This window comes from Leuresthes tenuis, unplaced genomic scaffold (genome assembly GCF_036924035.1).
Source record: "Leuresthes tenuis unplaced genomic scaffold, fLeuTen1.0.hap1 SCAF_6, whole genome shotgun sequence".
Taxonomy (NCBI): Eukaryota; Metazoa; Chordata; class Actinopteri; order Atheriniformes; family Atherinopsidae; genus Leuresthes; species Leuresthes tenuis.
In genome coordinates this window covers 34,863,940-34,936,028 of record NW_027325360.1, presented here as the reverse complement: position 1 = coordinate 34,936,028, position 72,089 = coordinate 34,863,940, and the positions used below count along the sequence as shown (strand labels likewise).

The following is a 72,089-nucleotide window of genomic DNA, read 5'->3' as shown; positions in this document are numbered from 1 at the left end:
CAGCAATGCAGCCACAAAGTGCTAGGGCACGTAAAATGACAGAGCAAGGTCAGTGGATGCTGAGGTGTATAGTGCTTAGAGGTCACCAACTTTCTGCAGAGTCAATTGCTACAGACCTCCAAACTTAATTTGGCCTTCAGATTATCTCAAGAACAGTGCATAGAGAGTGCATGAATAGCAGTGCATGGAATGGGTTTCCATGTCCGTGCAGCTGCATCCAAGCCCTACATCACCAAGTGCAATGCAAAGCATTGGCTGCATTGGTGTAAAGGGATTATGGCATGGGGTTGTTTTTCAGGTGCTGGGCTTGGTCCCTTAGTTCCAGTGAAAGGAACTCTGAATGCTTCAGAATACCAAGAGATTTTGAACAATTTCATGCTCCCAGCTTTGTGGAAACAGTTTGGGGATGTCCCCTTCTTGTTCCAACATGACTGACTTTGCACCAGTGAACAAAGCAAGCTCTATATAGACACGAATGAGGAGGTTTGATGTGGAAGAACTTGACTGGCCTGCATCTCAACCCGATAGAACACCTTTGGGATGAATTAGAGTGGAGACTGCGAGCCAGGCCTTCTCATTGTAACAGGTGTATTTAGGACCCAAAAGCAGCACTCTGGAAATCAGGAACAGTTGGTAATGACTTTCATATCAGAAAAATAGGAACTTGAGCAGATAAGGAAAATTGGCAAACAGTTCTTTAGCTGCCCGTAGTAAAGGGAAAGGGCTTATGGGAGAATAAGTAGCTGAGGCGAGGTGTCCAGAGTCAGAAGAGCTGGCCGATGATGCAGAGGTGCCGATGAGGAGCGAGAATCAGAGGAGCCGGGGCCAGGCAGAGGAGTCGAAGCCAGGAGAACATACAAATGCGAGAGACGCTGAGGCAGAGCACGTGGTATGGGGCAGAACGTAGGTAAGTTCACTGAGAGGCAGGCGAAGAGGGCAGGTCAGAGACAAATGGGGTCAGCAACAAGTGATCAGGTAGGTAATAAACGCTGGAAAGTCTTGCATGGATGCAGTAGAACAATCTGGCAGAGTGCCAGAGAGGGTTATACGCAGGGCTGATGAGCTGTAAGGCATTAGCTGCAGGTGAGTGTAGTTGGGCTGATTAGGTTGGAGTGGCTGGCAGGTGACTGGAAAATAACTGAGGGAGAGGGATAGGAGAGGAGACAGGAAGGATGAACTGTGACAGACGTCCAATATCAGTGACTGACCTCACAAATGCGCTTCTGGAAGAATGGTCAAAAATTCCCATAAATGCACTCCTAAACGTTGTGAAAACCTTGCTCAGAAACTAAGCTGTTATAGCTGCAAAGGGTGGGCCGAAGTCATATTAAACCCTATGGATTAAGAATGGGATGTCACTTAAGTTCTTATGCATGTAAAGGCAAATGAGTGAATACTTTTTGGCAATATAGTGTACAATCTTTAAGATTTTAATTAAGTAATTACTGTTGATGACTTTTGACTCTGACTTTTGCTAGCTGAAAACTCATCCATTCACTAAACTTGAAGACATATGTAGATTATTCAATTCAATTTTATTTATATAGCGCCAGATTACAACAATTGTCATCTCAAGGCACTTAAGCAATATAGTCCAATTCAAACCAATTGGAATTCAATTCATTGTAATCATAATCCAATTCATTCATATAGAGCCAATTCAAAAAAATAATATCCTAGCGAAGGAAACCAACAGATCGCACCAAAACTTGTCTTCAGTCCAATCTCCAGTCCTGAGCGTGCCTGTGGCGACTGTGGAAAGGAACGACTCCCTTTTAACAGGAAGAAACCTCTGGCAGAACCAAACTCAGGAAGGTTGGCCATCCGCCTCAACCAGCTGGGATTTGAGAAGACGGAAAAGAGGGGGGGAAAACACCCTAACGCCATTTAAAGGACACCTGTTGGAACAGGGAAACACAAGTTAATAACCACAATAATGTCACATGTACATAAAATCAATTGAGAAATTAAACAGGGGGAAAAAGAGCAAAGTGAGGAAAGTTGTGACAGATGAGGTCCCCCAGCAGTCTAAGCCTATAGCATCCTAACTATGGGATGTTTCAGGATTACCTGAGCCAACACTAACTATAAGCTTTATCAAAAAGGAAAGTTTTAAGCCTAATCTTAAAAGTGGAAAGGGTGTCTGCTTCCCGGACATTTACTGGCAGCTTATTCCACAAGAGAGGGGCCTGATAACTGAAGGCTCTACCTCCCATTCTACTTTTAGAAACTCTGGGAACAACAAGTAAACCTGCAGTTTGGTGCTCTGTTAGGAAAATATTTTACAATGAGATCTTTAAGATATGATGGAGCTCGGTCATTAAGAGCTTTATATGTGAGAAGAAGAATCTTAAATTCTATTCTGAATTTAACAGGGAGCCAATGAAGAGAAGCTAAAACTGGAGAAACATGATCTCTCCTGTTAGTTCTCATCAGAACTCTGGCTGCAGCATTTTGGATCAGCTGGAGGCTTTTCAGAGAATATGTGGGACAGCCCAATAATAAGGAATTACAGTAGTCCAATCTTGAAGTAATAAATGCATGAACTAGTTTCTCTGCATCACCCTGAGACAGGATGTTCCTGATTTTAGCAATATTACGAAGGTGAAAGAATGCAGTCCTAGAAACCAGTTTTATATGTGCGTCAAATGATAAATTCTGGTCAAAAATAACTCCAAGGTTCCTCACCGTAGAACTAGAAGCCAAGGAAATACCATCTAGAGTAACTATATAACTAGACAATTTCTCCCTGAAGTGCTCAGGTCCAAAGAGAACAACTTCAGTTTTGTCTGAATTTAGAAGCAGACAGTTCTGAGTCATCCAGGTCTTTATGTCTTTAAGACAGGCTTGTAGTCTGACCAACCTGTTGGTTTCATCTGGTTTCATAGATAAGCACAGCTGAGTATCGTCAGCATAACAATGGAAATTTATGCCATGCTGTCTGATAATGTTACCTAATGGAAGCATGTATAAAGTAAAAAGAATCGGTCCAAGCACAGAACCCTGAGGAACTCCATGACTTACTCCAATGTGTGAGGAAGATTCTTCATTTACAAGAACAAACTGAAATCTATCAGATAAATATGACTTAAACCAGCCTAATGCAGTTCCTTTAATCCCAATAACATATTCAAGTCTCTGTAACAGAATGCTGTGATCGATCGTATCATATGCAGCACTGAGATCCAACAGGACAAGCACAGAAACAAGTCCTTTATCAGAGGCTAAGAGGAGATCATTGGTAACTTTCACCAGTGCTGTTTCTGTGCTATGATGCACTCTGAATCCTGACTGAAACTCTTCAAACAGATTATTTCTATGTAAATGATCACAAAGTTGAACTGCAACTATTTTTTCAAGAACTTTAGACAAAAAAGGAGATTGGATATAAGTCGATAATTAGCCAACACTTCTGAATCAAGAGTAGGTTTTTTAAGTAAAGGTTTAATTACAGCAACCTTAAAAGTCTGAGGTACATATCCTATCAACAAAGACCAATTAATCAAATCCAATATGGAAGTGTCAATTAAGGGGAAAACCTCCTTGAACAGTCTGTTTGGGATTGGGTCTAACATACAAGTTGATGGTTTAGAAGAGACTATTGCTGTTGTTAGCTCAGAAAGATCAACTGGGCAGAAGCTGTCTAAATACAATTCAGGTTCGAAAGATACTTCTAAAGCTGCTCTACTTGATGATACATCAGTGATAATAGTGGGAAGGTGCTCTGATCAACACCTTGCATGGCACGCATTTATTGCCTCCATTTGGTACTTTTTAATCTGTCTTTTACTTCTGTTTTTTCTCTGTTTTGGCACCTCTGAGATGAATAAATGTTTTTTTTGTCCAGTGATGTTCCATGTGATGTTTCTATCACCCCTAACAAAAGGAAGATCTATTGTGTACAATTCAAAATGTTGCTTTTCATTTTCAGACATCTATGCAATCTATGCATCTATTTCATTCTCTCTGGTCCCCGCTTATCACATAGTGGTGGTGGTGGGTTGCTGTCCCGCCGCTCTGGGCGGTTGGGTGTGTGCTGGGGGGGACTGTGTGGCTTCGGGCGTCTGGTGGTCTCTCGGGTCGTGGGGACCGGGTTGGTCGTTGCTGGGGGGGACTGTGTGTCAGGCTTGGAGGACAGTTTTGGGGGCTTGCGGGTGGGGCTGCTGGCTCTGTACCTGGTGGCCAGGCCGCTCTGGCGTGGGTGGTGGTGCTGGGCCTGGGCCCTGGTGGCTGGGCACTGCCTTGCGCCCGGGGGGGGGCCCTACCTGTGCCTGGGGGGTCTGGGTTGCCCTTGACACGCCACAGTATGGGTGGGTCGGTGCAGGTCCTGGTGCCGGGCTTGTTGCTCTGGGACCTCCAATGTGTCCGCAGGTAGTTGTTTTTTTTAGTAGTTGTGAGGCGGTGCTTTTCCCCTGTTGGGGGGGGCCTGGGTGATGGTGAGTCTCAGGCCCGGGCTGCTGCGACTGGTGTGACCGGGTGGTTTGTTTGTTTGTTTTTTTTTGTTGTTGTTTGTTTGGTGTGTGTGGTGATGATTGGGCCTGGGTCTGGGACTTGCTGTCGCCTGGCCTGCTTGTGCTTCTCCCAATGGGGGGGCCGCGTTGCCTCTCCCTGCTGCTCACGACTTCACCTACCTGTGGGCACGTCTTGACTCCCAGGGCACTTGGACAGGGGCACTGGGGCAGGCGCTGGCCCACTATGGCTGTCTGGGGCGCTTGGCCCTCTCGGGTATTGGGTGGGGCCTCTGCCGGGGGGTTTGGGGGCACTCGGGCTCCTGGCTCCGGGTCCGGTGCACGGCCCATGTCTGGGTGGCTGGGGCCTGGCGGGGTCGGTGGGCTGTTGCCCCTGGTTCCCGGGGGGCCTCTGTCCTATGCTTATGGAGGCTCTGTCCGGGGGCTTCCTCTGCAGTCTTCTGGGTGGATGCGTGGTTGCCCCTGCGGTGGGCTTCCTGGGTTCTGTGCTCCGTTGGGGCTGCTGATGGCCTGGGTCTTGTGGCCCTCTCTGCCTGCTTCTGATTGCTTGGGGGGCTGTGGATTGTGGCCCTGTACACTATACACTCATAACTAAGCACGGTTATCATGTAGGTCCTGTGCCAGGGGTGTTGCATGTTCTCACACACACACACACATTCATTTGTCCAGTGGCATGCACGCTTAGCAGTTGATGTATTATCATGTCGTCTCAGGTCATCTATATCCACAGTTGTGTTGTATGCGATTGCTGCTACTTGTGCTTGTTTTTGTTTGTTTGTGTGTTTGTTTTTTCTCTGCTTGTCTGCTTTCAGGTGCTCCTGGTAGCTCTAAGGCTGGATTCCCAACAGAGACCATGGATTGTTGTCTGTTTTGTTTTTTACAGGTGTAGCAGCTGGTTGTCTGGTTTTTGTTTCTATTTTTGTTCTGTTTCTTCTTCTTTACTCTTCTTCTTTCCTTGTCCCCCGGTCCGGTTCAGCTCTATTACATGTTATATATTGTAAACAAAAATAAATAAATGGGCATCAAGGGGAGCTTTACATTTATAAAACTTCCCTTGGCAAAGCAAATCTGTTTGGCGTAAAAAGGTATTCAGATAACAATTCTGCTGCCATAATGCTGGACAGGACAAGGGGAAAAAAATAAATAAATAATACAGATGATTTTATTATTATATCAGTGCAAAGACAAACTGAAAATATTTTAAAAACGATGAACAGTGTGCAACAAAATGAATCTTAAACGATAAAATAGCACTAACATCACCTAATACAAAGGCAATAAAAACTGTTGAATTCAAACATTTCTGCATTCCTGTTTTGATATATTACTTTGTAGCAAAACTCTTAAAAAAAGTGAACATGTCTACAAGCTGATATTCATATTATATTTACAAATAAAAACAGATCACGAAAAGTAATTGTACTTCCGTCATATTCCAAAACTGAATAAGCTTCCATTCTTCTTCATGGAAAGGCTCAGCTGAAGAATGTGAGGCCTCTTGTGACGCAGGCTCCTCAGGTGTCTGTTGTGCTTTCAAATATTTTTTCATTGCACCTGGAAAAATCCAAATAGTAAACATTGATTTTATTTGGATAATAGGTTACTTTGCAGCCAACAGCCAAGCTTCCAATAAACAGAGTTTATCTCAGGGTTCCTCTCATACATTCCTGGTGTTTAGGCTTTATTCTGAAGCTTTTACCCTCTATTTATTGCACAAGTTCAGACAATGTCAGCTTGGCAGCCGTTTACAAGACATTTACAATAGTATATTGTAAATGTACAATAGTATATTGTAAATGTATAATAGCTAGGGAACCTGTCTGTGAGTAGTAACTTTAGTAATAGCAACGACAGTATAGTGCTGCTATTTAACACAGCTAGCTGAGCTTTGCAGTAGCTGTTAGCCAAAATGAAGAAATCAACACCTAATGCTTTCAAAGTTAATTAATGTTACATACCTCTGCTTTGGTCCAGCTTTTCCTCCTCCTCCTCCTTCCTTCGCTTTCTAAAAGCAGCACCTGACAGCTTGGGTGCCCTTTTCATTATAAAAGATGAAGAAAAAAAACTAACACGACAACGTCCTTGTTTATTAATTGAAGAAGCTGGGATGCGCTGCCCCTCCCCCACCTCACCTTCCACTAGCCTCAGGTTCAGGGTGCATGTCAGCCGGATTTTTCATATTGAGCTTTTCTGTTCTTTTTATTATTTATTTAAAAGAAAAAGTGTCAAGAAATTTGAAGGATATGTTTTATTTATTATTATTCATATTTTAGAGTATCTTTTTTTTTTCATTTTGATAATTAAAATTTTGCGCCCCTCCAGCAGATGACGCCCCAAGCGACTGCCTGGTTCGCCTATGCCCAGAGCCGGCCCTGCTCATTGGAGCTGAGCAACACACTCCGCTTATTTTTCTTCTCACACCCGCAAACTCTGACAAGAATAACAATGGCGCCTCTCTCGACGTCACACCCACACCCCACTCTCACAGAAGTAAATCCTGACATTAATATTTCATTTGGTATAAACATTTTTGTTTGTAAATAGGAAATGTCACCGAAAAAGAAAAAGAGAAGTTAAAAGTTATTTCACCACCCAGAGAGTAAGTACTAGCTAACTACCCACACTATGCTAGCATTCTAGCCTAACGTAAACACTCACTCTACTATGGAAACATGGGGGGTTGCTGGGAAGTGTCCAAACCAAAGCTAAGACAAAACTTACGCCCCTGAGTTGGAGAGGCCAAATCCAGCCATAATGTTGTATTATAAAATGTCAGTTAAAAAGAAAAGCTACAATTTACTAATCTAATTTACTTTCTTTATTCACAATATAAAATTTTAAATTGATCAAATGTTGAAACAGAGACATTTTTTCTGTTTAATGAAAAACATTAGCTCATCTTGAATTTGATGGCAGCAACACTTCTCAAAAAAGTTGGGACAGAGGAAGGATTTCAATAGTAGTAGTAGTAAAAAGAAACGGCTGTAGAAACATGTTGAAATTATACAGTTTAATCAGCAACAGATCAGTAACATGACTAGGTATAAAAAGTATAGTCAGATGATCAGCAGTCTGCACAAAACTCTGTCTACATATTGTGGAGCAATTCTTCATGTTTTTTTTTATTGTTTTCTTTTTTCCCCTTGTCCTGTCCAGCATCATGGCAGCAGAATTGTAAACTGAATACCATGTTATGCCAAATATATTTGCTTTGCCAAGGGAGGCTTTATGGATGTAAAGCTCCCCTTGATTCCCAAGTACTGCTTATTTATCTATTTTTTTGTTACAATACTTTATATATAATAGTGGTAGATAGGGGGACAGGGAAAGAGGGAGAGCAAAGTAAAAGAAAGAGAAACGAGACAGATAGAAAGAAAGAAATTATTGGAGAAGACTATGAAAAACAAGACAAAACCAGACAACTACCTGCTATATCTGTTGAAACCAAACAGAAAAAAGCTATTCTTGATGTAGAATTGTAAAGACTGAAAATTCTATTATCTACTATTATTTGTATTTTCAAAAAAGTCTGAGAATCTAGAGACCTCTTTGCACAAGAGACACACACACACACACACAGCCAAAGCACCTATCAGTATTGGATGCCTGTGATCTTTGGGCCCTCAAGCAACACTGCATTAAAATCAGACAATCTGCTGTAGAAACCATGGGCTCAGTAACACTTACAGAAATCATTATAAACGCAGTTTGCTGTGTCATCCATAAATGCAGTTTAAAGCTTTATCATGCAAAGAAAAGCGATTTTGCCCCTCTTTGACCAAAGCAGTTACAGTGCTGGTTCAGGGCTTGTGCTAGAATGCCATTGTAAGTTGGTTCCTAGCTACAATCTGATTTATAATACAGCCAGAGAGCCATAATTATTATTATTATTTATTTATTAGTATTTTTCTATTCTAACCATGTTATTTTGTCCTTTTAAACTTCTCATCCAATGTTTGACCCTTCCTCTAATATATTCTGTAAAGTGAAAAAACTCAGTCAGACACATTGACATTTTCAACTTCAACCTCAACTTGATTTTCTAAAACAAATTACTTTTTGTTTTTTAAAGAGCTGAAGTACAGATTTTTCACCAACAGGAAACATTTGGCACATCAAATGAAAAGTACGACTCAGAACCGTTGAGCAGTTAGAATCCGATATCAGACAAGAATGGGACAAAATTCCTCTCCCAACAGTCCAGCAACTGGTCTACTCATGTTCAGACTGTTGTTAAAAGAAAATGGAATGCATAGTGGTAGGTTTGGCCCTGTCCCAACCTTTTTGTCACTTTAATCATTGGATGTTTTCTATGTTCTATTATGAGTGAAATATTAGTTAATGAAATTTTTTAATTCTTATATCCTATATTCTGTTATACCATTAAATTAGTTTACTGTAGTCAATGCATAGACCAACATTAAAGGAGTGTAAACTGCACCTTAACATTTTATACAGTTGACAGGGTGAGGATTAAAAATTGTGAAACACCACAACGCTTAACACTGACCTCACTGTCTGAACAAATAACTTGCCACATTATTTATTTTGTAGTGTCATTCATTTGAATTATTCTGCATTATAAATGGTTCCCCGTATGTCTTTGTATTAAGTAGAAGGGGAAAAAATTCATAAGAAATGTAAAGAAAGAGAACATTTGATACAGACCAGCTTTCATAACAGCCTTTGTGTATGTTGCCCTAATTAGATGAAACAGTGGGAGATAATGCAAAGTCATTAACTTTAACTTTATTTATTACTTTTTCATACCTTCCTCCTCCTATTAAGGGTTGTGTGAGGGCTGGAGCCTGTCTCATTAGGTGAGAGGCTGGGTACACCCTGGACAGGTTGACACGCTTTTGCATGTAGAATACAAAGTGATTCTAAAATATTTTCCAAAGAATTAAAAAGAAAGAAATAGGGGAAACAACTGCTAGTTTTGTCACATATCGTGTCATGGCAGCAGATGAAGGATATGAGACACCTCACAGAATATCCAACAAAGGCAATTTCACAGTCATACGTCATATGATAAGAGCAGAAAGCTTTTCTTAGCTGTAAACGAGGACAAGAGAAATTATTTTCAATGGTAATATATAGTGATCATTTTAGATTAGAAATGAATATGTCTCTCACATGACTATACAGTACTTGATAGGTTAGAATATATCATATTTATCACACCAGTGAAGCACTTACTTATCCTCCTTCAGCTGTCTGATCACATGTTCATCACTCCTAGCAAATGGTAAATGGACTGTACTTGTATAGTGTTTTTTTAGTCTAGTTGACCACTCAAAGCGCTTTAACACCTCATGCCACATTCCCTCACACATTCATATAGGACATTTTAGTCAGTGCTTTCTTCTATGCATTCATACACATTCATTCATTGGTGGACGCATCAGTAGGCAAGGTGGGGTTCAATGTCTTGCCCAAGGATGCTTCTACATGTGGGGGAAGCTGAGAGTCAAACCACCAGACTTCCGAGTGGTAGGCAACCAGTAGGCGTAGGCTGGTGGGTGATTGGTAACTACAGCCACCCACAGCTAATGCATAGTAACACAGTGCTGACCCTCATACTTAGTATAGTCTGTGTATAACCTGTAGTCAGGTTATTGCAAGAATGTTTGAATCGTATTGTAGTCTGATAAAAGAACAAAAGTCCCTCTGTGTCTGAATTCAGCATTAAATTCAAAAGTGTTTACTTGGGAAACTAAATACGTTTTATGCAAATCACTGATAAGATTTTGAGGTACATATTGTGCAAACTGAGTTCTTGATATTTTCTAATTTTATATTTTGGAAACCCAGAACATTAATTATAAGATTTTTAATTAAGATTTATTAATACAGGCCAGTGTCTGGGGAGAGGTATGGCACAATAAGAAGGATAATTCCAATCATTAGACCTAATCCTCCTGGCACTATGAGTAATAGACAGTATACCTAATTTCATTGCTACTTGTTGTTAATGTACAGTATGTTAGAGACTGAAATGTAACTTGAAATACATTAATAAAGAAGTACATATGTAAAATTGCCACCACTAATCAGACAAGAATAGAATGAATTTGTCATTGTCCAACATGCAACATTTCAAAAGACCCGGCTTGAGATCAATAATACCATCCACGTAACCAGTAAATTCACCAATGTCATATGTGACGGAGCTTTAGACTTGCTCCAAAAATGTTTTCAAAAAATTGTTTTTTTCTATCTTAATCTGAAGTTCACATTCGTTACATACTACGTCACTATTTTCTCAATATTAGTCATGTTTGTTTTTTCTCTCCATGAATGTATCAATACCCACCTCATCTTCCGTATCAGCTGCATTTGTTCCTTCACTTCCAAGATCATTCTAAATATTCTCATGGTTCTTCTTTTTTGTATTGTGTTATTACCAATTGAGCCATCCTCTAAACATATGTGGTTAAATATCACATACTTAACCACCGTTTGTATAGATGTTGCCAAGTTCCAGAATAGCTGTTATCTAAATGGTGTTCAGGGTCTCTGAAGTTGAAAAAAGGATGTGATTGGTGGAAATGAAATCTTTTTGTCAATGCACAATTTACCAACAAAGCTTGATGGTAATATACTACCACAATTAAGAGTCTTGTTTTCAGTAGAAATTATACAGTTTACAGGAACATACCATAGATGTGCTGGAGGCTGATGACTTGCTGTGTTTAACCACACATTACCACAGCAAACGAATGTGTTTGCAATCACATCTTTGTAAGTGCACCTTTTGCAGTTAGAGGCCACTGCCACAGCCTCTGTGTTAATATTTTTTCTTGGCTAACATGTACACTTGTGGAAACTAATCCTCCTGGTACAAGGAGAAAAAGTGATTTTGTCTTCCTTAACAACTCTTCTTAATCGGAGTTTGTGTTTTTTTTTTCTTTAATTAAATACGCTACTTCTATTTAAAAATGTTAACTATTACATCAAATCAGTTCCATCATAGCTCCATTAATTGTGTGAAAGACTGATGATAGTTGACATTAGATCTTCTTTAGACTGGTCTTAGACAGAGCTTTTCTTATAGCAGTATAGTAGATGTAGTAGTGTTAAGGTCTATATGTTTTCTTGAGTTTTGGTTTGATATCCTTTGGTTTCTTAGATTTGATATTTTTGATTTGATCTTCTGGTTTTATTTTGCCTTTTTGTTTAGGTTGTTCTTTGCTTTTGTTCAGTTTCATATTATATCTGTTTTAATTCATTTTTATATTTGTGCAGCATTATTTCTTGTGTATTCCTGTGTATTAGTTTCCTGTTACTGGTTTGTGGTCAGTTGAATTATTTTTTTCTCTGATGTTTCCTGTCATTGCCTCTAGATCCACAGTTGCCCTTTCTTTGCTATGTTACCACCTCTTTATTCCTTGTTTACTCACCTGCATTCAGTCATCCAATAGTCCTTTCTACTGCATATATGTCCTGGTTATCACTCCCAGATCCTCATCAGCAGCCATTCTAGTGCTTTCTTCCAGGCTCCATTCATTGTTGTTTGGTTTTTTAGCGTCTTGGATATCCTGCTGTGTTTATGCTTCTTGTTTGTTTAATAAACACTTTTTGTTCTGACACCTGTCTGCCTCTTGCCTGCTCACTCCTGTGTTTGGGTCCTCCTGCTCTTGTTATCATGCACTGTGGCAGCTGAGTCTCGACTGACACCATTACTGAAATGGTCACTACTGACACAGAGCTTTTGTGACACGATGATGAACACTCCTGGGACCTGTCCAAACTGCTAGTTGAATGTTGTGAGGGAAAAACAGAGGAAAAAAATAGAAAGTAAGCAAAGGAAAAATGAGAGGAACACATATTAATATTTAGTTTAGCTTGAAGCAAAACAGCAGTGTTGATATTTGCTCACATAATGCTGTATGGATTGTAGTTAGTTCATCTTCCACAGCCTTTGGTCCTGGTTTATTCTAGTCCAGATTACAGTAGACACTCAGAATTCACATAAGTAACACACAGTTGCATGTGGGTGTGTGTGTGTGTTGGATGGTTGGTTGGTTGTGCATGTGTGCCTTCATTTCCCCTTATGCTGCATGGAGGATTAGTCTCATCCTTTCACTACTTAGAGGAAAACATTCAAAAGAGTTGCCTCCATGGGAAATGTTACCATTTCCAATGAAATCCACTCAACATACTCAGATGCATTAGTCAATAAACATGTGATGACCATATCTGTTCCATTACCCAGGGACAAAACCTCCTTTAAGGCATAGGGTACTCCTGCCACCTCTTGGTGAAAGATGGAAGTGCAGCAAGTCCTGCAAAGGCGAGTAACATGCTGAAAAACAAGTAACTTTTTATAAACGGTTTCACAAATACATGAGATGTATGGTATAGGCTATTTTTTGTTTGATCAACTTGATCAACAGTAGGATATGTTGAGGAAGGTACAGTTCAATCACTTGCCACAGTCTCCATTAAAAGAGTAACCAATAGAGCATCAAGGCTCAGTGACACAGATGAAAGAAGTTTAGTTTGACGCTGTCTGTTGTTGTCACTGTTATCACAATGTTACAAGTCATTTGAATTTCTTTAATTGGGGTTCCATGTGTAAATTTTAGGCATCGTTTGTTTTTGTTTGTTGGTTTTGGTACGTTAGTGTTAGTTTGTGCATTTATTTATTTCCAGAAACAAACTTGCTCTCATGAGCAACCACAATGCAAGTCTTCATTGATATACATTTGAATCTATAGCTCCATTAAACTGTTTATCTAGATTGTTTTTTTCACCATTTTTTAATTAAATGTTTCAACATTTTTAAACAAAACAAAGATCATGATTCATGCAAACTCAGATATAAAAAGTGGCAAGAGCAAATGAATAAACAAAAGTAAGTCACACGTATAGCTAAAGGAGTGAAGGAAAAAACATACATGAGCATGCTTAGCACAGGACAATCCTTGCCTCTTTTACACACCTTTACCATTTTTACTTGTATGTTATTAGTCTTTTTTCTGTCTGTCACACAACAAAGAGAACAGGTTAAAATGAGTCAGGGATACTGGGAGGTTTTAACCCAGTTACCCAAATCTGTGTTCAGGAAATATACCATGCACCCTGCTACTGTTTAGTTTGGTGGGGGAAAAAGGAGAAAATCCCACTCATACTGAATGCAGCAAACAGCATACGTCAGTTAGTAACTGAAAATCAGAAGGTAATGTGCCCACTGGCTAATTCAGAAAAAAACTGAAACGTGCTTTTAAGCGGCAGATATCTAAATAGGGTACATATTACTGCTACACTTTTCAGAGGGGAGTTACACACCTCTATGAAATCAGGAACAACCTGATATCTTTATTTTTTTCTGATGGGAAAGAGCATAAACCCCCACTACAAAGCATAACTACATTCACTACACTACTGGTATCATGTATCACGAGTCTCCAAAAAGCCAAAAACATTTCGGCTTTTGCCTGATGTTTAGAATTGTAGTATTGGTCAGTCTTAAGATCAGCTACACAATTTGATTGATCTTTGCATACCCTACTTTTTTTTTTTGCCTCTCATCCAACTCTCAGCTCTTTTAAGGTGCATCGCGACTTTCTCTGAAACAATCTAATTGACCTCTGTAGTACTCTTATGGATATATTAATCACCCCACTAATTAACTAACAGTTACTGACCTTTTCATAGTCCCTGAGCAACCCTAGCCCCTGAGCAGGCTGAATCGATCATTTAATGGAACATCATGGCCACACAGATTATATGGTCTTTTGTCATGCTCACCCCCTAAACAGATGAGTCAATACATTGACCTTCCCTTAAAAGTAAACAGATAAGACTAGATAATCCATTATTAACCTCAATAATCCCATGTGAGAGCTATTTAGACTGTGGACAAATGAGAATGAACTGGGTGAGTGGCATTGTTGATCAACTGGTACTGTTGCATAGTGAATATGGAAAACATGCCAATTAGTAAACATGAATCCTGAAAAAAGCTGATTTGTTTTTTAATTATTATTGTTTAGCCAATTTGTGTACATGGACATAATTGTACTGCTTTGGTGTTTGATGTGGTTTCAGAGCTAAATTTGTTCAGAGCAGTTGAAATAGTAATGTGTGAAAAAGAAGAGAAAAAAGATTTTTTTTGCAAATTGTGAAAAAAAAGGAAAAAAGACAATATTATGCATCTTCTTCCTGTACTAAGACAGAACATTAGACAAACGCCAACTTGTTTCTCTGAGCTTGTGAGCAGATTTTAACTCATGTATAGGTAAGTGTAAGTATATGTGGTAGTATTTGCTTTTCATTTCTTCCACTTCCTAATGAGACTTCACTTTTTACTCTGAGCTTTCTTTTCTTGATGTCATATTATGTGCCTTAAAACATGAAAATGCAACTGAATTACTGTTCATATTAATGAAAAAATACAATAAAAACAACCAAAGTTCATTGTGTCCTGAAAAAATGGAAACAGGCCAAGTGGACCTGAATGTAGAGCACAACGGCTGCTTTGAGGGTTTGGAGGTTGCACTATTGTCCCATGATAACTGCAGGCATAGACCAGACTCACATGAGGGGAAAAGCAAGAATAAAAAAAATTATGTGTGGAATTCATCTAAGCCTAGGCATGCCATGTTTAGCCAGTGTCAGAGAGCATTGGCTCTCTCAATGGATGTCAGTCACTAGACAACTAATGACAGATGACATGGAACATAATGCACCAACTAGATCTTGGGCTGGCAGAGTAATGGGTCATAAATTCAGTGGCCCTGGAGCAGAAATCTGTCAAAACTCTGCAGTGCATCGTGGGTTAATGTTTTTTCTTACACCTCCCTTCACCCTGCACCCTCTGTGTTGTGCCAATCAGTGTGTATGTGTATGAATGGATCTATGTGTATAACATCCCCTCCCCCTCTTCCTAACTGCTACTGCCTCTGTCTGTGCAGCCAGCCATACTAAAAACCATTTTCTTTTTAATTAATCACGCCAATACTATGGAGCAGCTTTGGTCAGGGTGAAAGCGTGATGCTTAAGCCCAAATCAATGATGCAGGATTGAGAGCTTAGAGACTGTCAATATTTTCCAAAATGCAAAAAAATTAAGGTCCTGGAGGTCCAGAATGCCCCAAATACATTGCCCTGGGGATGCAGGTGGCCCAAAAAGCTCCAGATTACATCCTGCATCTCTGCCTGGCTACTCTTCTCTTTTGTTCCTGCTTGTTGTGTGTAGAAGAGGAGAGACGCAGTCCCAGAGCTGGGTCAATATCACATTCCATCTAGATTACTGTAACTCAGTCTAATCATGCATTAGTAAACACAATTCTTTTATATTTAAGTTTATTTCAAATGCTGCTGCGAGAATGCTCCCACATTCTAACAAAAAAAAGGAATAGAAATAAAAATGTTCTTTTCCTAAATGGACTACCTGTGCGCTCTAGAATAGATTTTAAAATATAAATCATAATTTAAAAGCCATTGATGGAAATGGCCTGTTTTTTTCTACTTAGTTGACTATTACATCCATGACGTTAGTGTAGCCTGAGATCCTTTACTGAGGCCAGTTATACTCAGTTGCAAACGTGCACATGAACAACTTTGGTCTCTGACATGTATGTACTTGTTCTGTTGCAACGAGTCTTTCAAACGGTAAATGCATTGTACTTAAATAGTGCTTTTCTAGTCTTTCTAGTCTATTCAGAACACTTTTACATTACTCCCATTCATAAAGCACATCTTAGTCTCTACAGTAAGTGGGTGGTCGACAACAACAGTAATATCGTCTCCTTCGACTTCCGGGTGACGATTCCTGGAAAAAATCTTGAGCATGTGCAGAACGCTCAATCCAATCCACCACGTGCTTCTGCTGTCTACAAGCACGTTTAGTGTACATTTGGATCGAGTTATCTCGGGGTCTTAATCCAATTGCGAGTAACCCGATCTGATCAGTTTATTTTGTCAGATTAAGGTGTCTACATGAACTGAATAACTTATTGTAATTATTGTAATAGCCATTAATCCGATCTGATGGCACTCATGTAACCCCACTGACTGAACCCCATGTTGCCTCCACAGCGTCCATTGGTGTGTGAATGTGTGTGATAGAGAGAGAAAAAACACTGTGTAGCTTGTAACACTCAGTGGGGTTACATGAGTAACGAGTGCCATTAAGACACCGAGATAACTCAATCCAAATGTACACTGAACGTTTCTTGGATGCAATTTGCTAGTTGTCTTGGTTACATGATCACACAACTTGTTACAATAAATCTTCATCACTTTCTGGTTGGCTTTAAAAAAATTAAAGTTACTCAGTTAGTCAGTTACTCTCATGATCACTTGCCCCAAGCCTCCCCGGCCTATTTGTACATTACCCACAATCTCTGTATGTCTAAGAGTTGCCTCTGCCTCCTGAGCTGCCATTCTTGGATTCCATTTCCTCCCCTTGGTTTGGTTTGGAACCACCTTACTAACTACCACATCTTTACTCGCCGGCTAACAGGAGCTCTGTCCTAACTTAAGTACATTTAAACTCCTCTACTAGACAAGATACTGGGAGCTGTAGTATGCTTTTCCCATATAGTGCCACAGTACTTAAGCATCTAGGAACATCTAGCCACTTCCTAATGTAAAAGCTAACTAATCTTTCCATTTTTTTCTGCATCAGATAATGGAATCTCATACAAAGACAGTGGCCACATCAACCGAGGAAACAATCCAAACTTCAGACGCCACAGCTTCAACTTTCCTGGAAGCCCTGGTTTATCTATTCCATCCAGTCCCTCAGCAACATTTTTCAGAAACTGCACTGCCTGCTCTCCATCATTCATGTCTACCTGGTACCACCTACCTAAACTCTTTGCTCCGTTTTCCCTAATTATTGGAATTTTTTCTTCCTCTATTACAAACTTTCTATCACTTGATTTCCCTCTACTTATTGAGATCCTTCTAGGTTTGATTTTCATACCAGCCCACTTTATATTTTTATTAAGTCTCCAGTATTCTCCTCATACATGGCACTGTTGTAGTCACCAAAATCATATCATCCATGTAGGCCCTAATTGGTGTAAGGCACATGACACCCTAACACTATTTTGCCTTCTGTGAACATCAGTGCTGACTTTGTGAGATAGCTAAACTGTCCTCCAAATCAATCTCAAGACTTCCTGATTCCAGCAATGTGTTTTAGTGCCGCCCAATGAAGTAACTGTAAAACTAAAATATACAAAAATTAAATGTATTAAACTTACATTATGCATACTAAAAGTTTGTTTCACCATTTATGCAGTATGAAACAACCCCTAAACTGCTCCCTATACAGCCAGCATAGCTACCACTATCCCACAGACATTAGGGTGACCAGATTTTAATTTGTGAAAAAGAGGACACCTCAGGGTGGGTGGGTTACTGGGTAGAGAGATATAGTGTAAGCACGTGGTGCCATGACCATATGACTACATACAAATAAATCCACTGTCAAGGGTTCTGTGTATGATAATGAGCTTTAAGAACATTGTAGCCAATAGGCCTACTTTACACTGAACTTTCCAACTAACTCTATATCAGCTACTTTCCACAACATAAACAAAAACTATCCATCCATTTTCTATACCGTCAATCGGGTAGCGGGTGGGCTGGAGCCTATCCCAGCAGTCATCGGGCGAAAGGCGGGGTACACCCTGGACAGGTCGCCAGTCCATCACAGGGCCACATAGAGACAAATGAGACAAACAACCATGCACTCTCACACTCACTCCTAAGGACAATTTGGAGTCACCAATTAACCTGACATGCATGTTTTTGGACAGTGGGAGGAAGCCGGAGAGAACCCACGCATACACGGGGAGAACATGCAAACTCCACACAGAAAGGCCCCAGGCAGGGATTGAACCTGGAACCCTCTTGCTGTGAGGTGACGGTGCTAACCACCACACCACCGTGCAGCCCCTAAACAACGCTAAATTGATCTTGAGTGAGTGCTTCTTTGTTTGTCTCGTTTGTCTCTGTGTGGCCCTGTGACTCTCACCCAATAACGCCCAATGTCACCCAATTTAACCCATCATTGGTCAATCCCCTTCTTTCTTCAAACATTCAATTGGCCAGCACTACAAGGAGAACCAATGACCACGACGTGGGTAAAAAAATCTTGCTGTGGCATTCAGTCCACTTTCAGTGTTGTGCTTTAATGTACTCTAAGAAGATAACTTTTGGCCAAGTGTTAATTTTTTTCTATTCAATGTTTGTCCCTTTATATATATATATGTTAAAAACAACAGATTAAAATAAGGAAATCAATAAGTTGTCCATTATTGAGCTTCCCATGTATCACAACCAAGACATAGGCATTTTTTCTGTAGTTCGTGCATGAATTTACATTTACGTTTCGACATTTTTTAGCTGCGGATTCCAGTGTCATGTGCTGTTGTAAACACCAACTCGTGCAGGGGGCAGTCATTGGTTATAGTTGTAGTGCGGACCAATTGAAATAAAATGGTCTTTACTTGTATAGCACTTTTCTAGTCTAGCTGACCACTCAAAGAGTAATAGTAATAGTTCAGAGTATTTAATAAAGTAAACACAGGGGTAACTAAAAATCAACGTAACAAATAAACTTACACAAAACAAAGTAAGGAGGACGATGAAAGCAGAACATGAGGAAAAACAGAGGCTGAGAGAGTGTTGGACATGCCAGGAGCAGAGGTGACAATCTGGCAAAGAACTGAGGAAAACCAGGAGAATATATATTGAACACAGAGATGACAACAAGACACAGGTTTCCATTTTGGAAATGATTTCTCAAACTCTTTCATATGTGCTAACTCTTTTGACAGGGCAAATAGTTTGGTATCAGTTTGTATTCCCCTTGCATTCTTGCTAGAGCGCTAAATAGTTTTCGAAACTGTTGTTTTACTGATCCTTCCGTTATCTATGACACTATGTCTACTCTTATTACAGGTGCAAGAGCTACGCCAAGTTTAAGAAAACGCAACATTTCAGAAAACACAACGACATTTCAGGAAACACGAAAATATTTCAGATTACGGAAAGGGTAGGAACCATGGGGACAACACTTGTCATGACATGACATTTCCTGTTACTCTCAGCAGTGTCCTTTTTTAAAATTTTAAAATTTAAACCCAGTTTGAAAGGGTGGAAAAGGAGCTTTAATTGATAAGAGAGTATTTTAACAAAGGACATACAATATATATGATGTAATGTATGCTCTTGATCCATCATGACATTAAAATGTCCTGTGGCACGACTGAAAGATTTAGGACTGAGGAAACGGGGCATAACTCAGCGTCAACTGAAGACAGAAGGGCCGTTGTATCAGGGCTGCTCCGGCCTGGACAGCTGTTTGGGTACAGAACAATGTGCCTTGAAACAGAAACATGGCCTGTGTGTCAAAAGGGAGAAGGTAACCCTTCCGATAACCCTTCCCCCGCAAGCATATGAAACTACAGTGGCCGCTAAAAACTATAGGCTAAGCCTATAGCAGTTTAACTATGGGATGTTTCAGGATCACCTGACCAATCACATTTACTGGCAGCTTATTCCACAAGAGAGGGGCCTGATAACTGAAGGCTCTGCCTCCCATTCTACTTTTAGAAACTCTGGGAACAACAAGTAAACCTGCAGTTTGGGAGTGAAGTGCTCTGTTGGGAAAATATCTTACAGTGAGATCTTTAAGATATGATGGAGCTCAGTCATTAGGAGCTTTATATGTGAGGAGAAGAATCTTAAATTCTATTCTGAATTTAACAGGGAGCCAATGAAGAGAAGCTAAAACTGGAGAAACATGATATCTCCTGTTAGTTCTCATCAGAACTCTGGCTGCAGCATTTTGGATCAGCTGGAGGCTTTTCAGAGAATATGTGGGACAGCCCAATAATAAGGAATTACAGTAGCCCAGTCTTGAAGTAACAAATGCATGGACTATATTCTCTGCATCACCCTGAGACAGGATGTTCCTGATTTTAGCAATATTACAAAGGTGAAAGAAGGCAGTCCTAGAAACCAGTTTTATATGAGCATCAAACGACAAATTCTGGTCAAAAATAACTCTAAGGTTCCTCACCGTAGAACTAGGAACCGAGGAAATACCATCTAGAGTAACTATATAACTAGACAATTTCTCCCTGAAGTGCTCAGGTCCAAAGAGAACAACTTCAGTTTTGTCTGAATTTAGAAGCAGACAGTTCTGAGTCATCCAGGTCTTTATGTCTTTAAGACACGCTTGTAGTCTGACCAACCTATTGGTTTCATCTGGTTTCATAGATAAGTACAGCTGAGTATCGCCAGCATAACAATGGAAATTTATGCCATGCTGTCTAATAATGTTACCTAATGGAAGCACGTATGAAGTAAGAAAGATTTGGTCCAAACACAGAACCCTGAGGAACTCCATGACTTACTCCGATGTATGAAGAAGATTTTTCATTTACAAGAACAAACTGGAATCTATCAGATAAATATGACTTAAACCAGTCTAATGCAGTTCCTTTAATCCCAATAAAATGTTCAAGTCTCTGTAACAGAATGCTGTGATCGATCGTATCAAATGCAGCACTGAGATCCAACAGGACAAGCACAGAAACAAGTCCGCTATCAGAGGCTAAGAGGAGATCATTGGTAACTTTCACCAGTGCTGTTTCTGTGCTATGATGCACTCTGAATCCTGACTGAAACTCTTCAAACAGATTATTTCTATGTAAATGATCACAAAGTTGAGCTGCAACTATCTTTTCAAGAACTTTAGACAAAAAAAGGGAGCCAACACTTCTGAATCAAGAGTAGGTTTTTTAAGTAAAGGTTTGATTACAGCAACCTTTAAAGTCTGAGGTACATATCCTGTCAACAAAGACCGATTGATCAAATCCAATATGGAAGTGTCAATTAAGGGGAAAACCTCCTTGAACAGTCTGGTTGGGATTGGGTCTAAAATACAAGTTGATGGTTTAGAAGAGACTATTGCTGTTGTTAGCTCAGAGAGATCAACTGGTCAGAAGCCGTCTAAATACAAATCAGGTTCTAAAGATACTTCTAAAGCTGCTCTACTTGATGATACATCAGTGATAATAGTGGGAAGGACTCCATTAATCTTCTCTCTGATAGAAACTATTTTATTGATAAAGAATCTCATGAAATCATCACTGCTGAGAGTTAAAGGAATACATGGCTCAACAGAGCTCGGACTCTTTGTCAGCCTGGCAACAGTGCTGAAAAGAAACCTGGGATTATTCTTATTCTCTTCTATCAATGACGAATAATAAGCAGTTCTAGCTTTACGAAGGGCTTTCTTATACGTTATTAAACTATCTTTCCAGACTAATTGAGACTCTTCTAAATTAGAGGAACGCCACTGTCTCTCCAGCTTTCTTGCAGTCTACTTTAAAGCACGCAGCTGTGAATTATACCAAGGAGCCAACCTCTTCTGACTGATTACCTTCCTTTTCAGAGGGGCAACATCGTCCAGTGTTGTACGCATTGAAGCTATAGTGTTGTCAACAAGAGAGTCAAGTTCTACTGGAGTCAAATTTAGATAGCCGTCCTCTGTCATATCTGCACATGGCAGTGAAGAAAAGGATGATGAAATCAACTCTTTAAATCTGGTTACAGCATTCTCTGACAGACACCTTCTATATGTAGAATTCTTCTCAGAAGCCATATAGTCAAGTAATGTAAATTCAAAAAGTTATTAAAAAATGGTCAGACAAGACAGGATTATGAGGGAACACTGTTAACTGTTCACTCTCAATGCCATAAGTCAGCACAAGGTCAAGGGTGTGATTAAGGCAGTGAGTAGGTCTGTGAACACTTTGAGAAAATCCAATACAGTCTAATATAGAATTAAAGTTAATATTTAGACTGTCATTTTCAACATCTACATGAATATTAAAGTCACCCACTTCAATTACTTTATCTGTACTCAGCACTAACTGGGATAAAAACTCTGAGAAATCAGAGAGAAACTCAGAATAAGGGCCAGGTGGACGATGCACAACAACAAACACAAGAGGTTTTTGTGATTTCCACTTTGGGAAAAACTGAGAATCAGAGATTCAAAAGAGCTAAAACTAATCTTGGGTCTAGGACTGATTAGTAACCCTGATCTGAAGATAGCTGCCACTCCTCCTCCTCTGCCTGTGGTTGGAGGAACGTGAACATTTAAATAGTCAGAGGGAGTTGATTCATTAATGCTAACATGATCCTCCTGCTGCAGCCAGGTTTCTGTAAGACAAAATATATCAATATGATGATCACAGATCAAATCATTCACTAAACTTCAAAAGACTTCGAAGGGAGAGATCTAATATTCAGCAAACCACATTTAATAGTTTGATGTTTTTGTTCAGTTAAAGTTTTTGTTTAAAATTTTTTTAGCACAAGAGGATTTGCTCCTTTTGTGTTTTGATTTGGGGGGGGGGCAGCATCAGGTGGGAAGCCACAGAGAAGTGTGTAAGACTACAACTCTGCATCCTGGTCTCAACCCTGGGTTGTCATGTTTTTGGATGACTAATAAATTCGTCCATATTTCTACAAATTAGAGAGCCGCTCCTTCCAAAGTGGGATGGATGCCGTCTCTCCTCATCAGACCAGGTTTTCTCCAGAAAGATTGCCAATTATCTATGTAGCCCACGTTGTTTGCTGGACACCATCTAGACAACCAGCGGTTGAAGGAGGACATACAGCTAAACATGTCATCAGTGGTCAGATTTGGCAGGGGTCCAGAGAAAACTACGGTGTCCTACATTGTTTTGGCAAAATTACACACTGATGCCACATTAATTTTAGTGACCTCCGATTGGCGTAACCAGGTGTCATTACCGCCGACGTGAATAACTATTTTACCGTATTTACGTTTATCCTTAGCCAGCAGTTTTAAATAGGATTCTATGTCGCCCGCTCTGGCCCCTGGAATGCATTTGACTATGGTCGCTGGTGTCGCTAAAGCCACGTTTCTGACTATAGAGCTGCCAATTACCAGGGTTTTGTCCTCAGCGGGTGTGTCGCTGAGTGGGGAAAATCTATTTGAAACGTGGACAGGTTGATGGTGAACCGGGCTTGACTTTAGGACTATAACTCCTCTTCCTGACAGTCACCCAGCCACTCTTAAATCGACGACCAATACGACTAATAGAGCTAACTAGGCTAGGCTTAAAACCTTTTTTTTTTTTTTTTAAACTTTGAGTTGGGGGTGGCTCAGATGACCTTGAAACTTCCTTATACCATGCTGCTATAGACCTTGACTGATGATGCACCTCTGCTCTCTTTACTCTCCATGTACATATGACATCATTGTTGTCATTAACTTGCGTTTCTCTCTCTCAGCAGGTATCCCTGGTCTGGTATTATGGTGCTTGATGTCCCCTCTTTTGTGTCCTCTCCACCCCCAGCTAGTTGAGGCTGCCCTCCCTGAGTCCCGTTCTGCCAGAAGTTTCTTCCTATTCAAATGAATTTTTCTCTTTCCACAGTCACCTCATGCATGTGCAGAACAGGGGATTGAATTGAAGAGATGCTTTAATGCAGTCTGTTGGTTTCCTTAGCTATGCAACCGTTTCTGAATTGGCTTTGTATGAATTCGACCAATTTAGATTTTAATTCATTTGATTTGTGATTGTATTTTAATAAATCAGATTATGATTGGCTTGAATTGGACTGTGTATTTGAAGTGCCATGAGATGAAACTTCATTTTGATAAATCAATTGCTGGAATTTTTATGAATGTTAGCATTTTAAATTAATAAAAAGGATTTTTTTTTCTGTTTTTGTAACATACACTGTACCTGAAATTAAATCAAATTTTCATTTCTATTATTTGAAACTTGCTAGAAAGCCTATACTTTTTAAAGCAAGTATTCAAGTATGAAAGGACAACGACACTTCTTCTTTTGACCTGGGAATGCACACATTTGTTTAGTTTGTCTTCCCACTTGACAAGTGCAGTGTCAGTAGGCATTTGTATTAGACCAGATTAAAGGAGGAGAAGAGACTGGAGGAGATACTAAAAACACTCAAACGGTAAAATGTCATTTGTAGCTAAGGCTGATGTATTGTATAATATATTATATAATATAAGTTAAACTATTATTGCAAGATACAATTTTATATTTTACAAATCAGAGCTACATTCACTTGTACAGTGTGACTAAAACATTTGACATTTTCAATTCAGTACAGATAATAGAATTTCCGAACAACTCAAGGAAAAAAGGCTTACCACATCAAAACAGTTATTGATTGGTCAGTCATTCTACAGGTCTATGCATTATTCATATAAAGTATCAACGATTTTTTTCATATCTTCTTTTCAAGTCTTGGTAATTGGCAACGTGGTTTGAAATGGATGACCTCTGTTGTATTCTTCCAACCTATGCATATAAGAAATAACACTTACAAAACAACCCGTGATATATAATGTCGATATTAACTTTTTAGGTACAGGGATGAAGATAATAGTTTTCAAAGAGGTTTAAAACACTTGTAGTAAACCTTCATAATGTGTTAACAGTACTAAGAGTTAGAACTGTCTATGTTCTGCTTTTGTATTTAGAAAATAATCCATATTAACTGACAGAAAACACTCAACACAGGAACTGTATTTTCAAACCACCTTGTGCTAAAATAATCATCTTTTTTTTAGATGAATATTGACACAAAGTTATTTCTAGCTGCTGTCTCTCAGCTTGATTACAAAAACAAATGGGCAATTTTCTTAACACAAATATAATCTTTATGTCAGAACACACAAATAAACATGTTATGTAAACTTTAGGATTTACAGTTAAACTTCACAACATCAACATTACTCACTTCTACCACTGGGAGAGGGAAATACAATGCATTCCTTACTATTTAATAGTTTAAACCCACATGACCTTAGTGTTGTGTTTGAATGGTCCTCTGCTGCCACCCTGAGTAATCTTACAGTAATGTCTGACAAACTGGCTTGTCCCTATCAACGAGACTTTGACCTGGATGCTTTAGTCTGACACTATGGATCTGAAGTGCTGCATTCGTCAGAGACATGTTTCAGAATCTCAGTCGGCAAACGCAGGGCTCCAACACAAGCCTCCCACAGCTCAGTGACTAAATGACACAATTCACTATAAAACTGTGTGGAAGCAGAGAGAGAAACAGGATAATTGATTTTGAAAGATTCTGAAATAATTCATTGTGGGCAACAAACTAAGTGCCTTCTGGTCTGGAAGGATACAAATGTACACTTAATAGTTGTTAATACTGCAGTATAAATAGGCAAGGGGTGGAGAAGTTATTGCTCTGATGATGGGGATGACGGTTGTAGTTGCAGGATTAAAGTGATTTTTACCAAATAGCTACATCATTGAGAGCTGTAAAATAATATATATTCATATATTAATAATGTTTTAGTTATTCTTCAAAATACAACAATTGTCTTTCTATTAAGCAGACAAACTAAATACTTAATAAATCCCACAGGCAAATTCTAATGTCACAGTATTTCATTTTCCATCAATAAGCTGTCATTGTGTTTAATTATTGCTGCAGGAATGCCCTCTGTAATGCAGCGGAGCTCAAGACATCTCTGATTAAATACAGTTTGCAGTTTCATCACTGTGTTATGTAGTGGGAGTGCAATACTGTACAATATGCTCATTAACTTATGCAGTATTCTTCTTTGCACAATCAACTCCAGGAGCTCAAGAGCAGTTCCCAGGACAGAGAAAGCTTTTTTTTTTTTTTTAAATCAGCTTTTTATCAGTTTGTTCAGTTTCTGTGAGTCATTGGTTCTGATTCTGATGCTGTTCCAACAGATGTCTGAAATGCAAATTAGATTCTCCATCACAGACTTATAGAATATAAACAACATCAAGAGCAAACATTGAAGAACCTAAGCTGCCTCAAGGGGTAAAGTCTATTGTGTCCCTTCTTGTAGACAGTGTCAGTGTTGTCTATTGTCCAGGTAAGGTCACTCCCAACTATCTGTAGTTGCCCACCACCTTCACCTCCACTCCTAGAATGGAGTCTGTGTTTGATTTATTCCTGGCTCCCCTAAAATCATCTCTTTCGTTTTGTCCATGTTCAAGATGAGGTGACGGTGCCCATACCCTGTCACAAAATGATCAAACAATTCTCTGTAATCAGTCTCTTGTCCATCACTGTCACACCCAAAAACCGCAAAGTCATTTCTGGAGTATTTCTGGAGATGACAGGACACTGAGTTGTGCTGGAGGTCTGAGGTGTACAGAGTGAAGAGACACAATGAGAAAACGGTTGCTTGTGGTGCTTCTGACTACCTTCTCGACACAAAAGCCTTCAGACTCAAAACCCATGGTTTGTTTGTGAGCAAGTCAATAATCCAGGCATTTATGCAGAGCCATCTGAGCATTTATTCCATATCCTTGATATTGAACATTAGTTTCCTTCACTAGTTCAGTCTTTGTCGCCACTAGCTGCATATTTGGTCACACTAGTTAGACATTTTTTCCAACAGTTGAACATAAACCAATACTAATGACAACCTTTCCAGCGACTATTCACACTTTTGTTGGACTAGTACCAACACAATCCTTACTAGCGACGCCAGGAGCTGCACTAGTAGCAGCAACATCTAAACTGTACAACTTTTTGATAAGCTAAAGGCCGTCTGGGCCAAACTGATAGCGCTCAAAGTCTTACTTGTTAACTTTTAAGACACAAATGTTCCAACATGCTAACTAATTTAGCAGCTATTCAACTCATAAGTTTACCACTAACCTACAGTTGTTGTTTTTTTTGCACTAGTTAACCAATGCAAAAACCAGTGAGGATTAACCAGTCAGAGCCCAACTCCTCACGAATTACACGAGCGGGGCCGGCTCTGGGTAATATGGCGCTCCAGGCGTGAGTCGTCACCCCCCCACCGGCACGTAAACCAATACTTTGAAATAATACAGATGATTTTATTATTATATCGGTGCAAATAAAAACCGAAAATATTTTAAAAACGATGAACATAGTGTGCTACAAAATAAATCTTAAACGATAAAATAGCACTAACATCACCAAATACAAAGGCAATAAAAACTGTAGAATTCAAACATTTTAAAGTATCAGTGCCAGGAAATTTCTGCATTCCTGTTTTGATATATTACTTTGCAGCAAAACTCTTAAAAACATCATGAAAAGTGATTGTACTTCCGTCATATTCCAAAACTGAATCAGCTTCCATTCTTCTTCATGGAAAGGCTCAGCTGAAGAATGTGAGGCCTCTTGTGACGCAGGCTCCTCAGGTGTCTGTTGTGCTTTCAAATATTTTTTCATTGCACCTGGAAAAATCCAAATAGTAAACATTGATTTATTTGGCTGCGATGGACTGGCGACCTGTCCAGGGTGTACCCCGCCTTTCGCCCGATGACTGCTGGGATAGGCTCCAGCCCACCCGCTACCCGATTAACGGATTGACGGTATAGAAAATGGATGGATGGATGGATTTTATTTGGATAATAGGTTACTTTGCAGCCAACAGCCAAGCTGACAATAAACAGAGTTTATCTCAGGGTTCCTCTCATACATTCCTGGTGTTTAGGCTTTATTCTGAAGCTTTTACCCTCTATTTACTGCACAAGTTCAGACAATGTCCGCTTGGCAGCCGTTTACAAGACATTTACAATAGTATATTCTAATAGTTGTAATAGTATATTGTAAATGTATAATAGCTAGGGAACCTGTCTGTGAGTAGTAACTTTAGCAGTAGTAACGACAGTATAGTGCTGCTATTTAACACAGCTAGCTTAGCTTTGCAGTAGCTGTTAGCCAAAATGAAGAAATCAACACCTAATGCTTTCAAAGTTAATTAACGTTACATACCTCTGCTTTGGTCCAGCTTTTCCTCCTCCTCCTCCTTCCTTCGCTTTCTAAAAGCAGCACCTGACAGCTTGGGTGCCCTTTTCATTATAATAGATGAAAAAAAAAACTAACACGACAACGTCCTTGTTTATTAATTGAAGAAGCTGGGATGCGCTGCCCCTCCCCCACCCCACCTTCCACTAGCCTCAGGTTCAGGGCGCATGTCAGCCGGATTGTTCATATTGAGCGTTTCTGTTCTTTTTATTATTTATTTAAAAGAAAAAGTGTCAAGAAATTTGAAGGATAGGTTTAAATTGATTATTCATATCTTAGAATATAATTTTTTTCCATTTTGATCATTCAAATTTTGCGCCCCTCCAGCAGATGGCGCCCCAGGCGACCGCCTGGCTGCAGCCAGAGTTCTGATGAGAACTAACAGCAGAGATCATGTTTGTTAAGAATTCTTCACGATAAATGTAATTCGTTCATGCTTTTGCTTTGAAGTGGGTTTTATTTTGAAGACGGTGTAATGCAGTTCCTCTTCCTGCCTCACTCGATTCATCTGTTGTTTACAGTGGTACGTAGTCATTGAAGATGTAAGTTCTGTTCGTAAGAAAGTGAAAGGAATGTGTACATGTTAGTCACCTTTTCTGATAGTGTTTTGTTGCTCCTGGTGTATATTTGCACTCCTTAAAATGTCCGTTTTCAATTGTTTAAAGGATCGCGTATTAGCATCTTTAAGCTAACAGAGTTGAATGAGTGTTCTATGATTGTCAGCCTTCATATTACTTTCGGTGTACATGTGTGTGCTACATAATTAAGTTTAAACAGTATTTATGAATGTTATGTCATTGAAACTGATATAAATGTAGTAAATTTACTGAAATTGTTTATTTACAGTATTTAAGTTGCAGGAGTACACAGTGATAAAGTCTTTATTTATTTTATATGTATTTCAGAAACTACACTGTACAGAGGGCAGAACCCTCAACAATGTTTCTCCTCTAGCTTCTCTTCATTGGCTCCGTGATAAATTCAGAATAGAATTTAAGATTCTTCTCCTCACATATAAAGCTCTTAATGACCGAGCTCCATCATATCTTAAAGATCTCATTGTAAGATATTTTCCTAACAGAGCACTTCGCTCCCAAACTGCAGGTTTACTTGTTGTTCCCAGAGTTTCTAAAAGTAGAATGGGAGGCAGAGCCTTCAGTTATCAGGCCCCTCTCTTGTGGAATAAGCTGCCAGTAAATGTCCGGGAAGCAGACACCCTTCCCACTTTTAAGATTAGGCTTAAAACTTTCCTTTTTGATAAAGCTTATAGTTAGGGATGGCTCAGGTGATCCTGAAACATCCCATAGTTAAGCTGCTATAGGCTTAGACTGCTGGGGGACCTCATCTGTCACACCTTTCCTCACTTTGCTCTCTTTTTTCCCCCCGTTTAATTTCTCAAATGATATTATGTACATGTGACATTATTGTGGTTATTAACTTGTGTTTCCCTGTTCCAACAGGTATCCTTTGAATGGTGTTATGGTGTTTTCCCCCCCCTCTTTTCCCTCTTTTCTGTCTTCTCAAACCCCAGCTGGTCGAGGCGGATGGCCACCCTTCCTGAGTCTGGTTCTGCCAGAGGTTTCTTCCTGGTTCTGGTTCTGCCAGAGGTTTCTTCCTGGTTCTGGTTCTGCCAGAGGTTTCTTCCTGTTAAAAGGGAGTCGTTCCTTTCCACAGTCCCTCAGGCTCAGGACGGGAGATTGGACTGAAGACAAGTTTCTGTGCAATCTGTTGGTTTCCTTAGCTAGGATATTGTTTTTGAATTGGCTCTATATGAATGAATTGGATTATTTTGAAATTAATTAATTGGATTATGATTACAATGAATTGAACTCCAATTGGCTTGAATTGGACTGTATTATTATTTTTATAATTAAGTGCCTTGAGATGACAATTGTTGTAATCTGGTGCTATATAAATAAAACTGAACTACTGGAAGTTCAAATTTTCACTGGTTAAAGCCCTTTTGACTTCACTAGTTAACTGGTGTTGCCTAAAATGTTTGTTGGTTGAACTAGTGAAAGCCAAAATTCTTACGAGTCACACTGCCTAAAGGGTCTTTTGACTTTACTCGTAAACTAGTGAGGCAAAACATGTTATTAGTTGTTACTAGTGGAAACCAAAATGTGCATTAATCACACGAGTTATACCAAATGCTAATGAGGAGGTGGGCAGAAATGGGAATTGAGGCTTCCAATTGACTCTCCAATTTCTTAAATGTAAGGATTTTCCTTGAACTAGTAAAGCCTTGCTCAGCACAAGTGAGTAATAGTGCAGAATTAGGAAGAGATTTGTTAAACAATCTGGACTTTTTTGTTGCATTATTTGACAGCTTCACTGCACTGGTTGACAATTTCATCTTACTAGTTTGTCAAAGCTGCTTACTAGTTTATATGTCGATGCGACTAGTACAAGTAGTGATATGATAACATTTCACTCACTACCAGTTGCTGCACTTCTCTAGGCTGAGTAAAGATCAATGACTGAGGTACAGGGTGACATTATGAAGGTGCGACAGGGAAGCTACTGTATGTCTGCAGATAGGGTGGTAAGTCTTTGAAGGCTAGAGGCAGGTGAGGAGAATCCTGAGTGCTGTTCTGAAATAAACCTCTGAAAAAGATATTCAGTTCATTGGCTCTGTTCTGATCCTCTTTCACTTGAAAGCTTGTGATCTTTTTTTTTCCTGACGATACATCTCTTCTGCTCTTCTGCTTGAGCTTGCAGGATTACACCATCTGTTTTTTAGCATTGTGATACTTTCGCCCTTTATTTTGCTGCTGCTCCTGTTGTCTCTGTCTCTTATTCAGAGAGGCATCGGATTCAGTTATATTCCCCTGCAGCCATGTGTCAGTGAAACACAAAATACTACAATCTTGATATTTCTTGATATAATCTGGGTGTGAATTTTTGACTCTGAGCTTAGTTTTATTCCACATATCAAAAACATAACAAAGATAGGTTTTTGCCTTCTTAAGAATATAGCCAGAGTCCGCCCGTTTCTCTCTCAGGCCAGCACGGAGGTGCTGATGCATGCTTTCATCTCTTGTCAGGGTTCTTCAACCCTGGTCCTCATGACCCACCGCCCTGCATGTTTTCGATGTTTCCCAGCTCCACCGCACCTGATTCAAATGAATGGCTCCTTATCAGGCCACTGCAGAACTTGACGAGCTGATCATTACAATCAGGTGTGGTGGAGGAGGGAAACATCGAAAACATGCATGGTGGTGGGTCCCGAGGACCAGGGTTAAAGAACCCTGCTGTAATGTCCTGCTCTCTGGTCTTCCAAAAAGAGTATCTTTAATCTTCAGCTACTACAGAATTCAGCCGCACGAGTGCTGACGAGGACCAGAGGGCGGGAGCACATTACACCAGTTTTAAAATCGCTCGATTGGCTCCCCGTACACTTCAGGATCAATTTTAAGGTTCTTTTACTTGTTTTTAGATGTCTTAACAGTCTTGGGCCTTCTTATTTATCTGACTTTTACCATATCAACCCTCACGGACCCTGAGGCCTTCCGGCACTGGGCTTTTAATAATACCACGTGTTCGATCTGAAACACACGGGGAGGCGGCTTTTAGTTATTATGGCCCCCGATTGTGGAACAGCCTGCTGGAGAACCTCAGGGCCGCAGAGACTGTTGATGTTTTTAAAAAGAGGCTCAAGACTCATTTTTTTATTTGATATTATTGATGCCCTTTATTCATTTTAATCAAACTTTTTATCATATTTAATTTCTGTTCTATATTATTTTAATTACATGTTTTAGTTAGACATTTTAACTATATGAGCTGAAACGCTTTTTATCTCTTGTTCATTTTACACCTTTTTATCTTATTTTTCTGTTTTAGTCTTTCAGTTTTTAGCTTCAGTGTTTCCTCATGGGAGCCTACCACACTGGGAGATGCTTTTGGTCCACTGATGGGGGCGCTGTCCTGTGGACTGCTCTGGCTCGGGTGGCTGGAGGACTCTGCACCTTGGTGTGGGGCCTCTTGTCTGCCCGGGTCAGAACTGTCTCTGTGGCGGCGCTCCCTGTGGTCGTGGGCCAGGAGCCCTCTCAGTGTGGTCGGGCCCCCAAAGTGGCTTTTTCCTTGCCTTAGGTCTAGGTGCCGCCATGTCTCTGTCTGATAGGTGCAGTGGGTCTGAGTTTGTGTGTGTGTCTGTTTGTCTCTGTGTCTCTCTGGGTATTCATGGGGGTGGGTGGGTTGGTATGTTCTATCATTGTTGTTTTTTAGCCTCTGTGAGGCACTTTGTGTTGCTTTTTAAATATGAAAGGTGCAATATAAATAAAATTTGATTTGATTCTCCTGTATCTTCATGAGCCCTCCAAGCTCATCCCTTTTATTTGTTAAAATTTGAAATTCCTCCACCTATTCCTCCCTCTTATTTCTGCCTAATATCCATGGCGTTTCCTCTTGAAATCTTTGGGTCTTTCTTTAGTGGGCCTTTGGAAAGCTCTGTCAGCTGCACCGGCATGGCAGCTCATTATAACAGCAAATAGAAAAGTGTCAGACATATAAGGAGAGTCCATCGCAAGAAAAGTCTCTCAAAAATCAAATCAAATAAATGACAGCTGTAGCACAGGAGGAAGTGCAGCTGCCTGCCAATCGGAGACTTGGTGGTTCGACTCTCGGCTTCTTGGCCACATGTCAAAGACACTGAATAAGACCATGTTGCCGACTGATGCATCCATCGTGTCTGAATATGTATAATAGAGAACAAAGCACCCTGTAGCCTGAGAAACTATATAGACTAAGATGTACTGTGTGAATGAATGGGTTAATGTGACATGTAGTGTAAAAGTGCAATATAAATACAGTCCAATTACCATTTCTAAATCTAAAAAATACAAAGGGCATACAATGTGATTGGAGCTACTAGAAAATGTGGCCACTACGGTGCATGGGTTCTAGAGTCTCTTTCTTCATCTCTCCAATGCCACTGTAATGGTGGTGTAGTGGTGCAATGGTGCTGTCTGATAACCTGGCAAGACACCTGCAAGTATTGATGTCTAAGTGGTTGTTGCAAACCGCCCCCAATTCTCCTTCTTCTTTTTGCCTATTGTTCCTGCTCCAGTGGACACAAGTCTCAAGGAGATCTGATTGAGTAAAAGGTATAACCCTTGAACAATGCTTGTCCCTGGTTATACAGAAGTAAATCACTTTTGCTCCACATTTCATTGGTATATTTGGTGCAAAAGTGAGAGTGTGCAGAACTTGGAGCTGTGAATGGAAAAACACAGTTTGTCACTTGTAGCAGCAGATTCAAACAGTTGTAGTCACCACTTTCTCATATAGCAGAATCTAACTGACTCAACATAGAAACATCATCAGCCATAAATATCGAGTCTACACTGATGTGTGACATTTAAACCAAATTAAAAGTGCTTGTTATAACTGATGTTGAATGTATGTAGATTTTCTACAAGAACTGATATATAATCAATATTCATTGTGCTGTCATCTAAAAGTCAGTCCAAGCTAAATTTCTGTTGCTTTAATCATCAAATTATGTTTGTGAAGTTATATTAATTCAGATTATCAATAAGGCATTTTACATTCAGTTTTCTAAATGAAAAAAACAAGATCATATTCTGTTAACTTTTTTTGTTATGCCATATTTTGCTCAACATTTATCAAAACAAAATACTGATAAAAGACCTTTCTGAAGACTACCTCAATGGAAAACATTACAGAAAACACGCCTTTAATACTCAGATTTAATTTTGAGAATATCCAAACACCATTTACAATTAACATAATTGATAATATGTTATTTATTGTTGTTATTATCATTTGTATTGTAAAATCGTATATTGTTCTAATTTATAATAATTGGAAATGTTTTGTTTTTTTAAAAGAAACATTTTTGAGCTACTGAACTCATTTTGAATTGTCCCGACTGGGGGATGAATAAAGTCTATTCTATTCTATTCTATCATTTGTGTTGCCCTATTGGTCAGGACACTAACACAATTCCAGTCGAATTGCTTTGCTACAGCTGAAAAAACCCAAGATACAACAAACAAAACAACAGCAAATGATTAATTGTCGGTTAGGTCCAAAACGAGAAGAGAAGACTCAATAATACACTAAACTGCTAAGTGTGTTTCACTTTAATTAGCTCACATCTGTGGGGAAAGTGCTAGTTTTTTGTTTTGTATGCTATGCCTTTCCTTGTCAGAGACTGACAAGGAAAATATCTCTATGATATGACAACAATTTCTTTACATTTACGTATTTAACCCCTTAAAATTCCAGCAATCTTTGCCTAAAAAAGTAATCCCTATAGTCAATTTAAAGCTGTGCTTGAAGCATTTGGAGTAGAGACATGATCTGACCGATGTAAGACTTCACTTTTGTCATCCTTTTTCAGACATCTTACATTTTTACAATTATGTAATATAAAAATGCAGTTTTTGTAAGGACTACACTGCTTGAACTAAATTAGATTTTTTTTTTATCGGAGATATCTAATGCTCACTGGGTACTTTGTAAATAAAAAGCAAACAGAAATTTAACAAGTACTATGTTGAAATTTGTTTATGGGAAATCGGATATGAGTGAAGGACATGAACTCAACGAGTCTGATCAGACTGGCTTGGTGAGTTTCAGTGAGGCGGAGACCTGGGACCAGTTTTCTTTTTCCGCATTAAGCTGTCTGTGACTCCACGGACGCAGTGATGCTTTTCCTGAGATCAGCCTGAAAGTGCGGTGCTGGAGGGTTGTCAGCAGGTACGTGACGTCCAAATATCAAATCATTTCTTTATTGTTGATAGGACTATAGATTGTTGATGTAAAACCGTTAAGTTTTTTTTATCTAAACATTAACTGCACGTGTTTGATTTGGATCAGAGAGGTTACTTTGGAAGCAGAGACGGTTTTCCATAAGCGTGGTCAACCCGCCTTGAGGAAAAGTTTGGACAAATTTCTTTACAATAAGCTACATGTTGACTAAACTGGTCTGTAAATGAGCAAAAATGTATAACTTTTATATCCAGCACTCACAAAAAGAACAACGACCGTCTTTGGGATCTTCAGATATAATATGTAGCCGAGTCATTGTGATGCGTTACTTGGCCTTTGGCTTGGAGGGTCCATACTAAGTTATCTCACAAAACAAGGTGTTGCCTGCCTCCAAACTAGGGTTTCCAACTGTCCCTTCAAAAAGGAATCGTCCCGTTTCCAAATATTCCATTTTTCAAATGCATGGCTTATTTCGTGCCCCATATATTTTCAGAAACACTTTAAATAACTTTAAATTTTTTTTCTTCAAATTGTCTAAGGAAGTTGGTCAAGGAGGCCTGAAAATGATTTTCATGCTTGTTCCAGTCATGGTATGCTCGTTTAATTTGATCTTCTTTAATTTAATCAATGAATCTTAATAAATATCTGACTTGTTTCTGAACTTAAAAACATCCGAGGGTGAATATTTCTGATTTGTAGACTGTTTCCAGCATTTTACTCCCACTTTTCTGTCTGTTAAGTTTACAGTAGGTCATCAGTTAACTTATAATTGTTCCACAGGAATAGTTGTTCATGTTTAGAAATACAACATTCAAACTCAAGACATATCTTGGGAATTCTAGAATGAATTGAGGAGACAGAGCTCAGATAAAAATCCTAAAAGTACTACCTTTTGACCAGGAAAGACAACAAAAAAGCTAATAATAAAAAAATCATAACCCACATATTCTTCCTTTTATAATTCATACATACCAAACAGATGTAGCTCAGCACTGCACCAATGAATACTGCTTGCTGACATTTTTCAATCATCTTAGAAAAGTTATAGCTACAACGAAAGCTGTATCTGCAACATTAACAATACAGGCTTGTTACTTGTATGTCCTTAAGAAAAAATTCAAGTTCTTTATTATATTTTAGTATTTTACTGCCCAAAAGCTGTCTGCAGTACATAAAGCTATTCCAATATTTAACTAAGGCTGCTGAAAAGCCTTGATATTGTGCACCAAAATTGTCTTTAATGTGGTCTTCTTTGACCATTACGTTCAACTTTATTTAAAGTCATTATCGGGAATGGCACAGCTACTAAATTGGCGATGATGTTCTCTCTGTCAATAGCAGGTACTGCTGTCATGAGCTCTTTCGGTTGTTCTGATCTGTTCTCCAGTTAAAACATACTCTCACATCAACTTTGGTTATATAGTACATTGAAAACAACTACCCATGGGTACAAGGGCTGCACTTTTAAGTAATAAAGTCATCACAAAGATTTATATAAAAGTCAAAAACTGAAAATAAAATAAATAAGTGGAAACAAATATCAAGTATTGATTTCTTAGAAGGAATTCAAAGCCCAGGAACAAAATTATGTTCGAAGACAAGACTTCAAAAACAGAAAGTGTTGAAGGCTGCTGAACATGCAGGGGCAATTGGTTCCTAAGTTTTTGGGCTACAACAGCAAAGCCCTGGTCACTCTGTACGCTAGCCTCAATCTCGGGACAATTAAAAGCAATTAATGACACGGATGATTGTAAGCGATCAGAAAGATATAAAGGAGCTAACAAAACCTCCCGAAATGTACCAGGAGCTAGTGAAAGGAAGCAAGGGATAGAAGGCTGTGTTCATGCTAACATGTTAATGTTAACAGATGAGCTGTAGCATTCTGAACTAGCTGCAGCTGTGAAAGGGAGGCATGGCCAACACTAATGTATAGGGCATTACAATAGTCCCATTGGGATGTGATAAAAGCATGAATAAGCCTTTTCAAAACCACTAAACGATTACAACGGTTTGACTTTAGATAACAGCTTCAATTTAAAGAAACAATTTTTGACTACTTGGCTTGTATGTTTCCCAAATGTATTTCTCAGAGACACCCCAGCAGTGGTTTTAGTTAAACAAAGCTGTTGTGTTTCAAAGGCTGGTAAAGTGTCATTGGCATAACTACGAAATGAGACACTATGTTTCAATGTTAAAGATAGATCAGAAAGGGGTATGCAAAGGGAAAATTACATTGGTTCAAGTATCACTATTTTCTTGGGGACTCCAAAGGAAATTGAATTTTTTTTTTTTTTGTTTGTTTGGTTAGAAATATATTTTGTAGAAATCCAGTGCTACGAAACTAAGATCAACAGCTTCTTAAAATATGAATGGACTGTTAATCCTTTGTGTTTGTTTCCATAGAGGGTGAAGTATCCAGATCCATATGTCGTCAGGAGAAATGGGTTCTGTCACTAGGTTTGACAGGGTGAGGGAGACCCCACACTATGACCAGGTGCCTGTGGGCTCCCTATGGCGGGACATGGACCTTCCCCCTCCACCATCAGCCCTACATGGAACAGTGTCTGCAGTCAGTTTAGACCCCCTTCCCCCTCCTCCTCTCCCTGAACAATCAGCTGTTGGACCTAAATCCTTCTCTCCTCCTAACGATGATGAGCCAGTGGAGGCTGACCGTGATACAATGGACATTAAACCAGTTCGCCGCTTTATCCCAGATTCCATCAAGAACTTTTTCCGTGGCAATAGCACTAACCGGGGCAGCAAGGGTTGGTCCATTCCCGCTCCTACACACCCTCTACCTACTCCTCACTCTCCCACCCCCTCATCCAGAAAGAGTGCCAACTGCCACACCACAGCAGGAATCCGATGCTCTCCGCCCCACTCTGCCCCCCCATCTCCTTCACTTCCTGGCTCCTATCGGGATCCCTATGGTGGCTCTGGAGGTAGCTACACATCTCAGAAGGAGCGAGATGGACTGTTGCTGGGTGCCGAAGCTCGAGACTTGGCATCAACATTGCCCAGTAATCTCTCGACCCAAACATACCAGGAGCGAGTGGAGGAGTATCATCAACGTTATGCCTACATGAAGTCTTGGGCTGGCCTGCTCAGGATCCTGGGTTGCGTGCAGTTACTGCTTGGAGCAGCTGTGTTTGCCTGTGTCTGTGCTTATGTTCATAAGGACAATGAATGGTTCAATATGTATGGATATTCCCAGCCACAGCTATTTGGAGGGCTTGGTGGAGGTCCTGGTGCATTTGGACATGGGGGGACTTCCTACACAGGTCCCAAGACACCTTTTGTCCTTGTGGTGGCTGGTCTTGCATGGATAGTGACTGTTATTCTGGTAGTTCTTGGGATGTCCCTATACTACAGAGTCATCCTTTTGGACTCCTCTTGGTGGCCTCTCACAGAGTGTTCCATCAACCTGGTGTTGACTGTGCTCTATTTGGCAGCAGGGGTAGTTTATGTGAGGGACACAACTCGAGGAGGGCTATGCAACATCCCGGTCTTCAATAATGGAGTAAATGGTGCATTCTGTCGTACTGAGGCAGGTCAGACAGCAGCTATTGTCTTCCTTTTTATCACCATGGTGCTCTACTTCATTAGTGCAGGAGTGTGTCTCAAACTGTGGAGGCATGAAGCAGCCAGAATGAAGAAGGAAGGGCTCGCACAGGAGGTCTGTCTCCAACATATCCGTTTTTCTGCCTACATTATTTCTGCAAACCCTTTTTTTGCAATATTGCATTACCCTAAACCAACTCAACTAAATACTAACACCAATCCTTCATTTTGACATAGCTCTTTTCAACATTTTGCTACAATGTTGATATGGAGTTAGGTTTTGTGGGGTGTTTGTTGGTTTTTGTGAGTGTTCGTCAAAAAATGGCAGCAGATTATCTTATAGTTATGACAGCATTTGGTAGTGCTTTTCTTTTCTAGTTCACCACTCAAAGATCTTTTACACTGCAAGCCACATTCACCCATTCACACACATAATGAGCTTCTTATTCTATAGAGTGTTACAGGGTACACAGGTAAGCATAAAAAGGTTGTGTTAAAATCTATTATTGAAACTAAAGTGTAATAACATTTAGAATATTGTTTCCCTAACTTTAACACAATGCAAATTTCTAATAAATTATTTCCCATCTCTTCCTCCCATCATGACAAACCCAGATGAGAACCATTGGGACATCGGTTCCACTGTCTGTAGTAAGTCTCAAGGACTTATTTCATAATTGCTCTAGTAAGCACTGCATTGCACACGATATATATCAACTGAATTATTCTATTTATTTACGACAGCTGGATTCAGCATCTAGGGCCTCAGAGCAGACACCCCTTCCCACCATGCAACCGGACATCATGAATGCTCCAAGCATCAATGTGGCTTCATCCTTGATGGCACTGAAGCCTGAGATCCTGCGAGGTCACATACCAGCTGGACACATCCCCAAACCTATTGTTATAGCAGACTATGTTGCGTAAGTATTACTTAGAAAATATTACATGGAAGGTTTTCTGTCTTCTCAAACCCCAGCTGGTCGAGGCGGATGGCCACCCTTCCTGAGTCTGGTTCTGCCAGAGGTTTCTTCCTGTTAAAAGGGAGTCGTTCCTTTCCACAGTCGCCACAGGCACGCTCAGAATGGGAGATTGGACTGAAGACAAGTTTCAGTGCAATCTGTTGGTTTTCTTAGCTAGGATATTATTTTTGAATTGGATCTATATGAATGAAATGGAATATGTTGAAATAAATTAATTGAATTCCAATTGGCTTGAATTGGACAATATTATTTAAGTGCCTTGAGATGACATTTGTTGTAATTTGGTGCTATATAAATATAACTGAATTGAATTGATTGTATTTCTATATTTGCATTTTTTAGCTGGACACCCACATACCCCACAGTGTTATGTTTGACTTCAAACACTTTAGAAAACTGTAGAAAGCAACATGGAGGCTGTAGACAAAGTCAGCACCAATTGAATGATTTTTGAGCACCATTTGTGAATAAAATTTAATGAATTTTGTGGGTGAGGTGACAAAGTTTCAGAAGTTGAATGAACAAGCTTCATTTGTCACAGAATGCATCCAACTGTGCCATTTATCTTAATTTTTCTCCAGATCTCTAGCTGCTGTAGACTGCTTTGCACTTTTTTTCCATACATTTTTTCCCTCCTTATTCCATACCAAAATATTACTGGTTACTTTGATTAAATAAAACACAGGGAGTTTAGAATGGGACAAAATTATAATTGTACTTTGAGAAAAGTCTACAAACAAGCCAAGCCTCTTTCACCTGTACCACTAACACACATTATAAAAGACATTGAGAGGTCCTCCTGTCTTAGTCAGGGGCCCAGCAACCTGAGATATGTTTTATGCTTCTGACAGAAACTTGGATAATTGACACCCTCACGTTCCTGTAGGAATTATTTGGAAGGTTACAACCTAAAATCCATCCATCCCACTTAATCCAGTTCAGGGTCGCAGGGGGACTGTCCCAGGAGCCTATCCCAGTTACTATCAGGCAAGAGGCAGGGTACACCCAGGATGAGTTTCCTGGTCCATCACAGATTCTTAAACTCATGTATCCAAATGCAAAATGATAGGAGAGCTTGAAAAGAGAATTGAAAATGTTGCTTAGAATACATGAGAGTGAGTAATTTATTGCCTCATTGTAAACTCCACTTACCAGACAAAATGCTAACAGGCAGACACAAGTTTTCATTAAAGAGATCACATCATATGAAGAGCTCCATGATCCATGTTCCAAGATGATAGATCTTGTTGCCATCCATTCAAGTCAGTACCTGGTCCAGCACAACTTAAGTGACTCCATCCATCCATTTTCTATACCCGCTTAATCTGTCCGTCGGGTCGTGGGGGGGCTGCAGCCTATCCCAGCGGTTAGTGGGCGAGAGGCGGGGTACACCCTGGACAGGTCGCCAGTACATCACAGGGCCACACTGAGACAAACGGGACAAACAACCACACACACGCTCACACTCACTCCTAAACACAATTCTAGAGTCACCAGTTAACCTAACATGCATGTTTTTGGACAGTGGGAGAAAGCCGGAGTATCCGGAGAGGACCCACGCATACACGGGGAGAACATGCAAACTCCACACAGAAAGGCCCCAGCTGGGAGTTGTATAAGTCCATCCATATAACAAAAATAAGAGGCCAACCCCACAAACCCCTCCAACATGGATCTCATTATAGAACAGATGCAGTATTTACAATCCACTAACAAATCAGTGGATCGTAAACACTAAAAAGGTCCCCTTTAGCTCACGGGGGAGAGCAGTCACCCCCCAGTCAGATGGTTGATGGTTCAGCTTCCCCTGGCCGAATGTTGACGCGTCCTTGGGCAAGACACTGAACCTCACGTTGCCCACCAATGCATCCATTGGTGAATGTGTATAGATTTGTGTATAGAATAAAGCACTGACTAAGATGTGCTGGATAAGTGTGAGTGAATGTGGCATGTAGTATTAAAGCGTTTTGAGTGGTCAACTAGACTAGAAAAACACTATACAAGTACAGTCCATTTACCATGAGAAACAAATGAAACCTCACTCCTCCTCTACTGTAACAAGCTTTACCCTTTTCTGAGCAGAGAATCTGTAACGATGAACATGAATGAATGACAAAGACCAAAGAGCTATTGCTGACACATCTGTCAGGGAGCTGCCAGTTGTCTCTACACATCCACCTAATTTGACAATTATCATCCACACTGACTCTAAGTTGTTGTGTGTTTTGTTTGTCTCTGAGAGCAACGACCCTATCATCAACCTGCCTCTACAATAGGTTTTAGATAGACCAGTAGAGTTCTTTTGTTAGTTCAATATCTTTTGGAACTGTAAAGATCACTTTAAACTTAGTAATATTAATACAAATACATATCAAAACAGGAATGTGTGAATAAGCACATACCACAACTAAGACTCCCTTTCTGCTGCTCATCACCTCTTTCACCCCTCATCCACAAGGCCTCTTCAGTTCTGAGTTGAATATGACTGAAAATCTACACTAAGAGATGGGCTACATCCACTTCTGTGTCGAGAATATTATCCCCAAAAGGACAGTGAGGCACATCCCCAGTAAAAAATCCTGGCTGTGCAATGACCTAAAACGCTGCTAAACACAAATAAGGGAAAGGAGACAGGGTGGTAGAGGAATGTACAGAAAAAAGCTGAAGTAGAGAATCGCAGGCTTCAAGGGGAGAAGAGATCAGCCTGATTGGGAGCCTTTTTTATGAGCTGAACAGGCTTTCCAGTAGTTTCAGTTCAGAACAGTGTTTCTCAATTCCGGTCCTCATGACCCACCACCCTGCATGTTTTCGATGTTTCCCAGCTCCACCACACCTGATTCAAATGAATGGCTCCTTATCAAGCCACTGCAGAGCTTGATGACGAGCTGATCATTTGAACCACATCATCTGCAAAAAGCAAATCGGACACCCTCAACGCCCTGGCTCCGCCTAGAAATTCTGTCCATAAAAGTTTGAGGATTGAGGAGTTCCTCGAAGTACTCCCCCCACCGACTCACAACATCCCTAGTTGAGGTCAGCAAGGCCCCGTCCCCACTGTAAACAGTGTTGACTGTGAGCCGCCCCCCCCCCCCCCCCCCCCCCGAGACGCCGGATGGTGGACCAGAATCTCTTCGAGGCCGTCCAGAAATCATTCTCCATGGTCTCACCGAACTCCTCCCAGGCCCGAGTTTTTGCCTCAGCAACCGCCGAAGCCGCGGCCCGTCTGGCCTGTCGGTACCTATCAGCTGCTTCCAGGGTCCCACTGGCCAAAAAGGCCCGATAGGACTCCTTCTTCAGCTTGACGGCTTCCCTCACCACTGGTGTCCACCAGCAGGTTCGGGGGTTGCCGCCACGACAGGCACCGACCACCTTACGGCCACAACTCCGATCAGCTGCCTCGGCAATGGAGTCACGGAACATGGCCCATTCGGACTCAATGTCCCCCACCTCCCCCGGGATATGGTTGAAGCTCTGCCGGAGGTGGGAGTTAAAGCTCCTTCTGACGGGGGATTCTGACAAACGCTCCCAGCAGACCCTCACAATATGTTTGGGCCTGCCAGGTCTGATCAGCATCCTCCCCCACCAGCGGAGCCAACTCACCACCAGGTGGTGATCAGTTGACAGCTCCGCCCCTCTCTTCACCCGAGTGTCCAGGACATATGGCCGCAAGTCCGATGATACAACCACAAAGTCGATCATCAAACTGCGGCCAAGGGTGTCCTGGTGCCAAGTGCACATATGGACACCCTTATGCCTGAACATGGTGTTCGTTATGGACAGTCCATGACTGGCACAGAAGTCCAACAACATAACGCCACTCTGATTCAGATCGGGGGGGCCGTTCCTCCCAATCACACCCCTCCAGGTCTCACTGTCATTGCCCACGTGAGCATTGAAGTCCCCCAGCAGAACGAGGGAGTCTCCGGTAGGAGCACTCTCCAGTGCCTCCCCCAGAGACTCCAAAAAGGGTGGGTACTCTGAACTGCTGTTTGGCGCATAGGCACAAACAACAGTGAGGACTCGTCCCCCCACCCGAAGGCGGAGGGAGGCTACCCTCTCGTTCACTGGGGTAAACCCCAATGTACTGGCACACAGCCGGGGGGCAATAAGTATGCCCACACCTGCTCTGCGCCTCTCACCACGGGCAACTCCAGAGTGGAAGAGAGTCCAACCCCTCTCAAGAGGACTGGTTCCAGAGCCCAAGCCGTGCGTCGAGGTGAGTCCGACTATATCTAGCCGGAACCGCTCAGCCTCCTCGCGCACCAGCTCCGGCTCCTTCCCCAACAGAGAGGTGACATTCCACGTCCCAAGAGCTAGCTTCAGTAGCCGAGGATCAGACCGCCAAGGCCTCCGCCTTTGGCCGCTGCCCAGCTCACATAGCACCCGACCCCCTTGGCCCCTCCCACGGGTGGTGAGCCCGTCGGAAGGGGGACCCACGTCATCATTTCAGGCTATGCCCGACCGAGCCCCATGGGCATAGGCCTGGCCACCAGGCGCCCGCTGCCGGGCCCCACCCCCGGGCCTGGCTCCGGGGGGAGGCCCCGGTGTCCCATATCCGGGCAAGGGATCACAAGGTCCAAATTTTTTGTTCATCATAGGGAGTCTTTTGAGCTGTTCTTTGTCTGGTCCCTCATCTAGGATCTGTTTGCCTTGGGTGACCCTACCAGGGGCTTGAAGCCCCGGGCAACATAGCTCCCAGACTCATTGGGGCACGCAAACTCCCCCACCACGATAAGGTGTCAGCTCAGGGGGGAGCATATATTAAATATGTTTCCATAATTGAGGGTGTCTCTGAATGCAATGCACATTAAATAAAACCATATATAACTGATAAGTCTTGTTTCCTAACTGATAAAAACTTGTTTCCTTACACAATTTCTATCTGTTCTTTGATTCCCTATTTTGTGCTGTACTCTCTTGTACTGTGTTGTATCGTCCTGTATTGTCTCATCCCTCAAATATCTTTTGTCTTGCAATTTGAAAAATAGAAAAGAAAGGAAAAAACAGTACTTGTTGTGGCACAATTTGTAGTGTCACTGTAAAAAGAATCTGCTTATGGAAAGGCTCACTGAGCTAAATGCAACCAGTTGCCCGAACAAATTTGTTGTCTCCTGTCCTGTTTCTTAGGAAGTATCCCAGCATCTCCTCAGATGAGGAAAGGGACCGATACAAGGCAGTGTTTAATGATCAGTACGCTGAGTACAAGGATCTGCATGGTGAGGTCCAAGCCATGGTTAAGAAGTTTGAAGAGATGGATGAAATGATGCAGAACCTCCCCTCCAGGCCCTCCAGCCAGATGGTACAGCTCTCCCTCAGTTTCACACAGCATGTGTACAAACACATTCATACACACACACACACTTGGATGCAGAATGCATATTTTTGTCCAATTGCAGTTTGTTTTTGTTTTTTTCAGGAGACGGAACGGATCAATAGCATTTTAATGGAATATCAACGGAAAAAAGCTGTAAGTATACGTGATAAAATGGGATTTGTTATCCATATACTCTCAACTGTTTGTGTGTATGCTTAGCATCTTGAGGAAAGTTTTTTTTTATTTCTACAAAATCTATCCATTGCTAAATGTCTATGAACAAAAAAAAATATTACTTACAAGACCATACTTTTGATCTTTCATTTATAAAAGGGCTACTCTAGTTATTACGACTTGAACATTAATTATTTTAAGGAATTTTTTTTTAAGGAATTTTTTTTACGGAAATTGAGAAGGCAAATATCACATCTAAGCAGAAAGAGACAGGAAGGGTTTTTTTAAGGTAATTTGAAAGTTGTTGGTCTCAACAAGGATCTGTGTGACCTACCAGAGATTTTGTTGAGCAATGATGTTAATATCTGGGCATAAACCAGGTTTCCTGATATTCATGTGTACCTCTTTTGCATGGCATAGAAATTAATGTAGCAAAGTCTAAAAAAACAAAAGCTAGGATACATACTGGTTATATACTGACAGGTTTGTACTCACAGTTTTTATTTCATTCAAAAAATTTTGTAATGAAAAACTGAAAAGCCCAGATAAAATTATTTCCAGAGATGGTTAAAGATGTTTTGAGGGCACACTTTTTGCTTTTTTATCGTGGTTTCCAATTAGCTTTTCCCCCATTACCCTCTCAATTTCTAACATTTGACTACTTGTAAACCTGGTGATCAGGATTACAAAGGCAAGTTACAAGTGCAATTTAACCATCCTTTAAACCTTCAATAATAAACTTGATTTGAACATATTTCAATTCCCTTTCTGTACACATGTACAAAGGCTAAATCAAAATGTTATGGTTGGTGGCAACTTTCTCAGCTTGTCACATTTTCTATGATTATACTAAGGAATAACATTACATTTTCCTTATTCATCTAAAATATAATTCTCTGATAGTGTGTTAGATGTCTGGGTGACATAATTAGTGCCGTGGCATCCAAAGTAAAGATTGAGGCTTGTCTTACGTGAGTGACCCAAAAACAGGTACAATGCTTGCAATGAATAAAGTAGCAGGTGAGTCACATTTCAGGAATGTGGTCATCCTGTCAACCTGACAAAACCAAAACATTTGTTTGTTCATTCCTCTGGTGCAGTCTGAGAAGAGGAGGCAAAACCTGACACAATTTAGATGATGCACAGCTTCGAGAGATAAATTTCCCACGGGATGCTGAAACTGCGATTACACCAGGTGGTCAAATAAATGCGAGCACTGGCTTCCATTCCTCCAAATAACCCTTAACTTTATTAAGCATGCTTTGAATTAGTGCTTCTCAAATTTGATACATTTCATAGTTTTTGTGAAATAATAATTTGGCTCAAATTTACACACTACACTCATAGCGAAAAGCCTGGAATTCAAACTTTTCCTGTTGAGGTGAATGGAGGTTTCTACCTATTTTTTAGTTTTTTCAGGGCAGATATTAAGTCCCTGTTAATACATGTGGCTTTGATGGCATTATTTGTCAAATGGTTTACTGTGGTTTACTGAATTGCTCTAGGATATATTACCCCAGATTATTTGATATTCTCTGACCCGCCGGAAAGGTGTCCTTGGTATAAAAAACATTGCTAAGACAGAGAGCTTTTCAGAAATCTGTCTGTCAACTCATCCATCAATCCATTCATGTCTTCTCAATTTCTTGTTAGGACCCTACATATCTGGAAAAAAGGGAGAGGTGTGAGTACCTAAAGAACAAGCTGTCTCACATCAAACAGAAGATTCAGGAGTACAACAAGGTCGTGGACTTGAATAAAAATAACTAAACGCTGCAGTTAACACACATTCGATTCACGTGCTGTCTGCACTTGTAAGAAAACACTGTCTTGCACATAATGGAGCAGTCAGACAAAAACTGTTTTTGTTAACCCATAATTGTTGATTATAGCTATGCCATTATCATTTTCTTCCTGTTAAAAGGGAGCCGTTCCTTTCCACAGTCGCCTCAGACACGCTCAGGACGGGAGATTGGACTGAAGACAAGTTTCAGTGATATCTGTTGGTTTCCTTAGCTGGGATATTATTTTTTCCAATTGGCTCTATATGAATTAATTGGATTATGATTACAATGAATTGAATTCCAATTGGCTTGAATTGGACTATATTATTTAAGTGCCTTGAGATGACAATTGTTGTAATCTGGCGCTATATAAATAAAACTGAATTGAATTGAATTGAATCATTTTAAGATGATTAAGATGAATTCCATCACCATTGCCATCATGACAAAATAAAAAATGTCCCAGAATCAGTTTCTTTTTAACAAATAATGAAAGACTGAAATTAAATGGGGATTTGAAAATATTGCAAGTCTATATAAAGTAATAGATAATGTCACATATGTCATATGTACAGTATTTGCATACGACATACAGATGATATTGTATATGAACAATTTTGGATTCTTTTTTGCCAGTAATTTTATCTAAAGTTAAGAAAATGAACCTGTGTTTAGTCTGACTTAGCATAGAGAAACGTCTCGATCAGCTCCTTAAAAAAGAGATTAAAGCAACATGTTAATCTTGGAGTGGAAACTTATATCTTTCTCATCTGATTCTTGTATTATAGAAGACATAAAAATATCCCTGTATTGTCACTACCTGATGTGAGTCACTAGCATATGTGACATCTGTGCTTAGACAAGACTGGCACAAGTGCCTCAGCGAGGTAGTCACTTCCCTCATCTGGCGATAATGTATTTAAGAAGGACAGCATCCTCTCATTTAATTTGAGACACAAATGAAATGAGCCTACTTCTGTTGTCTACACAAATACGGTTGGAAAAATGATTGACATCCATCTTCAGAAGTTCTCACTCCTAAAGTTAAGATTCATCTTAGAAAATATTAACTACACACTTAGTACACAGATTTGATACCAATAGATAACCACAGATATAGATCTCTGTTCCCCAATAGTACCTGTGTTTGTGCATGCATGTTTTGCATCAGTTACTCACATTGAGTAGTGACTGTTTACATTTGTTAAGAATGTGTGGCTGTTTTAACACAAATAATTAGATTCCATTAGAGCTCACTGTCTCAGCTGGTGAGCTAAACAATGCTTTGTATATGATTTCAGATCAAAAAGCAGCTGTGAATACATGAAAGCTTGATGATTGATAAGAGTGATAATATTGCAGATGGATGTTGTAAGTTAACCTTTTATTTTTGGTCAGATGGCTATTTTTGTATTTTCTATGTATTATAGTGTGGACTTATCATCATTCTACACACTTTTATTTATTTTGTATTGAATTTTGTATTTTCCTCTGTCTTCTCAGAAATGACTTAGCCGCTACTTTTCTGTTACTTGTACACTGTTAAATTTGACATGAGTATTTTATCATTTTGTATCACATGCAGTATATCCATCTGGTTTATGCCAATAAAGATCCTTTCTGTATAATTATAATTGTAATTTCTTTACTTTAACCATGAAACCAAAGCTGTGACTACCTCTAAATGCTTAGTTAGCTTCTGCAAATGTGTTTTGTAAGTATTTGATCTATATACAATATAAGAGTCTAAGTTAATATTTATGGTAGAATTGCTCAACCATTATATATATATAATTGTCATTAACCTACAGATTAAGACGATTTCCCAAAGAAATTGTGAAATTCAGATATTTTCCCAGAGAATGATTGCGGACTTCACTAACTTCAGATTGTGAAAAAAGTGCAGATACATTGAAAATGTTGAGGCAAAATTTTATTTAATTGATAACAACCACAGATTAAACTGTATCAATTAAAATAGTAAAAGAGGTAGAGGAACCCACTAAATCTTGATGTGCCCCCCCCCCCCCACACACACACACACACACACGGAGTTGTGTGGAGTTGGTACACAGACTAGTCTTCCAGCCTATGACGTGTGAACAAGGGTTGGAGATGATGCTGGCAGAGCTCCATTTTTAGAAACATGTCTATGTAGTTCAGTCACTCTTCTAAAATGGCGGCTGTTGTCACTTTAATCTACCAGCATAGCTGGGATTACTGGTTTTGCTTGACAGAGGTGTAATAGCTATCTGCTTGTCAGTTTCACAATAGTTGTGGTATTTTTTGTGATCTCCCTCAGTAACGGTGAAACATCATGATGGCCTTAGATAAGAAAATAATAAGGGCCCATATTCCAGATCCAGTAAATAAGTCCTCATTGGTAACCAACATTTAATTAACATTGAAAATGCTTTTAAATTAATCTTAATTGATTAATACGAATTCTATTTTTGTTTAATCAATAGCATGTGTGAACTTAAGAGCCTGTCCATTGATGCTAAAACGTCCCATCTTAACGTCAAAAGGTACAGTTTGGCTCGTTCCAGTTAGTGAAAACCTGTTCCCTGGCTGAAACTCAGAGGGGAGTTTTCCGGGGACACAGGGTGTGGACTGCAGGTCTGTGGAGTATCAAACCATTTCCTTGTGTTTGGTGTGATAGCTGTAGGGGGAAGACAGGTTAGACCTGTATGACCTGGGGACGTGCACGTGATGGGCACGCACCTGTAATGAGACGCGCATTGTTGTCCCTGAGCGTCAAGGTGTGGATAGGTGGGGTCGTGCGCTTGTTGGACTTATTGACGTTGAAGGACAGTACTTTGTTCATCAGGACCAGATTCATCACAAGGTGGGTCAATCTAAAACTTACAATCTTTTTTTGATTACGAGATGCATAAGACTATTGAATTCTCTGTGAAGAGTGGTATTTACTGACGTTCATGAAAAGACGTTTGACGAGAAATGATCAAGGCTGTACGTCTTCGTTCGCTGAGCTTTTTCTTTTGTTTTTCTGCAGGCTACTCTCTTGTCTTTATTTGACAACATTGAATAGTAGGCTGTTTGACTGAACTTCGTAATAGCGTAAAGTAATAGTATATATACGTGTGTGTGTCGTCACCCAGTTTCTTTCAGCACAAACAGGTCCGAGCAATAAGCAAGCAGCAGGCTTCACCTCTCATTGTAGAATAACTTAATAGCACCTCAGTGATGAAGGTCAATATTTGAGGATTTCTTGACAATGAAATTTAGCATTTACATCACTAAGCCATCACCATAACTATACAAATTCACTTTGAATGTTTTTTGTATGCTCCTCAATAGGTCTGGGTATGGAACGATCAGAATGTCTAAAGCTAACTCAGATCACTCCATCTGCTGATAAGTCTTATACAGAGTTATAGATAGGTTGTATATGGTATAAGGCAACATTTGACAGTTTAGCATCATCATGTAGAATACAAAAAGAGTTTTGTATTTGTCAAAGTGAGATATTTAAAAAATTGTGATATTGGCAAATAACACTCACTTAATTTCACTTCATATAGTCCAATTTAGTTTTAGGTACTGAGTGGTTTCAAAGGTGTCCTTGAAATTTATCAGCTAAACTGTGATATGTTATCAATTTGTGAAGTATTGCTAAATTAATTTTCAAATAGAATAGAAATTGAAAAACTCAACACACACTATTACTTGATGTTTTGTTCCTGGTCTGAAATGTGCAGTCAGGTGGCACGTGGGCCACACTCACTACAGTGTCGTCACTGTGAGAGTTGACATTTATTGTTGAAGGTTTATCTCTTTTTTTTAATAGGTAGAGCACCTGCTGCATTTCAGCATGCCGAGCAACAAGCACAACAACCCTTTGTACCCACCAAGTGGCAGCAAACAGTAAGTTTATTCCGTTTTGTTCCTGACTGCTGACACTGACAGTATGTTTACTATAGGGCAGCGTTGACTTGGCAGGCCAACTCTTGGAAAATGCCTCAAAAGTCAGACAAAGATAAGATTATAAGGTCCATAGAACAGCCAAGATTGTTTAATTAGCTGCTTGACAGAAAATGTGATAGGCAAGGCAGGGCAATTTTGTTTGTATAGCACATTTCACACAAGTGCAACTCAATGTGCTTTACATAGCAGCAAAATAAAGAACAGAATAAAAGGATGAAAGGATAAAAACGTGCAAAGACACAAACAAAACAAAACAAGACAATAAAACCTTCTGTAAAATCTGCTCAGCCGGAACCAGAAGTTGTGCAAGATAGAATTAATTCAATTCAGTTTTATTTATATAGCGCTAAATTACAACAATTGTCATCTCAGGGCATTTAAATAATATCGTCCAATTCAAGCCAATTGGAATTCAATTCATTGTAATCATAATCCAATTCATTCATGTAGAGCCAATTCAAAAACCAATATCCTAGCTAAGGAAACCAACAGATTGCACCGAAACTTGTCTTCAGTCCAATCTCCCGTCCTGAGCGTGTCTGTGGCGACAGTGGAAAGGAACGACTCCCTTTTAACAGGAAGAAACCTCTGGCAGAACCAGACTAAGGAAGGGTGGCCATCCGCCTCGACTAGTTGGGGTTTGAGAAGACAGAAAAGAGGGAAAAGAGGGGGGAAAAACACCATAACACCATTCAAAGGATACCTGTTGGAACAGGGAAACACAAGTTAATAACCACAATAATGTCACATGTACATAATATCATTTGAGAAATTAAACAGGGGGAAAAAGAGAGAAATTAATAAAATGCTTTGGTAAAAATACTTAAATACACTGCACTTATATTCTGTATATCAGAGAGTATGCAACATACCAAAAAAAATAAAGAATGACAGTTACTAAAAAAATCTGAGTTACCTCATCTCTAATTTCCATCAGGGCCATGATAGCCCCTTTTACACCCTTAGACCCTCCCACTTAGCGTAGTAATTTCATTAGAAAGAGAAAATAAACATATTTCTTTCAAAGACATGCATGTATGATTTTAAAGATAGTTTGCACATGATTTAAGAATATTTCAAAAGAAAACCTATTGCAGGACAGTTCTTAGCACAGTTTTATTAGTCTCAGATGTTTTATTTACTTAATTCAGACAGTTTGAGCCTTCTTGTGTACCATCTCTTCCATTAGCACAGGATGGTTGTTTAAGAAATTGAAAGGTACCCACTGCATCACTTAGGGTTGAATAACTTGTGGCCAGCTGAAACATATTACTCATTGCAGTATCTTTCCTGTTGGAGTGTTGTTGTGTTTTTACCTATTTACTTACCTAAACCCAGGTGTTTTTTTCCACCAGGCAGTGTATTTTGATAGCTTATTACTTATTTAACTCACTGAGACCTAAGGCGCTGCTTAAAAGCCATCTCAGGCTTTGATGCAACAAACATTTCACATCAGGTTATTTCACACAAAGATGAAATAATGCATATATTAAAACAGGTCATAATGAATTAAGGACTTTTCTAAGCAAAATTATATTTATTCTTGCAGCAGTTAGCATGTGAATCTTTCCTGCTTTTCGTTGACTTTGAAGTAAATTAATCAGTAGATAACCCTTAGCAACTATATAAAACCATCAAGTCATAATACTATGAAGACATTACAGGCTGAAAAAAGAAAAGTCATTTAGGGGATAAAGCTCATATTAGATGTCTTCAAATATTGAGTGAAAAGCAACATATAGGCCAGCAGAAAATACTCTAGGCCTTTTCACATAGTGGTTACACCATATCCTTACAAAGAAATATGTTCTTGCTAAGCTTTGTTAACTGAATATCAGTGGGAATTTACAAATAGAGAGCTGCAGAATCAGCTGACTGACAAGGGTTCCATTCCCATTTTAAACTTGTAATGTGAAAAAGGCTCATGAAGCCACAGTTTCCACATTTTTTACTAGGCTGGATAATCTCAGTTTGGTCAAGACGAGATGTTAACCAATACATTCCAACATGAAGCCACTTTAGGACATCTCTTTAAAATTTCAGGACATAAGTGAATGGGTAGCTTGACACTGTAACCTTATAGATTCAGTTCAATTCAGTTTTATTTATATAGCGCCAAATTACAACAATTGTCATCTCAAGGCACTTCAATAATATAGTCCAGTTCAAGTCAATTGGAGTTCAATTCATTGTAATCATAATCCAATGAAATCCAATTGATTCATTTCAAAATAATCCAATTCACGCATATAGAGCGAATTCAAAAACAATATCCTAGCTAAGGAAACCAACAGATTGCACCGAAACTTCTGATGTAGATGTAGTTTACATTTCTTGGGGAACATCTGACCCACCACAAAATTACCTGTGATATGTGGACTAACGCTTTAGTTAGTTAAGAAAATCATCTGTATTTTAATTATTGTTCTCTCCAATATTTATCCACATTGCCAAAGTCGTACATTACCCCTTTATACTGTCATATGGTCTAACAAGACAAACAATATAATGAAAGAAAAATAGTTGAAAAGCCATCAGGTGAGGGAGACCCCATAAAAGCTTAACAATCTCAGCTAAAGATAGATACTGTTGATTCTTTTGGATTATCTTGCTGAGTAAATAGGTTTCCCCAGTCATGTTAATCCCATCCAAATTCACTCAAGACAGCAGGAAAATGATAAAATTTTGAATTGATCCAATTGATAAATCATGAAACGAGAGGGCTTTATCTGTAAAACATTTACTGTTGGCTGTCTAAGATGCACATGAGTCCTGATCAGTATTACTTGCTGGTTCCTTTTCATGTCATTATTTAGTTTAATAGATTTTACCACGTCTAATCTACAGAGATTGATCAAAGCTTGTCTGCCCTCTTGTTTTGCAGCCACAGCAGCAAACACAGACACAGTGAGCTTATGTCCAACCCAGCCTTTCCTTACAATCCAGGAGACAAGATGCTTCACTTCTATCTCTGGACTTCACCTCCGGGTGTGATGAAGATATTGTGTATTATCATCATCATCATGTGCGTGGCTGTGTTTGCCTGTGTAGCCTCCACTCTGGCATGGGACTACGATATGAGCCTTATGGGTATGGGAGGTGGAACTGGTTTAATACCAGGTTATGGATCCTCATACGGCAACTCATATGGTGGCTCTTATGGTGGCAGTTATGGCAGCTCATATGGTGGCAATATTGGCAGTGGTTCCTCTAGCTATGGCTATGGAGGAACACAAATGGATCCCAAATCTGGCAAAGGCTTTATTATCGCCATAGCTGCAATTACCTTCATAGCTGTGCTCATCATATTTGTCTTGGTTATTTCGAGGCAAAATGCTGCCCGTTCCTCAAAGTTCTACCTCGCAACCATCATCATCTGTGCCATCTTAGCAGTTCTGATGATCATTTCCACCATTGTGTACCTTGTGGCGGTGAATCCAACAGCACAATCCTCAGGGTCTATGTACTATAACCAAGTACGCCAGCTGTGTGCACAGTATCAGAGCCAGAATCAAGCCCAGGGTATCTTCATCAACCAGTACCTCTACCATTACTGTGTGGTGGAGCCCCAGGAGGTGAGAAATATTTATTTTCCTTCTTATTTTTATCATTATAACTATTGTTGTTGTTGTTTCATTATATTATATCTACTGGTTTATCTATTTATTGACTCTTTTTTTTTAGCTGTGGTAGAGTTTAGTACAAATATGCCAATTAGCCATAAGCTCCAGAGTGAATGTACTAAGAATAACAGAAATTATGTTATAGGTTGTTTTTTTCCACAAAGCCCACAGCATAACTCATTCGAATAAATGGTTCTGATCTTCAGCTCTCTACGCTCTGCAGATGAAGACCCATTTATCTGAATCAGGTGTGCTGGAACAGGGAAACATGGAAAACATGTAGGGCTGTGGGCCTTGTGGACCATAGTTGGGGAACACCGATTTAAAGGAACAATGTGGTGCCAAGAGCAGAAATCATGATAAAAAGAGAAAAAAAAAGAGACCAACAAATCTAATTTAATATAATTGTGTGTTAGAGTGGAATTGTAGATACTGGTGCTCAAAGAATGCTCCATTCAAACAATTCAGCCATGAAAATATCATTTCTAGTTTTAAGAAAAGCACATGAAAATTTAGGATTGAAATTTAATTTTACATTTGTATGGATATCTGGTGGATATTTTGTCTGATGCCACCTTCAAGATTTTCTGTGAGCTTCAGAGAAATTAAACATCCCATTAAAACGACATCATTTCCTTGTAAATGTTTGTCACTAACTACAATCTTAATGTATGTAGATTAAGTCTTGATTTCCAAATCTTGAGATTACATAATTCTCTTAATTTTCTTGGTTCTGAAAAACATTTCAGCCCTCTCTCTCTCTCTCTCTCTCTCTCTCTCTCTCCCTCTCTCTCTCTCATAGTTAAGAAATCAGGCAACAGAAGAAAGCTGACAGTAACTGAGTTGTTACCGAGTACATGCAAATGCAGACTTGTACTTCAAATGTAAAATACCAAGCCAAACTATAAATCTCTGTCATTTGGAGAAGCGTTAGCAAAAGCTTCTTTGTAATATAACTTTGTCACTGCCCTCTAACTTGTGGCATGTGCAGGTAGAGGTTTGGTTTCACTCAGTTTATGTTGTTTACTTAAAGTTCTGGGTCACCTTCCATCTTCAGACATCCCTGTCATTAACTATGCTTGTTAACAGATGTAATTTCCAATCCCTGATGTTGACTCCTGTTGTTCCTGCAGGCCATAGCTATTGTCCTGGGCTTTCTGGTGTTTGTTGCCCTCATCATCTTGCTGGTGTTTGCAGTTAAAACTCGCTCACAGATAAGGCGCTGGGGCCGGGACCGAATTCTCTGGGAGGAAGTAAAGATCGTGAATGTTGGTCTCCACAACAGCGTTGGAGAGTGGGTGAGTCTGTGTGTGTCTGAGTTGGTATGTCAATATCATATGAACATTTTGCTTAAACCATTCAGAGCTAATGCCTAGTTTGAGAATGCATTTTGTAACCTGAGTAGTGACTTAAAACAGCCTCCTAATCCTAAGTGTTCTCTGAAGGTGCTTAGCAAAACTTTAATTATCAGCCTCTGAAGAAACTATAAATCTGAAGAAAAAAACATTTGAATGGTTAAACCTTTGTGTTTGTAAGAGTGAATCTCCAGCAGAAAGCTGTGACGTGCTTGCGTGAACAGGAACTACCAGATCAAACCGTCTGGCCTTTTCCTGAAAAGTTCCAGTGTTCATTAGTGAACAGTTCCAAACAGCGCTGTTAAGTAAAATGTGGCTACTGTCATACATTTCCAACTCTCTTATGGTTTTCACATACTGTCACACCAAACATGCAAGTATTTTCATGCATTACAAAGAAAACCTAATTATAACCCATAATGTTTCAGTGTGAAAACAGGAGACTAACAGCACAAAGGACTGAGCATGCACAGCATCGCGTACTCTGGTTTCAAGTCACAGGCTTTGTGTCACCTTTAGAGTTGTACATCAAAACAGTCCCTGACTGAAGGGAAGTGCTGGTTGAAATTATCAGCTATTTAAGTTATTATAATACATTCCTTAATAACACAAAGAAGACACCTGTTTTTGGAGCTATTTAAAAACCTTAGTACCTGGATTTAGTGAAAGGTGGGATTGGATTTAGGCATTTTTTATTAATGTAAAATGTTTCAATTATTCTATTCTTGTTTATAAAGCACCTTACAGAGAAAACAAACAAGTTAGAGTTTACAGTTTACCTCTTGTTTATAGAGAATAACAACTCAGTTTGCTTATCCAGTATGGCATGATAGCAGCGAAATGTAGAGATGTCTGGCTATAAATAACATTGTGTTTGCTGAAAGCCAAACACAGCATATCAGCACAAACACCTCATACCAACTGTCAAGCACAGTGGTGGAGGGCTGATGATCTGGGCTGGTTCTGCAGCCACAGGACCTGGGCACCTTGCAGTCATTGAGTCCACCATGAACTCCTCTGGATACCAAAGTATTCTAGAGTCAAATGTGAGGCCATCTGTCCCACAGCTAAAGCTGGGCTGAAACTGGCTCATAAACAGGACAATGATCCCAAACACAGCAGCAGATCTACAGCAGAATGTGGGAAAAAGAAAAGAATCAAGGTGTTGCAATGGTCCAGTCAGAGTCCAGACCTCAGCCTGACTGAAATGCTGTGGTGGGACCTTAAAGCTACAGTTGGTAAGATGGAGAAGAGAGCAGATTTAGCTTGAAAGGTTGAACCAACACAAGCTTGACTTTTTATACTTTTTATTTTCCACCGTCCAAGAATTGGATAACTGCAGAGTTGAACGGAGGAAGCCGGATTACCCGGAGAGAACCCACGCATACATGGGGAGAACATGCAGACTACACACAGATCCTATACAGATATGTTTCTGTATCCTATATCTTATTTATATATATTCATCTAATAGTAACCATGTATCGTTAAAGCCTAACCCTAACCATTAGCAGATGGGAGAAAAGTTACTATTCGCAGAAAGGAGAAAAAGAAAAGTTAATGGAATGTGGAAAAGATTGTGCAGAACAGGATGTGGCAATGATCTCTTGCTTGAAGGGTGAAGGTTTAATACCACCGATCACCCCCTTCTCATCCCTAATCCCCTGGTATTGTTGTCCAGGTCATGAATGGCAGCTGTCAATGTCATTACACTGCAAGCTCCAGTGTCATTCCATTACAACTGAAGTGGGCTGTAGTCCAATAAAGAACTTAAAAAGGAAATGTAGCTAATGTACAATTTTTGTTGTGAAATTACTGTTCTGTAACACGTAAACCTGAAAATGCAGTACTGAACACATAAAGCTATAGATATTGTCGGGATATCGTAAGGCCTGTGATGGACTGGCGACTTGTCCAGGGTGTACCCTGACTCTCGCCCAATGACAGCTGGAATAGGCTCCAGCTCCCCCCCGAGTTGGATTAAGCAGGTATAGAAAATGGATGGATGGATATCCTAAGGCTATAAAATGACTAAAACCACAGCTTATAAAAAAAACAACTATATAAAAGGATTTTGTTTTCCTTAAGTATGTGGTTGCAGCTATGACATGACATTTTCTTAAGGAAATGTTAGGCTGGTTTCTGCCTGGTTTAGGCTGGTTTGCTGTATCAGCAAACTTACTGGGACTCTGCAGATGTGCAGGGTCTAATTAATGCTACCTTTTAGATCAGCTGTGGCAAAGCTTCCCATTTATGGGAATTGGCCTACAATATATTGTAGAGGTGTAGACAACAACAATCTGGAATGTTAATATTCTAAATGGGGATTAATCACATGTGTAGTCGGTGTGTGTGCGTCAGAGAGATGAGTCTGGAAGCAGGGTAGGATGGTTTCATTTGCAGTTTCTGGGTGTGGTCTGTTTAGCCTCTTAGTTTCAGCATGATGTCCTGTGCTGTCTGTCAGGATAAGTGGCAGTGACCTGAGAACTATCTCAATAGCAGCATAGCATTCATTTCAAGTGTGTGAACTGTCCCAGCAGCACCTTTAGACCTGAGTTTAAGCAGTTGTTGTGGCTGGAAGACATTGTCCTGGGCTGCGGTTGATGGTAGTGTTAGTATCTGTGGTATTAAGGCATGCAGGAAAGACTAGACAAACCAGTTGGTCCAGGTGAATTGCTCTCACACCCACAGTGTTTTTCTTGTGTTACTTTAGCCTAAATTTTAGGAATCCTGCTGAAACTAGACAAAAGCTACCTAAAATAAATAAACCTAGAAGTACAAATGAACTATTTATTTCATTTGATGACAAATTAGAAAAACACACTGCTGTAAAATTCATTCATTTATCTAATATATTGTAATAATAATGTTTTTTATTAAACATATGCAACTAGATGTAGATTTTTTTGTTACATTTTAACATGCTTATCTTTTCACAGTTCAGAGTCATGGAAGTTGTTTTAAGGGACATTTACATTGTTATATAACAGTTTTTATACTCTGATCATTACTGCCATGTTTGTGGACTGTTTATCTTAGTTTAGTTATACATTTTGTTACAAGTATGTTTAGTTTTTCGGAATACTCTTTTGTCCAAAGCAATTTACATGTGAAATAGCACTGACGCTTGAGTACAGTATGAATTCCTGGGGCAAGTAGTAAGAACATAATTTTAAACAACAGAGAGCAAGTAGAACAGGTAGAGAAGTGCAAGGCAAGCACCAGTCTGACTGACTTAAATGCCTCTGTTAAAGAAATGGAGAAAAGCGTTATGTTGCTATACACGGGTTTGTAAACCACTGTTTTTGCATCTTGAATTCAGTATATTGTTGTCACCATCTTGGCTGCTTTTAAACCAAAGGTGATCATATAGGGGAAGAGGGACAAGATAAGGGAACTCAAGTGATACTTGAAACTGATTTGTACAAAAAAAAGATTTCCCCCTAACTATGGAATTGTTTTCAAAATAATCACAAGTAATTCTAATAAGTGAGAAGAACTAATGACCATAATTAAAAATGTACTGAATAATGAGAAAAAAACACTTAACGTAGAGTTTTTATAACCAGCAGCTACTTCCATTCACTTTTTTTAAACACTCTTTGATTGTAAAAGTAACAGTTTCTCAGACAGAAGCACTTTCACTATTAAACCAGTTTGCTAAAATAAGTGTCTCTCTTTAAATCTAAAACTGGACTTTTTATTGAGTTGAATCAGTGATGCTAAGTTTGACCGAAGCTGAGTCTCAAATTTCCATCAGCAGTAACTAAAACTTTTCTCGCTTCAGGTGACCAATGTGTCTGGTGACCCAGAGGTGCTGGTTAATGACTACAATGACAAAGTTGGGGATTCTAGAGACTATCTGGACCAGCTGAACTACAACAAGCCTTTATACTTACTAGGGTAAGCTGTGTGTCATATTTGTCGTTCTGTCAAAGCCAAAATGTTAAAACTACTCCATTCATGCTTACTTTGGATGAGGTGAGATTGCACGCAGTAAGAGCTGTGCAGGTCACACAAGCTTGAGATAATTGAGGAGAAGGAACAGAAATTGTGACTGCAAAGGAATTGGATCAGTTTTACACTGACTGAGAAGGAGGCCAATCTTATAATTGGAATTTGAGAGATACCTGCTAGATATGGTTGGGCTCACCTTTACGACACAGCAGAGATTCTAAAACAAATTTCTTGGAGAGAGGCTGGACTTTATCCCACTCTGGTTGGTGCTTGTTATGATGGCATCCCCGAGGCCAGTGGTGGACACCATAGGTGTTTGTGGATTCACCTAACATAGAGGCTGAATGGGGATTGGGGATGCCTGTGTGTGGAGGTCAAAGGCAGTGTCTCTGAATTGGCAGAGCTGGGTGGTGATCCCTCTTCTCAAGAGGGTGCTGAAGTGAAGAGTCTGGTAGATATTCAATCCTGTTATTCAGGAGGAGCTATGCCGTTTTTGTCCTGGAACCCTGGACCAGCTCTTTAGCTGACTTAGGCTTGTATCGTTCAGAATCAGAAAAAGGTGATTGTTACTGGGTGGGGGTAGAACAGATGAACAGATGATTGACAGGCACCATCAGCAGTGATGCAGACATTATCTGAACCAAAAATGGGAAGCTCTCCATGATGTACATTCTAACCCTCATCGGTGGTCATGAGCTCTCATTGGTGAGCATAAAAATGACCCTGCAATCAAGTCCCAGTTAGGTGGCAGAAAATGAATGGAATTGGAAGGATGAATTTCATATCCAAGAGAACTGTTTATGAGTGTGAATTTACAAACGGTTTTGTTACAGTCGGCTGGAGGTGAGCTGTGTTGTGCAACTCACCCCCAGGACATTGACTCTGGCTTAAATATATGCATGTGCATGCAGAAGGCCCTTTGGACAGAAACTGAAAGTGCACACTAGATAAATGAGGGAAAATAAACCCATTTAGAACAAAGACACATAACCATTAATTAAATTTGCCTCTGTTCTGAGGTGAATAATAGCCAAAGTAACACATAAAGAGAATTATGCAAATAAGAGAAGAACAAATTTGAAATTGTGATGTAAATATGTTCAAGTTAAAACTGGATCTTGTGCATTGCTAATGAAGCCAACTGCACTTGGGAAGAAACTTTGACAGGTTTAACTTCTTTAAGAAATATCTTGTGAGTTTTTAGTGAGGCGACTGGTGGGCAGCAGGCAATGATGGGTGGCTTCATCAAAACAGTAAAATGGGGAGTTTTAGAGGCCTATGAGCAGGCGAGACTGGACTTGTTTTGAATACATTCACATTTCCACTAAATTTACAGTTTCAACTCCCAAGTTGTTTTGTCCACATTAGTTAAGCAGGGGATTATTTTCCCAGTTTTAAATTTGATTGACTAGTGACTGGAGGTACACAACTGTTTGTGAACAGGATGAGGAACAGTGAGGAGAAAATGCAGTCTGAAAAAAACCAGTACAGAATTCTGTTCACTTCAGTTCAGTTTTATTTATACAGCACCAAATTCAAATTTTAGTCCAATTCACTGCAACATAATTAATAAATGAATTCTATTTGCAGGGACTCGGACATAAGCAGCTCAGTGGGAGGTCTAAAGCCTAAGCTGAAGGACGCTGTTGTGGAGTCTGGAGGCTACTTGGAGGAAAAGGATTTCAGTGTGTGAGTGGACGTTTGGGACATCTTCTTTAATGGTTATAATAACTGGCTCTGACTTGTACAGAGTTTTGTTCTCTCACCATAAATTAATTTTGTTCTTACAGGTTATTATCAGTAATGTAGCAAATTAAATTCTGTTCTTGTCTGTAGTTTGTTTCCGCCCATTGTAAATGAGCAAGAGCGACTGAACTTCAAACGAGAGTTTGACCGGAATCATCTGGAGTACAAGAGTCTGGAAGCTGAGCTGGACAGTGTAAACCAGGACCTAGCTGACCTAGACAGAGAACTAGACAGGCACCCTGAGGGCAGTCCACAGTTCCTGGTGAGGATAGCAGTCCCATTCTGTCAATTTGAAGTATAGGTAGCTGTATTTTTTTCATTAGAAACAGAACTATGTTAAGAAAATTAGAACACAGTAAGGAAAATGATCCATATACTGCAAGTACCCTTTAGCTTTTGACAACAGTCCAAAAAGCACCTTCTAACAATTCTTTGCATTTCTCGCTACGTTTCTGGCAATCTATCAGTATGTCAGAAACATGCTGTAATTCATTAGTTTTTTCTTCATTGGGATGGAGTTGAGGAGAGCAATATATCTATAGTAGGAAAATAATTCTTATGCTTGGTGTTGGGATTATGCATATTGGTGGCTTAATAGCTTCAAGGTATTGCAGATGATGTCTTCACACATTGTTTGATATTTTTGACATATGGATAATTCTACTATATCGCAATCCTACTGAAGCTCAATGCAAAGTAAAGGTGGATCAACACCTGGCCGTGAGTCTGAAATGACTCTGACAACCTTATATTGTCTGATGATTTCTCCTGATTCGTTAATGTGTACTAATACTTCTTATTTCAGGATGCCTTAAATGAATACACAAGACTGAAAAATCTCAAGAAGGTAAGGCACAGACACATATTTCTGACAGAGTTGTTCTGTTCTGTGAAATTATAATAGATGTAGCCCTCATGATTTCAATGATCTGTGAACTATCGTTTTGAAACCTGACGATTATTATATTTCCCAATTTGTTCATCCTTGGAGGAGAGGACAGGCCAAGTGACAGTCAATGAACAAAATTAAGTGTCTTTTGATTTGAAGCAAGTAACTATATGACATGTGACACAGCTGCTTCATCTATCTGTTGTTCTCTTGCAAGCCACTGCTGTATTTCATTAGTTCTGTCAGACAGGCATAAAGGATGTTTTTGAAAACATATATTTTTGTCTTTGATTTTTTTTACATTGTTGGAAGCCAAAAAGATACTCATTGCTTGTAGCTCCTCCAGGTGCACTTTAGGAAATTAAATTACCTTCAGAATGTTCTGTGGAGATCGATCTCCTGGTCACAGGCAGCACAGACGAGAGAGAAAACAAGAGGAGAAAGATTAGACAAATGGGATGAGCCTCTGGTTTTCCACATTTGAGTCAAAATTAATTATCATCATTTTAAAGTCAGAGTTGACTTTATTTGCTAAAAAGGGTGAAGGTGGAAAGTAATAGACCACACATATGTTGTGCCTTTTTAACCTTATCTGGCTTCTACAAAGAGCTTTATAGTTTGATCCTAATTCATCCATTTACACAAACACTCATATAGCACTTATTCCAAGGATATTCCATATTCATTCTGTACTTGAACTTGCAAGTGGAGTAGTGTGGGGTTCACTGTATTTTCCATGTACAATATGACACATGATGGGGCTTGAGATTGAAATGCTAACCTTTCAGTTGGAGGATGTAACCCTCCCTGAGTCTGGTTCCGATGGAGGTTTCTCCCTGTTAAAAGGGAGCATGCTCAGAATGGGATTTTAGATTGAAAGGAAGTTTCAGTGCAGTCTGTGGGTTTCCTTAGCTAGGCAACTAATTTGAAATTTAATGAATTGTATTTGATTGTATTATGATTGTATCACAATGAATTGGACTCTGATTTGCTTAATGTCTCAGGTGTGTTTGCTACTAAAAAACAAAAGCAAATTGATGAAAAAGATTATGTTCTTTTACAGTCCCCGGATTACCAACTTAAGAAGAAGAGATGTAAATATCTCCGATCCAAACTTTCGCACATTAAGAGAAAGATCAGTGAATACGACCAACGCCCATGAACCTTCACCTGTAACCTTGCTATGGAAAAAGAGACATCTTTTATTGCCCTGATCTACATTTTCTAATCAAGTCAATCAGCAAAGTTTTTCAGTACTACAGAAGAGGTGAATAAAAAGTAAAAAAAATTCTTGTATTTACAATAGTCTTTGTCTAACTTTTCATCCAACTTCATCGTATCACAAAGACCAATTTTGAAGAACAGGATGCATAAAGTGTATTTTGTTTAGCCTCTACTGAATTAAGAAAATGAGTTGTTTTATTTCTGTGACTTTTAATTAAGCAATAACTGCTTCATTGGAAAATCTAGGATGAGACTTTGACTTATGTGGCATTTAAGTCCATTTTTATTGTAAAAATATTTTTTTCATTTTTAGTCTTGAAATTGTTCTTTAGAATTATGTAAATAACAAAACCTTGATTGTTTATCTGAGACATTAAAAATACAAGCTTAAGTGAAATCAAGACTTTACTTGTCTTGTCTATTGTTGTCATGACTGTAATATAACTGATTACCAAGTTATCTAAAAAGAAATGGAAGAATCCTAACACCTTATTCCACCTTATTATAAGCTTATTCCACTGATTTTTTTGTCAATGATCCAAAGCAGTTTGGCTTTTGCTCTGCACTGATGTGTGCATTGATTTGCAATATTGAACATATATATCTGTTTGTATAGGACACAATGTAAGATTCGAATAAAAAGTAATTCATTGGTACATTGTGTCACTGAGTTCATAACATTTACAAAACTTGACTTGTTTCTTGTTTTTAGTGTTAGGTAAAAGCAACCACAAGAAACTTTTTCTGTTCCGGGCTACGCAAATATGGTATTAATTCTTCTTAAAGAGTGATTGTACACAGATGATCTTTCCCTAACTTTAACTGTAATGGCTGAGCTTATTCCTGGTGGAGAAATAGATGCTCCTTTTCAACATCCTACAAAAGAAAGAAGGTCCATCAAAAGAGGGAGATCCGCTACTCGTAACACAGAGGAGCCATCAAACTGTAACTCAGCCAAAGTCTATGCCTGGATGTCGTGCTCTATTGGATAACTGTCATGATTAAGCTGTAAAAATAATCAACCTTAAATAAAAGGATGGATGATGTAAACCAGGTAAAACCGACAAAGACAACACTCCTAATGATGTTACCTCCTTTGCCCAGTTAACTAACATACACTCTAATAAGTTAGAGTTGCTGATATGCAACAATAAAACTGAAAAAGTGAATTTAAAAGTAAACGTTTGCTGTGTCTACGAGAAAGTCAATTAAATACGAGCAAAAAGTTCTTCAGTATGAGCAACTCTCCAAGAGGAGAGAGAACAAAATTACATCTTGGGGGCTCAAGTTACAGATGGAGAAACACTCTTGGTGCCGGAACCTGCAATTCAGTGGAGTACTTGAGACAGTGGGGAAAAAATACTAGGTTGGTCCATTTCTAACCAGGCTTGCTAAAGCAGGTGATGACATTTTAAATCCCAACTCCAGGATGATAACCAAACTGCTTGAAGACCTAAAAGAAGGGCCAGTATCGGTCTCTCCAAGACTTTTATGATGTAGGATGTTAGGACAACAAGTCTGTGTCACTGGGGACAGATGAATGAGATTATTTTAGGTACCAGAAAAGGAGGGTCTTCCACTATAATACCTCTGGCTTTGCTTTTGCCACTACTTCTGATGTCTTTCTCCACCCATATCATCTGAAAGCCAAGCAGAGAGACGTTGGAGTCTAGTACATGCTCCTGCAGCCATGTCTCGGAGAAATACATGATTTCAAATCATCAGGACTAAACAAGGTGAGGCTGCATTTCAGTTTTATGCTCCTGAAGTCTGGAACAGTCTTCCAGAAGATGTGAGACAGGACACAACTGTGACGATATTTAAATTCATGCCGAAATCAGTTCTATTTAGCTGTGCATATGACAACTGAAAGTATTTTATCTGCACTCTTCACTTTTAATTTAATTAATTAATGATTATTATTATGTTTTAATGATTTTATTTGCCTTCTTGTTTATGTAGCTGTAAAGCACTTTGAATTGCCTTGTGCACGAATTGTGCTCTACAGATAAACTTGCCTTGCCTTACTCTTTTCTAGCATTCTTCTTCTTCTTCGTGTGAGAGGTGTGGAAGTGGAGCTGAGAGAAGTAATTTTCTTACCTTTTTTCTCTATCTTTGTCTTAATTTGTTTAATGTTTCATTAGTTGTGTTGGTTTTGAGTCTTTTGTGTAGTGTGTTGAAAGTTTAATTTAGTTTTTTTGTTGTTTTGTTTGGTGTGCTTCCCAGCCTTGCTGGGAGGCCACAATGGCGTCCGGTGGCTTCTCCATGCTGTCCCGGAAGCACGACATCAGGGTTGGTGCCGGCTCTCCATGCAGCGTGGAAGAAGTGGCGCTGGCCGTGGGGCAGGTGATAGGGCACGGCTCAGTAAGGTCCGCTGCCCGAATAAACAAGGCGGTGTTTGTGGAGAAGGTGGTGTTATAATTGGCTTTGATCTTAGACATTATAAATTCATATTCTGTATTTTCCTAAATAACCTATGTTCCTAGCTGGTACTTTTCCACTCTGCTCATACTGCACAACAGATGACCTTAAATGGTCCAAGACCTTAGAAGGACATAAACAACTGGGTCAGACAAAACATCTCTATTAGGGCAGATAGGTCTGGTCCATTAGATCCACGCCTAAAACAGCACTCACACACACACACATTGTTTATCACATCCAAAGAACACAACAAGGACAGCAGCTGGCCTGAGCATGTCACCCAAAACTGGCCAATTATACTCTGACAAGTGTGAATACAACTTCTGTGAGATAAAGCTGAATATAAATATAACATGTTTCCGGATAACGGGGCTCGGCCTGACGGATTTCCTGCGGGAGCTCTGGCACTCCGAGTCCAGCGCTGCAATATACTTTACTTGTGACCACTAATAAATACTTTTTTAATAAACGATTTCTCCAGCTTGTTCTTGGGCTTCCAATGAAAAAACCGGGCTAACAATTGGTGCCGTGACCCGGATTGGCTGACTCTGAGACCGTGTCCGATCGAGGACTTCCGGAGCTGGTTGGAGGGGACCCTTCTTCAGACAATTCAAGGCGCCTAAAACACAAGGTGAGCAGAAAACCTCTTGTATCAGGATATGTGAAATTTCTGCACATTGGTCATTCTAAACTAAATTGTCTGAATTAGGATGTCCTCCGATCACTAAATCAAAAGCACAAAATTTGTGTCTGCAGGTTTACTAGGTGGTCACATGTAAAGTATAAACACATAGTCTCACATAGGGAGAGTCATATGTGTCCTAGTTTAGTACAATTTGGCCAAATAAAAGACATAAATTAAGATAACATAAATTCATCCTGTCTTCTAAATTGAATAGGAATTAGATGCCAATGGGCGGGGGTCTATTAGTCCGCTATCGCGGTGTGGGTAATCTCGGTATTACTGCATGACCGGATGTGAGTAATTTCTGCGCACAAGGGCGCTTGGACCTTTATCTGCAATCGGCGGTGGGTCTGTATTACTGCACTATAGGCGGCGTGAGTAATTTCTGCGCACGAGGGCGCTTGGACCTTTATCTGCAATCGGCGGTGGGTCTGTATTACTTCACAATAGACTGTGTGGGTAATTTCTGCGCACAAGGGCGCTTGGACCTCTATCTGCAATCGGCGGTGGGTCTGTATTACTTCACGTTTGGTGGTTGGACTGTAAAATCCGCAATTGGCGGTGTGTCTGTTTTTGTTTTTTTCTCTCCGCAATCGGCGGTGGTTCTGCAGATGTTGTGCATAGACGATATACTAAGGGTTTATCTCTGCATAAGGACACAGGGCTAAGTTTTATTATTTTTCATGAAAATGTGGGGTGGTTTGCTACTTGGTTGATATTTTACTGTGTTAGTGGAAGTGTATCGAGCAGTCGAGACTGATCGAGAATTCCTACACTGACACAGATCTCAAGTGGTTCTGTAAAAGGGGGGCATTGGAATAGAAAATAAAGGGGAATTTAGTTAGGGTGTTACAGAGATTGGTGAATTAAAACGAGTGAAGGGACTGGGAGAACCCCCAGCGATCAAGCGCACAGAGTAAAAGATTCTGTGTAGAAGCTTCTTGGTCGGGTCCAACACTCGGGCATTGCACCATTCACCCATTCTGATTAACACGTGTAAAACATTTAAACATGTCACAAATCATAGTTGAGAAGTGGAAAACAGGTAAACCCGGCTCATTGGGGTCGGTATTGTTTAACACCTTGACTAGATGGATAAAAAAGGTTCGAAGAGAAGATGAAAAAGGAGGGACTGAGAGAGTTGTGAACTGCACGAGAGAAATGCAAGAGAGAGGAATGTTTGGGGGGTGTGAAAGTGCTCCACCGCTACTGAGGGATTTCTCCATGTTTTTAAAACAAGCAACAGGCAGTAGGAATCAAGCAACAGCAAAGCTAAAGGAGGCAGGTTTATTCCAGAAAGCAAGGGCAGATAAAGACGGAAAAAAACAAAACATTTCTTGCAGACTGTCAGCATTTTTAGGAGAAGTTAAATTCTCTATTCAGACGCAGTCCTCTGCACCTCTACCACAGCATGTGCCAGACACAACGTCATCTTTTCCAGGGACACATCCTACTACACTAGAAGATAAGACACCTCTTCCCAACATCGCGCATGCTCAATAACAGAAGCATGCCATTTAGCAAAAGAAAAAACTGACCATTTATACAGATTCAGCATAAACAGCTTAGGCTGTACATGTGGACATGTGTAATTGGAAAAGACAAGGTTAGATATCCTTAGCTTTGTCATAAATGCTCTCACCCTAAGATTATCTCATCCCAACCCTGCTTCCCTCTTCCCTCATTCAGCCCTGAGAGTGAGGACAGATTCTGATTGATCATTGGCCTGTACTTAAAGAGTACCAGAGTTACATATAGTTATTTAGTCGAAAAATTTACAATGATAATGGAAGTTTTTACTAGAGCATTTATCATCAATTCAACAATTAATTTATTTTAAAATAAATTTGAATGGGAGAAGGTGCTGCACGGTGGTGTGGTGATTAGCACCATAGCCTCACAGCAAGAGGGTTCCAGGTTTAATCCCCGCCTGGGGCCTTTCTGTGTGGAGTTTGCATGTTCTCCCCGTGTATGCATGGGTTCTCTCCGGGTTCTCCAGCTTCCTCCCACCGTCCAAAACCATGCATGTTAGGTTAATTGGTGACTCTAAATGGTCCTTAGGAGTGAGTGTGCATGGTTGTTTGTCTCGTTTGTCTCTATGTGTGGCCCTGTGATGGACTGGCGACCTGTCCAGGGTGTACCCCGCCTTTCGCTCGATGACTGCTGGGATAGGCTCCAGCCTCTCCCCCCCGCTACCCGATTAACGGACTAACGGTATAGAAAATGGATGGATGGATGAATGGGAGAAATACCAAATTGAATGGACAATCTGAAATCCGCTTTTCAATGCACGTATCACAGTGAAGAGATAACAAAATAAAAAATCCAAAATAAATCCAGGAAGAACAGACTGTTTAAAACTAAACATTAGAACCAGTTTGTTGTTGAATTAAGATTTAACAGCTCTCTTAAAAAGTTAAAGTCAAACAAACAAACACAGCATTTAAATCTTTGATCCTTTAATGGAAAAACTGCCTGAACAAAAGATGTTCTACAAATTGAGACTTTATGATTTCCACCTGAAGCAGGTCTGAGACCGGACAGTCAGACCATATGACATATTAGAAAATATCAGGATTTAACAGCAAGGTCAGACAGATAGGTGTCAGACAGTTTCTTACCATCTTAAAGCATTAAAGGTTAGCCTTTATTGTGTTAGAGATCACAGTAACATGACTTAAAATTTAGCTGATCTAAATACTTCTCCTCTGCTTATTTTCACCAATTCTGAGTTAATATTCATCATCAGTATTTATATTTGATCTCATTAAACCATTTAACTATTTAACTGCAGCAGATCTATGAATCAATTGATCTGTTATCTTAACAGAGCAGCAAAGTGCTTTACAGAAAGGTTTAAAGTGAGTTAGATTATTAGGAAATTAACAAAAACACGGCAATAAAAGGCACAACGAGAGTCAGATATCACCAATGAGTTTCTTAAAGAAGAAAACTCTAAAAGAAATTTAAAGACAGCTGCGCTGCAGTAAGTCTGACTCATAACAAGTCAAGTCAAGGTTTGTTTTCATGGCACATTTAAAAACAGCCACAGCAACCAGAGAGCTGTACATCTGAACACTATATTAATACTATTAGCAAATTCTAACCCTGCAGATAAATATTAATTAATCTAACAATAAACATTGAATAAATTAGTGAAATGAAAACAAAAACAGTGTTTACAGTTAAAGACATGCCTCTATACCAGACATGTGTCACTGGAAAAGGAAAGGCTTTGTGACCTCAGCAGGCACCCCGGTTAAACACTTAAATCAATTACTCGAACTATATTATGCCATACTTGAACCAAAACAAGTTGCTAGAGTCGAGTGCAGAGGACATCAAAAGGGAGATGGGAGAGTAGCGAGAGGCAACAATGCGGCAGATAAGGCAGCAAAAACAAAAGCAAGGTATACTGCATTTAACCAGATGTCTCAGAAAACATTGGAGGAAAAATCACAACGAGAATTATGTTTAGAAAACATTAAAGAACTTCACGAAGCAGCGGCACCATCTGAAAAGCAAGCATGGAACGGAAAAAAATAAATAAATAAAAAAGGATTCCACAAGACTCTGGAGGAATCATGAAGGCAAAATAGTAGCTCCAACTGGACTACTAAACTTGCTATGTCAAGAAGCACACAGTAGAGCACACTGTGCTAGCTCAAAAGTAACAGCGCTCATTTCACAACACTGGTGGCACCCCCACCTAAAAGACACGATAAAATATCTTGTGCAATCTTGTGAAATTTGCAAGCTGTTCAATCTCAAAGCAGGACTAGACAAGTTTCCCAGTACCTGATGCCCCTTGGAAGCAGATAGTAATTGATTGTACTGACATGGGAGCAGCAAACAGGACTGAAGGTAAACGATATCTTCTAGTGGGTGTGGATCCCTTTTCTAGATTTGTAGAAGCCACACCTACTAAAACCGAAAAAGGAAAAGAAGTCATTAAATGGCTTACAAGAGAAATTATTCCAAGATTTGGGGTACCAGAAGTGATAAGATCAGACAATGGTACTCACTCACTTTTCTAATGAAGAACTAAGAGAAGTAGAAAAGATGTTTGGAATTACACATAAGCTCGGTGCAGTCTCTCACCCAGCTTTACAAGGACTAGTGAAAAGAGCAAATAGAACCATCAAGAAGGCCGAACAGAAGTCTGTGCAGACACACAGTTAACCTGGGCTGAAGCTCTACGTATTGTGTTAGCCTAAGATTTACTCCAAATGCCACCATGAATGTTGTCATGTTGTCCCACATGAGGTCATGACAGGGAGGAAACACCCTGTCCATTTACAACTGCACCAACAGGCTGACCCCTTGTTGTACTACAGTATGGAAACTTGTGTGAATGTGAAACAACTGAATAACACGGTGATGAGGATATCTCAACAGGTTACATAAATACTCACCAAGGAACAGGACCAGGAAAGTGAACAAACTTAACTGGTCCTCTCCTATATGGACAGGACGCAGAAGCTACAACACATTGTGTAAAGGTATGGTGGACTGAGAATAGACTGAGTAACTGGATCCACAAGGATCACTGTACTCAGGCTCAAGATCCTGCCGAAAGAACATTAACTGAGGTCCGGACTGACTTAGGAACCTCACCTACTGACAAAGACTAGACCACGGGGACTAAAACTCTATCAGAGACTGAACGGACCACTGACTATGAAACCAAAGGAAAACACCACTGTGGAGACTAGACTGTAGAACCACAGTAGCAGAAACAATAAAGGTTACAATAACTAATTTTCACACCTCTCCTGTGTGAAAGTCAGACATTAAAAGCTCAAGTGACAAAGAGCTACAACAATAATCTGGACACACCCTCTCTTCCCACCACGCCACACCAGGTGACTAAAAGATCTCTGAAAAATGGCAACAATCCACTTCAATTGCAATTTATTGAGAAACAACATGTACAATCCAATCTGTGGTCAGTCATGACATGTTGGTCGAAAGAAAAGGATATGAATGGGATGAATAAAATGTTCTGTGAGAACAGTTTTAATCATGTGCTCTGGTCCATTCGAGAAATTACACGGGAGATGACCCAAGTTGTTTAATCTGGTGCACTTAATCAATGAATCAATCAATCAAACTTTATTTTCATAACACTTTTCATACAAGAAAATGTAACACAAAGTGCTTCACAAGATAGAAGAAAATAAAACAAAACAGTGAAACCCAAGGCCACATACATACACACACACACACATACACACACGCACATCTATACGCACACACACACCCGCATACATCCACACATACTGGAAGAAAGAAGTAAAGATTAAGTAAAACATAATAAACTGAGGCAGAGCTGCTCTAAGTAAGGTAAAGCACAGAGCTTTGAACTGCACAAT

The 72,089-nt window shown here is 39.8% G+C and overlaps 1 protein-coding gene across 1 annotated transcript; it reads left to right on the top strand.

The window, feature by feature from the left end:
* Positions 1-37,436: 37,436 nt before the first annotated feature.
* On the top strand, positions 37,437-64,261 carry LOC140309264 (uncharacterized). The gene is made up of 15 exons (XM_072387076.1): positions 37,437-38,723; positions 39,224-39,259; positions 39,353-39,531; positions 44,719-44,890; positions 45,008-45,058; positions 46,733-46,846; positions 49,619-49,711; positions 50,675-50,751; positions 53,696-54,386; positions 55,568-55,732; positions 59,577-59,692; positions 61,337-61,435; positions 61,583-61,754; positions 62,298-62,339; positions 63,445-64,261. Exons 1-15 carry the CDS (start codon positions 37,473-37,475, stop codon positions 63,541-63,543), a joined length of 3,357 nt encoding a protein of 1,118 aa, XP_072243177.1. The 5' UTR covers positions 37,437-37,472; the 3' UTR covers positions 63,544-64,261.
* The last annotated feature ends 7,828 nt before the right edge of the window (positions 64,262-72,089 follow it).

Bases quoted from the DNA above. Each gene is read 5' to 3' on its own strand.
- LOC140309264 (XM_072387076.1), top strand. From the start codon at position 37,473: ATGTCGTCAGGAGAAATGGGTTCTGTCACTAGGTTTGACAGGGTGAGG. The intron at 45,059-46,732 runs GTAAGTATACGT...ATTTCTTGTTAG, and splicing joins AATATCAACGGAAAAAAGCT to GACCCTACATATCTGGAAAA. The intron at 61,436-61,582 runs GTGAGTGGACGT...TCTTGTCTGTAG, and splicing joins GAGGAAAAGGATTTCAGTGT to TTTGTTTCCGCCCATTGTAA.